The sequence below is a fragment of the Neopsephotus bourkii genome, unplaced genomic scaffold (assembly GCF_033783945.1).
Source record: "Neopsephotus bourkii isolate Nb327-2 ecotype Australia unplaced genomic scaffold, CSIRO-AGI_Nbou_v1 NB_100, whole genome shotgun sequence".
Classification (NCBI taxonomy): Eukaryota; Metazoa; Chordata; class Aves; order Psittaciformes; family Psittacidae; genus Neopsephotus; species Neopsephotus bourkii.
The window spans coordinates 21525-93613 of record NW_026900617.1 but is presented as its reverse complement, the minus strand read 5'-3'; the positions used below and the strand labels follow the sequence as shown (position 1 = coordinate 93613).

Sequence of the window (72089 nt, the reverse complement as noted above, 5' to 3'; positions counted from 1 at the left end):
TTTTTGTATGTCTCTTCAATTTGGAAGAACCTATAAAAAGGAAAAAATTCATTCTTCCCAGTATGCTCATCTGGCCCATTACTCCCTGGAGCAGTCTCATGCCTATAAGACTACCTCATCTTTTCTTTTAGCTGCTACTTTGATAAAAAACATCTTTAATAAAAGAGTTGTAGTAGCCATGAAGTTCAGCTGAGTCCTGAGAACTTCTCTGTTCTTCTATGCATTTTCAACGTTGTTTCAGTGTCCTACTTCTGTGCTGTATATACATTCTTGATTACTTTAAAATTTTGTTGCATTTTAAGCCAATTAATACGGGTGGGTTTTGTTTGTTTGAATGGTTGTATTTCCCCCCTGTGGATATGACAATTCATAGAATAATAGAATAGTTAGGGTTGGAAAGGACCTTAAGATCATCAAGTTCCACACCCCCTGCCATGGACAGGGACACTTCGCTCTAAGCCATATCACCCAAGGCCTCGTCCAACCTGGTCTTCAACACTGCCAGGGAGGGAGCATTCACAACCTCCTTGGGCAACCTATTCCAGTGCCTCACCACCCTAACAGGAAAGAATTTCCTCCTTACATCCAATCTAAACTTCCCCTGTTTAAGTTTTAACCCATTACCCCTTGTCCTACCACTACAGTCCCTAATGAAGAGTCCATCCCCAGCATCCCTATAAGCCCCCTTCAGATACTGGAAGGCTGCTATGAGGTCTCCACGCAGCCTTCTCTTCTCCAGGCTGAACAGCCCCAACTTTCTCAGCCTATCTTCATACAGGAGGTGCTCCAGTCCCCTGATCATTCTTGTGGCCCTCCTCTGGACTTGTTCCAACAGTTCCATGTCTTTTTGATGTTGAGGACACCAGAACTGCACACAATACTCCAAGTGAGGTCTCACGAGAGCAGAATAAAGGGGCAGGATCACCTCCTTCGACCTGCTGGTCACACTCCTTTTGATGCAGCCCAGGATACGGTTGGCTTTCTGGGCTGCAAGCGCACACTGAAGCTGGCTCATGTTCATTTTCTCATCGACCAGCACCCCCAAGTCCTTCTCCACAGGGCTGCTCTGAATCTATTCTCTGCCCAGCCTGTAGCTGTGCCTGGGATTGCTCTGACCCAGGTGTAGGACCTTGCACTTGGCATGGTTAAACTTCATGAGGTTGGCATCAGCCCACCTCACAAGCGTGTCAAGGTCCCTCTGGATGGCATTCCTTCCCTCCAGCGTATCAACCGAACCACACAGCTTGGTGTCATCGGCAAACTTGCTGAGGGCGCACTCAATCCCACTGTCCATGTCAGCGACAAAGATGTTAAACAAGACCGGTCCCAGCATCGATCCCTGAGGGACACCACTCGTTACTGGTCTCCAGCTGGACATTGAGCCATTGACCACAACTCTTTGTGTGTGACCATCCAGCCAGTTCTTTATCCACCGAGTGGTCCATTCATCAAATTGATGTCTCTCCAATTTAGAGACAAGAATGTCATGTGGGACAGTGTCAAATAGTTTACACAAATCCAGGTAGATGACATCAACTGCTCTACTGCTGTCCATCAGTTCTGTAGCCCCATCATAGAAGGCCACCAAATTGGTGAGGCAGGATTTCCCCTTAGTGAAGCCATGCTGGATGTCACCAAGCACCTTGTTGATTTTTATGTGCCTTAGCATGCCTTCCAGGAGAATCTGCTCCAAGATTTTGCCAGGCACAGAGGTGAGACTGACTGCTCTGTAATTCCCCAGGTCATCCATTTTCCCCTTCCTGAAAATGGGGGTTATATTTCCCTTTTTCCAGTCATCGGGAACTTCACCTGACTGCCATGAATTTTCAAATGAGATGGCCAGCGGCTTAGCAACTTCTTGTGCTAGCTCCTTCAAGACCCGCGGATGGATTTCATCAGGACCCATGGACTTGTGCACGTTCAGATTTTTAAGATGGTCTCAAACCAATTCCTCTCTTACAGTGGGCCCAAGGTCTTCATTCTCACAGTCCCTGCATCTGCCTTCCAAGACTTGGGTGGTGCAGTCATAGCCTTTACCAGAGAAGACCGAGGTAAAGAAGTCATTCAGAACCTCAGCCTTCTCCAAATCCTGTGTAGCTAGTTCACCCGAGAGCTTCCTGAGGGGGCCTACGTTCTCCCTAGTCTGTTTTCTATTTGCTATGTACCTGTAGAATCCCTTCCTGTTATCCCAGTATCCCTAGCCAACTTTAATTCTAACTGGGCCTTAGCTTTCCTAACCTGGTCCCTAGCTTCCCAGATAACACCCCTGTACTCTTCCCAGGCCGCCTGTCCTCCCACTTTCTATAAGACTCTTTTTTCATTTGAATTTTTCTCAGCAGCTCCTTATTCATCCAAGGAGGTCTCCTAGCCTTCCTGCAACACTTCCTTCTAGTTGGGATGCAACTTTCCTGAGCCTGTAGCAGGTGATCCTTGAAGACCAACCAAGAGCCTTGACCACCCCTGCCCTCTAGGGCTATATCTCATGGAAGCTTACTAAGCAGGTTCCTGAAGAGGCCAAAGTCTGCTCTCTTGAAGTCTAGGGCAGTGAGCTTGCTGCACGCTCTTCTCACTGTCCTAAGGATCTCAAATTCAACCATCTCGTGGTCGCTGCATCCAAGGCTGCCCTGCAGTGACACGTTTCCAACGAGCCCTTCCCTGTTGGTGAGCACGAGGTCAAGCATGGCACCTCTCCCTGTCGGTTCCTCTATTACTTGCAGAAGGAAGTTGTCTTCCACACAATCAAGGAACCTCTTGGATTGCTTGTGCCGGGCCTTGCTGTCATTCTAACAGATGTCAGGGTGGCTGAAGTCACCCATGAGAACGAGGGCCTGTGAGCGTGAGGCTTTTCCTATCTGCCTATAGAGTGCTTCATCCACAGATTCCTCTTGATCAGGCGGTCTGTAACAGATCCCCACAGTAATGTCTCCCATCACTGTTTTCCTTTTAACCCTGACCCACAAGCTCTCTGTTATCTGCTCATGAGTCCCCAGAAAGAGTTCCGTACTCTCCAGCCTATCCCTAACACAAAGGGCAACTCCCCCTCCGCGCCTGACAGGTCTGTCTTTTCTAAAGAGCATGTAACCTTCCCTTCCAACACTCCAGTCATAGGAGCCATCCCACCATGTTTCTGCAGTGCCTATTATATCATACCCCCGTAGACAAGCACACATCTCTAATTCCTCTTGTTTGTTCCCCATGCTATGGGCATTTGTATAGAGGCATCTGAGCCGAGCTCCAAATGAAGCCGGCTGATTTTCTGGAGCAGCCGGAATATCTCTACATTGCTCCAAGCATTTATTATAGGTGCTGGCAACTGACTGGGTGTGTTGGGATGGAATGATGCCCCCCTCCCCCAACACATCTAGTTTAAAGCCTCCTTGAGCAGTCTGGCAGTCCTCCTACCAAAATTGCTCAGACCAGCTCCACCAGCCCCCGCTAGACCTGGCCTACAAACTTGGGTCCCATGTTCAAGACACTCAAACCCCTGACTGTGACACCACCCTTTTAACCATTTATTAACCTGGCTAATCCTCCTAGCTTTTTTTAGTTCCTCCCCTGTATCCTGGAGAATAAACGAAAAGACTATCTGATCTCCAGAGCCCCTAACCACCTCTCCCAGGGTTCTGTAGTCCTTCTTTATGTTCCCCAGGCTACTACTATCGATATCCCTAGCACCCATATGGATCACCAGGAGTAATAGTCCGTGGGGACTATTGTGGATGTCCCCACTGTCCGTGGGGACACCAGGCAGCCTCTCTGGCACATCCCTGATCTGTGCCCCTGGTAGGCAACACACCTCCCTTGAGACCAGGTCAGGCTGACAGACGAGTGCTTCTGTCCTTTTCAAAGTAGAATCCCCTGCTACTACGACCTGCCGCTTTTTCCTGGCATATATCAGGGATTTCTGCTAAATGACAAAATTTTTGCTTGTGTGACCTCGTTGAAAGCAGAAAACTTTAAACTGTTTGATAACTATTTGACTGTTTGTTTCTTGTTGTGGTTTTTCTTTTTGTTTGTTTGGCTTGGTTAATTTTTTTTGTTTCTTGATTGTTGCAAGTGTTTACATGGGAAAAAAGAATAGTTTACACAAGTATATATCAATAATGGGAAGTTAGTACTTTGCAAGTCCTGTTGGTTAGCCACACACATAAGCCCCTACTAATTCTTCCCTCTCAGCAGTATAGAAATTCAAAATTACTAATCTGTACATACACAGGCCACAGACTTGTTTATGGCTATGTGGCTTTATTGCATAGCCTGAACCTAGAGAGTTTATCCCCATGATTGCCCTACCTGGCTCAAACACTTATGGTTGAACTACCACACTTTCTTAAAGCTGAACCAGCTTTGAACTTTTTGCTGTCATCAGGGAGACAAGTGGGTATACATGATGCAAGTGCTGATGATTTGTGCAATGTTTTCCTTTTGTGGCAGTGGCATGGCTTATGAGATGATGTGGCTTTGAAAGCCCCAGATGAATCTCTGAGCATGAGATGTTATGAGTCTAAACAAACTTCTGTAAATGGTATTCTTTTTACTTGAAACAAGAATAACAGCCGATATATATCAAGGCCTCTGTTTATTTTAGCCAATTTTTCTGTTGTTGATAGAATGATGACTAACATTTCTTTCTTGATGGAGAGCAAAATAGGGTGGATAGCACATAGTGAAAAGTTAAATCAAAGGCATCTGTGATTACTGAAAGACAGCATTCATTAGCTGGGAAAGACATTGGGAATCTGGGAGCACTTAGATTTTAGTGCTGCAGTTTAAATGTCAGTCTTCAATATAATATTTTTCTGAATCTATAGAATTTAGGTTCAGAGTCTTAAAAAAATAAAACAAAAAAGCAACCCAAACCAAAAGACAAGAAAAAAAGTTTTAAAACATTCTGGTCCCTGTGTTAAGGGTCTCATTCAGCCTTCACTGGGTTATCCAATGTAGATGGGAGAATAGTCAATGACATAAGTGGAGGGTTGATGCACATGTGAAGAACAAGGCTTTTCACTTGGGACAATGTATTTGTCCAGGGAAAGCTTCAGAGACATTAAAAGAGGTGATTCGTGGTTTGAAGAACTTGAAATCTACTCAGATTTTTTTTTTTTCTTTTCAAATAAAAATGAGAAAAATATAATGTAGAAATTTACAATTTAGAAGCACCAAGAACATTCTCTCTTGAGTAAAATAACTCAGCTGTTTGTGTGGAGAAAGACAGAAAGGTATTGCATCACCTTCACTGTTGGTAAGACTATCCCGTTTCAAAATACAGTATATTTGGAGGAAGAACAAGAAACAAGTCCTAAGGAGGGAAAATATCATGGATAAAGAATATCCACTAGCATCTGTCAAACCAAGGCATGTTTCTGTCAGTCCTGCAAGCTTGTGTATTATAACAAGTCAGATTTCTCCTTTATATTGGACATACTTGATGTTAACTAAGGAAAATTCTTAGATACCTTAAACTGATTCTGTGGTAAACATGAGTAAACCTAAATAGCTGCTATATTATAGTTTATTGTGTAAGTGTTGTTTCATAATAAATCATTGTACTTTTTAGAAACAAGCTTGAAACAAGTGCATAAATATTAAATGGCCTGAGGAATAAAGACATTTTTAGCAGAATTATTGAGTGTGGTTTCCTAACTCCATTGGGTAATCCAAAATCCCCATAGTCATTTAGGGACCAACAGAAACTGCCATTTATAGTAATGTAAATCCAGTGTAACTTTGTGGAAGTCAATAGAGTTATTTGAAATTAACATAAAAAATATGAGTTTGGCCTATGAAATATAAACAACATAATTGCCTGAAATTCTGTCCATTAGGGTAAAAGAATAAAAATTCTATACCTCTGCAGAAATAGGAAATAAAGTGATTTGTATAATGTGTGTAAATTTAGGCAAAAAGATTATACTGATTTCACTCATGTAATAAAGCTCTTACACCCTAATCAGAAACCTTGAAGCAGAAGTTATTCATTTAAAGAAAAATTGCTATTCTACATTTTAATAATTCTATCAGAAAAAGGACTAGCTTTATGGCTTTTGTAAAATAGATGTATTCAGACCAGTTTTGTTGTTTGCAGGCCCCTCAGGAGGAGGTGGTAGAAGAAATGAACAGTTCCTGTTTCCTCAGTTCCTAATACCCTGTAGGCTTTCCACCTCAGTAGGCATATTGTTTGGGGGTATGGTCATGCTGTGCCTCAGTTACTAGGAGCTTAAACCCCACTTGCACATGGAGAAACAACACAGTGCATTTACGTGTACGTTCACAAGTAGTTAGTGCTCAATTCAGACCACTTGGTCTAGATTACAGAATCTGGAATGCTTTTGAGCATAATCGTGGACCTTGTTTGAGGTCCATACAAGGACCCAGCGTCCTGTGGGTGGACTTACAGAATACAGTGGACACCATTTCTGAAACCTCTCATGCTAGGACACATCTTCTGACTTATTCTCTGCCCTGCTCTCCATCAGCAACAGACTCAGTCTCAACTACAGGGGACTGGAGATGACTTTGGGACACTGTGTCGTATATTTGAGTGCTTGATTTATGAAACAAAACAATGCTGGAACAACGTGTTTTTATAGGAAAACTCCTTGAGCTTCAGCTAGGAGACATGTTTTTAAATGCAACCTCAATACAAATACAATTTGTACTGTATTCAATAATGTTTTCAAAGGATTGACAAACTCTGTCTGCAGGTACCTTTTCTTACAACATTCTCTCACCTCCCCCAGTAACCATATAAAATAGATATGCATTACAGAAAATCTGTATAGGTTTGCTTCTATTATAGTCATGATCAAAAGGCTATGATATATTGAAATATTTGCTTTGTACAAATACATCTGTTATCAGAGGGTTCCTTAACATAAATGGTGTATTTTCTATAATGTGCTTCATCTAATGAATGGTTTGGTGAAGGCATGAGAACAGAGCTATGTGGGGAGAATGCAGTAATTTCTCTTTAACGTGCAGGAATTCTGAATACAAGCAAATGCATGCCAAATTTTATTGCTTCTAAATCTGAATAATTGTATTTCTGAGCTGTGCATCTGGGTAGATAATAAAGCCACAAAACAACTTAATGAAACATATAAAAAAATCAAATGACATTACTAAATATTATAATATGCAGAAAATATATTTTGCATATTGTCACCTAATCTTTCATCCACATACTAACAAATAATGCAACAATAATTGAAAGTCTTATTATCCATCTACGTAAATTGAGACCAAATTTACCTTGTTTCCTGTTATTTGTGTGTGTGTGTGTGTGTGTGTGTGTGTGTGTAAACATAAAAGTGAGATTGATATTATTGCTTTATGTTTATGGTACGTATTTTCCATAATAACTAAGGTGACCAACATAAGTCTTTTCTCCATTCAAATCAGTCCTCAGTTCATATTGTGATTATGTTACCTAGCCAAGTACTTACAAGAAGCAAGACCTGAATAAGTGGCTTTCATCGTTTCCTTTTTTTGATGCATAATTCTACAGGAGTGAAAACTGGAATACCATAAAGAATGTGGGAGCCCTCACATATAAATTCAGTGTCTAAAGTTCACAGAGATGAGGTGCCCTCACCATCCATTATAGTCAAAGGACAGATATGGGTGACGCAGAGGGCAGTACTGCTGACTCATTCTCGAAGCCTATTTTAAGATGAGGTGTATTGCCCTTTTGGAGGTATGCGTTTCTTTCCTTTGATTCTTAAGGAATCCTAAGCTTAAACTTAGATCTCTGACTTTTAGAGGACCATGTAAGGAAACAAGAATGTCATCTAAAGAGGTTAAAATACTCATAGGCATCAGGAGGGAGGAATCTCTTTTGTTCTTGTAATGATTCTAGCACTTTGTCACTGATTTATTCTGCTCTGCCATGGAAGGAGTCACTGAAGACTTCCAGCTGGTTTTAATGTCTGGATTTAAAGGACAGTGATCTGAAGTGTCTGCTGCTAGATGCCGTTTGCAAAGGTGAGTCTGTATCATCAAAGGCCATGCAAACAGAACAAAAAAGACTGAATTTCCCCGAGTTTAGTAATGCTATTCTGGCTTTGCTCAAGACAGCTGTCTCTCCTGTCTTTCCTTGTGATGTGTTGGCCAAGACTTTGACGTGCTTAAAGGGAGAGCAGTGTCCTATACCACCAGATGCCTAGGTGAAGTCAGTGCAGGATACTGTGCCAGGTTACAGTGGGTAAGACTCTGCCTTGTTTCAAGATTATATTACCCTCTGCTTTTTGATAGTTACCACCTATACTCACAGAGAAGGATTTCTACATCCATCCTGTCTATCACTTCTCTGTTAAAAGGAAATCTCTTCTGTCCCGTATTCTTTACTCTGCTTTCTTACATATATCTGGTGAAGCTTAGAGTCTTGAAACTTACCTTATAAATTCTGGAAAGGTAAACTGGAGACTAATAGACACCCTGGACCAACTAGTGAAAACACTTCTCTCTTTGTGAAAGAAGAAACTGTCCTCAGTGAAGACATAAACTTTGTACTGCAAAGTGTTTATTGTACTGGAGACAGGACTTGTTTTTTAGAACCACACTGATTGTGGAAAAAATTTCTTTAGTAAGAAAGAGCTGTTGTATATATCATAACACTTTCCAGTCTGGGTATCAAGTGCAGTTCTGGATTACTTCTGCTGTTCTTACAAACAACTAACACTGCCTTGATATAAGTAGTAAGTTAAAAGATTAGAATTTTCTTGTCAGAAGAGAGAGTGAGAAAGACCAAGACATAACTAATCCTGGTGACCACATTCCTTGAGGTGCTACTGGAATGAGCAAAAAGTGCTTTGGGGGGAATTATGCTGAAAAATAGAGATTAGGAATTGCCACATAGAGATTTGATACAGTGAAATAGTGAGCAGAATAATCAATGCATGCAAAAATGTTCTGCTTTCTTGATGTAAGAATCAAATGCCTCTAGACAGTTTTTTCCTCTTATTCATACCAGAGAAATTTATTGCACTTCACTGAATGCGGAAGAAAACTTGGCCCTTAATCTGTGAAAACGAGTCTTCAGGATGAGGAATTTGATTCAACTTTCAAGAATACAAATTGGCTCTTTCTATTCCATAATCAATCGTTTCTCCTTCCTTCCCTCCTTTACTCCTTCTTTTCTTCCCTTTCCGCTTCCCTCCCTCTCTCCTTTCCTTTTCTATATTTCCCGCCCTCCCTTCCCCCCTCCCCCCCACTCCCCCTTTCTCCCACGCTCCCACCCTCTCTCCCTCCCTCTCTCCCTCCCTTCCTTTCTTTCCTTCCTTTCTTCCTCCCTCTCTTCCTTCCCCTCTTCTTGTTTAACATCTTTGTCGCTGACGTGGACAGTGGGATTGAGTGCACCCTCAGCAAGCTTGCCAGTGACACCAAGCTGTGTGGTTCGGTTGATACGCTGGAGCGAAGGAATGCCATCCAGAGGGACCTTGACATGCTTGTGAGGTGGGCTGATGCCAACCTCATGAAGTTTAACCATGCCAAGTGCAAGGTCCTACACCTGGGTCAGAGCAATCCCAGGCACAGCTACAGGCTGGGCAGAGAATAGATTCAGAGCAGCCCTGCGGAGAAGGACCTGGGGGTGCTGGTCAATGAGAAAATGAACGTGAGCCGGCTTCAGTGTGCGCTTGCAGCCCAGAAAGCCAACCATATCCTGGGCTGCATCAAAAGGAGTGTGACCAGCGGGTTGAAGGAGGTGATTCTGCCCTGCATCAAAAGGAGCGTAATCAGCACGTCGAAGGAGGAGATCCTGCCCCTTTACTCTGCTGTTGGGAGATCTCACTTGGAGTATTGTGTGCAGTTCTGGTGTCCTCAACATAAAAAGGACATGGATCTGTTGGAACAAGTCCAGAGGAGGGCCACGAGGATGACCAGGGGACTGGAGTACTTCCTGTATGAAGGTAGGCTGAGAAAGCTGGGGCTGTTCAGCCTGGAGAAGAGAAGGCTGCATGGAAACCCCATAGCAGCCTTCCAGTATCTGAAGGGGGCCTATAAGGATGCTGGGGATGGACTCTTCATTAGGGACTGTAGTGATAGGACAAGGGGTAATGGGTGCAAACTTAAACAGGGGAAATTTAGATTGGATATAAGGAGGAAATTCTTTCCTGTTAAGGTGGTTAGGCACTGGAATGGGTTGCCCAAGGAGGTTGTGAATGCTCCATCCCTGGCAGTGTTGAAGACCAGGTTGGACAAGGCCTTGGGTGATATGGTTTAGATCGAGGTGTCCCTGCTCATGGCAGGGGGTTTGGAACTGGATCATCTTAAGGTCCTTTTCAACCTTAACTATTCTATGATTCTTTCCTTCGTTCCTTCTTTCCTCTCTCTTTCTTCTACTCTTTCTTTTCTTTATTTTCTGTCTTCCTTCTTTCAAATTAAGATTTTTCCAACAATTTATTGAAGATTTATATAGACAGCCACTATATAAATCAGAACTAAAATTCTGGTAAAAGAGTCACGATTAAATCTTTGAATGTTAAATGAAGGAAGTTATATTGTCCAGTATGTCTAACAGAAGATTTATGTTTCAGATATTTGGTTTATATATGATTTATGATGTCATATAATCTTGAAAAAATAAAAACTCCAGCAGGTCAAGATCTGGAATGAATAGCTGTCTACTTTCTAAAACAGGAATATATTAAAAGAATAATCCACTTGAACTCATTAATTCTAAATTGAACCTTTATTTGAACCAGTACTAACTGTTTTTATTTTTTTTTTTTAGTATTTTAAAATATCAAAACAGTTCATCAAAATATAAACTATAGATAAATAATATCCTTTACTTATTCTTTGACCAGTATAAATGTGGGACACTCTATGCCTAAAATAAATCTCCTTGCAATTTCCATTTGTAATGGTATTGAAGGTGAAATTATTATTTTTTTTTAGGATTAATATGAAGTAATATGAGGTTTTGAGCAGGGTCTGAATTACAGGTTTTTATAGAAAAGGGACATTTGGAGGTGAAACATAATTGTCAAGTTCAGTCCCAAATTCAAATTGAATGCTTTTCTGAAGGTCTGAAAGATAAGATTTTGCTGCTATGCTTTCAAAAACGTAAGTACTGAGCTTTCCCTTCCCTGTTCTCCTCTGCCCAGATGTGAGCATTTTTAGATATTTAACTAGAAACAGATCCATTTAGAAAACCTTTCTTATAATTGTAAAAACTATGTTTGTAACTCAGGCAAATGGACACTGTAAATTTAATTCAGGATTAATATGTAGGTTTGATACACTTGCTATTTTCTGTAATTAGCTATATCTAATCCATCTTTCACTCAGCCATAAAGTTTGAGAAATATAGCGGATATTAAATAGGGGTTATCGAAATGATCAGAACTTGTTAAGGAGATATGATTTATCTGTTTCCAAGTGATGTATAAATGGAGTATGGAGAAGAAAAATGAAAAAAACAAATTTTTCCTCCTAGTTTTTATGTATTCTAAACTTTCTTAACAGTACATTAAAAGTATCATTTAACCTACTATATCTGAAGTGTTAAATATCTCCATATGAGGTCTTAAATGCAAACAACAAAATATTCCAAAATTGGAAATAAGGAAGTGAAATAGATTGTAAACCTGAACTTAAACTGATTTTCCAATTTCAGTGTCCCATTATGCAGAAGCATAAAACACAACAAGATAGGAGATCAGATTCTTCATTAAAAAATTGAGAACCAAATTACTCACCCTGGTGCCACTATCTGAAAAGGAGGAAGGTTGCAGAAAACTTGGGGGATTCATATAGGGAGCAGCTATGCCTACCTTTCCCTATCTCTAAGGTATAGTGCAAGCTTTATATTTTTTATCATTGTTATATAGCTTCATGAAATCAGAAAAAGGGAGAGATTCTGTGATCTAAGGTGGAATTTATCCAGACAAAGAAAAATCTCTTTTTTAGATACTCAGCTTTACTTTCATGTTCTTCCCCTTTAATGTTAAAAGGGTCACAGGTTCTACAATCTACCCACTTTTTAAAACCATTCATGCTTCCTTCTGGTGCCTGAGATAGCCAGCAGTGATTGCAATTGTTTGATATTTCAGACACAGGTGTGAGGTGGAGATGTTGTAGCTTATTGGTAAGCAAAGTAGGCAGCACTGGTCTCACTGGTAGCAGGAAGATGAGTGGTTTAGCATCAGACATTATATACTTGGAAGAAGAAAAAAATCAGGAAAAATATAAATAAAAAAGAGTGCAAAGTTTTATTGTCAAGCGCTGCTGTCACTTCATGAAACCAGAGTCATATATAAGATATATGTGACATACTAATAGGAAGTAATTTACCCAAGGATGTTTTTGTGCCTTGAAGTGCCTTCAACATTTCTGCTTTGAAAACTTTGCAAGTGTGTATACATCAGAGCAGTTACCGAGGCGCTGAAGTTTCCAATTTGTGCACAATGTGACTTTTATAATGCTATTAAACTCATTTCATGGAAAGCGGTGTGCACAAAACAATGATACATGAGATATCAAGGAGGCTGCTGAGCGGGGGAGAAGGCAGGAGTGAGGAGAAAGCTTTTATAAAGTCACTTTGAGAATGCACCTCTGCTCCAGAAACCTTCTGTTTATTCACATTGGAAATTATCTCCAGCGCTTTGGGCTGAGCTTCATGCTTGTGCTCGTTTTGGCTGGGGCAGTGTTAATTTTCTTCCTAGTAGCTAGGACGGGGCTATGTTTTGGATTTGTGCTGTAAAGAGCTGTTTCTTCTTGTTGCTGAGCAGTGCTTTACACACAGTCAAGGCCTTTTCTGCTCCCTTACCCCACCCCATCAGCAAGCAGGCCGGGGTGCACAAAAAATTGAGAGTGGACACAGCCAGGACAGCTGACTCCCATTGACCCAAGGGGTATTCCATACCCTATGATGTCATTCTTAGCATATAGTGCTGGGGAAAGAAGAAGAGAGTGGAGGACATTCAGAGTGATGTCATTTGTCTTCCCAACTAACCATTACACGTGGTGGAGCCCTTCTGCCCTGGAGATGGCTGAACACTTACCTAATGATGGGAATGAATTCTTTGTTTTGCTTGGCTTGCATGCACAGCTTTTGCTTTACCTGTTAAACTGTCTTTACCTTAACCTATGAGTTTTCCCACTTTTACTCTCCTGATTCTCTCCCCCATCACAACAGGGTGGGAAGTGGCTGAGAAGCTGTGCAGTGCTCAGCTCCTGGCTGGGGTTAAACCAAGACAATGCAGCTTCTATGCCTCTCTCCCTTCGTATAATAAATTACATGCATTTTTTTCCTCTCTTTTTAAAGTAAATTTAGTGTTGATGAGATGCAGCAGACTGACAGCCCTGGTAATTGAAGTCATGTATTTACCTTTAGCATGGGGCACTGATAGCCTAAGGTTCCCTACTGTCCCATGAGCTTTAACTTGAAGGTATGGCCTCAGATGAGGATGCAGTATCTGTAACCTTACTAGTCATGCAATCATCAGTAAAAGCTCACCATTTTCCAGCTGAAGTGTGACCTTTTTCTCCCTTGCTTCTGCCTTGCCCACCTGCCCTGCTCTTTTATTTTTTGCATCTAGACTGTAAATTCAGGGGAATTTTTCTAACCTGTGTGAGCAATAACATACCCCTGGAACTCAGTTCTGGGAACAAGGATTTAATGGTGTTTATCGCAATACAGATAAACCCAACAATTATACAATTGAAAATGACACCTCTCCTTGTTGTTGCATGCTGGCACAGTTCTGTGCAATCCTTTTGTCTCATGGGAGCCAAATTTGGTGAGGACACCAAATTCATTTCTTGAGGAAAACCTGTGAGATGGTGATAGAACTGGGGAGAAAGGACACACAGATTTTTCTGAGTCATAGGAAAGTCTAAAGCTGAGATTTTTCTTTGTCCATTCATAAAATACAAACAAACCTTGAGAACAAACAAATAAACCTTTTGCTACAAAGTGAAATTTCCTGGAGGGAAAAAAAATTGAGGGAGGTAAAGGTCAGGCGAAATGTGTTTCTGTGATAAATTCAGAGCATTTCATTTAGACTAAGACTATATATATGACTTTTTTAATGCATTAAACCAATGATTTTTTTAAGCTATTTTTTGAATTTTAAATGCAGTACCCCATGTGGAAAGTATTTCTACAGAATACTTTGTCATCATTATTGTGTTTTATTTGTTTTCCTCCTTACATGAAATTTGCTTGAAAATAACACATTTTTAGGCATTTAGAAAGATGTCATTTTCATCACCAGGCAGACATTCTGACAGCATTACTTTCAACAGCTTTAAATGGCAGTGTGTCTGGCTCTGAAACACTCTGCCCAATTTAAGGCATCTAAACTAGGAGTGTAGGTACTGTGGAATTCATTTGTAAATGGAGAGAAAGAGAGAAAGACTCCTCCAAAAAGAAATTGAGGACCTTCGGATCTGACTCTTCAGTCTCTTCTGATCATGCTGGCAGAAATGATGCTATGGTAATGCAAAACTTAGTTACCACAGATGCATTCGTCAGATTTGGTAGACAAATGGAGCCCATGTGAACTCCCCAGTTACCACTGTTTTGGCCAGCCAGGTGAAGACCAACAAAGGTATGGCTGCGCAAATCACAGTGAAGGCTCTAGACTGCTTGGTAACATGACCCCTTGCTTTAAGAAGACTTAGAACAGACAATCCTTAGTCATGGACTTAAATATGTTGAATGCATTCAGGCTTAGATTCAGTATCTAGGAACAAGTAAAACTGAATACTGTTGGGTTTAGATGTACAAATACCTGTTTAGCTAAGAAAAAAATACAGTCTTTGCTCTGTCCTCTTTCTCTAGTAGTCTACAGAGCTGATGTAGTTCAGCAGCAAATAAATAGTCTTATATTAAAGAGAAGAAAAATCAGTGGAAGACTGTGGTTCATGATAACTTAAACTTACTCCTGAGATTATGTAATTAATAAATTACCTTTGTTCACGGCTCCTTCCTCCTAAAGACACAGCTTGGGTCTTTGGGATATGGACATGGAAATCTCTATATATGAGCTCCAAGCCCTATTTCTCCCCCTTCCCCTTCAGCTTTATTAATAGTATTCAGGAAGAGTCACACTTTTTATTTTTCACATGACATCAAGGCATTATATTGAATATAAGATTTGGGACTTGGCGAATCAGCAAGCACACTGTACACCTATGGAGATAAAGGCTAACTGAACAGTTTAGGCAGCTGACGTACAGGCAAAAGTAATGCTCCAGGGTAAGAGGATTGCTGGCACTATTGTTGGGCCCACAACAGGAATGAACTTATTACAACATTAATTTCCTATTTCATATGGAAGTTATTTAAGGGTGAAGACTAACAAGCAAACAGTGTCCACAGTTTAATCCTATTGTCACCCTGCTGGATTTATATTTGCTGCTGGGCTGTAGGAGTGGAATGGGGCTGCTTTGTTATTATTTCAACTGTATTTTTTTGGGGAAAAAAACAAACCCAGGATTATGAAAACATGGCTTCTGCTTCCTTTAGATAGTCAGAACTGCTGTTCTGTTATTGTAGGTATAAGATGACTAAAATTATATCTTAGTGATGCAGAAATTCTTCACTCAGGGATGATAGAAATATATTTAACTGTAATTAAGACTTGTGAAAAGTCTCTTTTTTTGGCTACATCTGTTCTTATGACTTCACCTCATTTCTCATTTGCCTTTTTTTAATATGTACAGCAGCAGCCACAGCAGTACATGGAGCCAAGTGTAGTAGTTACTTCATGTTGTACAGTTTCTTACTCTCTGCACCTTGGAAATATCTGTAGAAGTTCAACTACAGGTGTGTATATTCTCTTTAACCGCAGGGTGTGACATTAGTTAGTTTTGCAGCTATAGGCAACTACTTTATTGATATTGAATGACAATAGCACACATCTCCAGTAGACCAGCCATTCAAGTATTTAGTTGTCCAGATTTTTACTAGGATTCAGAGTCTCTAATGAGGCTCTAATTAACACTTTATTAACTAAACATACTAACACTCTAATTAACACATTTAAACACAAATGTGTTTAACCTTACATGCACAGAAAGGCAGACACATCTTTGGATTATCAAGCAGATGCACTGTAGATTCATTTTAGCCAAATCTTCAGCTGATGATGATCATTGTAATTCCCCTAAGTAAGTGTCACAGGAATTTACATAAGAAAACGAAACCTGTAGCTTTTGTGGCTTTCTTGAAAGTGATTGCTCTTGCTCAAGGCATTCATGGTCAGAGTAAATAATACAGGAGGAAGCCAAGGGTTATCCTTTTTGCACTGAAATATGAACAATCTAGGTATTTTACAAATAGTCTTTCTTACGGTTTTCAATTCCAGACAAATTTAATTTGGAAAAAAAAACCAAAACAAAACCCTGCAAATATTTTGAAAATTATGTCCTTTTCTTTTTTTCCCCTTCCCCAGAAATGCTTATAGTTTTGTTAGTTGCTGTGTTTTTGTTGTGTTGTTTTTGTTTTAGTTTTTTTTTAAATTTGTTGATACCCATTACCTGCAAATGTACACACAACATTTTTACCTTAATTATGCTTAAGGAGAAAAAATAAAGAAAAAGAAGCAACTCCACAACATTTATAATTGTTTGTGAACAGTGTTTACTTATTTTTCAGCCAGTTTTAACTGAAAAAAAAATTTCTGCTGACAGGCAACTGACTTAACGCAAAATCTTTCTTTCTTGAGGCACATCCAAATGCTGTCTTCCTCTCCTCTTTATTTGACTTCATCAGGCTAGCATTTTGTATGGCACCATGCTCTTCCTAATGCTCATTATGTCTTTTTATTATGTACATGATTTTTTTTTTTTCTTATGTATTCATGTTATATTTTTGCTGCTCAATACTTTATTCCATACAGATGGAACACATGCAAGGGCCTGTCAGCCTGACAGTCTTTCTCAGTCTTCTTTAAAAATAATCTCTCTAAGTATTTCTTGATCCAGATCTCTGCCTTATGCTCTTTGGAGCAAGGAACGTGTCTGATTTTATAAGTACAAAGAGTTCCTTTCTACAATTAGTAAAACCATTTTCAAGGGTGGAAATCTGATACACAGTTCTCAAAAAAGCTGAAAATATGCAAAATATCAACCAGTACTGTTTGCATAACCGTAGTGGTAGCATGAAGCTTTTATACTCCCTAAATACCTTCCTTTGCATAGATTCAAAGCACATCTATTGGAAATGTCAGCTTGTATCATTTTAAGCCCTGTGGAAGGTCCCCAGTCTCCTCTTATAACCTGGTCCTGAACTTTAGCAGCCATCATCTTCCACCACAGCTCTGGAATCTCTAATCAGAAATTACTGCAAATCCCAGATCAGTGAATCAATTGCGCTTAATATAATTACTGCTATTTAAAAATTAGGAATTTGGGATTCATTTCACCTGATTTTAGTTATCTGCAGGGCAAGTGTCTACTTACAAGCTGTTTTTCTGAGTTGTAGTTGCTGACCCTGTGGGTTTCCATAGTGGGATTCTTCTGGTCAAATACTGTGCCTACTTCATGCAGAGCTTGATTATTCTCCAGAATACGTTGGCTGTACCTGAAATAGTTCATAAGCATTAAGCTCATAAAGCAGGTCAGAAGACGCTTGGGAGTGGTGTATCTTATCTGTCAGCCCAGCATGGATGCTTTGGATAGCCATTTGCCAGTGCATTTAACTTAGCTGAACCCTAAATATTCAGAATTTTCTGGGCTGCCTTGATTCCCTCTGGAATCAGCAAGGAGAGACAGCTGGGAGGTTTTGGGAGGTGGGTATTGCTCACCCTTTGCTGTAATTATATACCTAATTTTAAAGACAGCTGAAGTGATGTGAAGTGATGATGAAGTGATTTGAAGCTGAAGACAGTGAAGTGATGTGAAGCGAAACCCATCTTTGGTTGCATATGTGGAATGATGTCAGCTTTTTAATAGTGCTTTTAAACAAACAGGTCCTTCTGTCATGCCTTGAAAGTGAATCTTAGTCTACTTTGGTTTGGAAGGTTGTTTCTGGCCTTGATTTGAAGAGGTTTCTAGGGTAGTTGCCTACTTATTTATTTCAATGTTCCTTTACCTGAGCAGTGGATAATAATCTTGCAGGGATTTTATTATTTATTATTAACACTCATACAACAATGATTAGATATGAACATGTATAGAATCACATTATGTTAGATGCTGTAAAGATAAATCAAATGATACAGTTTCTATTCTATGGAATTGGCAGCCTGAGAGAAAATATGTAACAAAAGTGTCCTAATGTAGAGTTGAGGGTAAGGAGGACCAAAATTGATCCTGCAGAATCCATAGCCAGTCAACAGTAGCAATTATAAGTGATTACCTGATATCTGTCAGTGCTTTAACATGTTTGGATGACAGTCTCTAGACAGGCTAATGCCAATGTAAGTGAATCATATAGGGATGAATGCTTGTAAGCAGACTTGCTATATTTGGGACAATAAATGTTTGTGTTATATAAAAAAAAATACCAACCAAATACATTTGCTTTGATATCTTTGGAACCGAATTCAATTTATATTTAGCAAAAGTCATTGTTATGGAAATGAATTACTTTACATTTAATGTGCAACAGTTCTGCAAAAAGGTTATGAACCTATTTTTTTTTTTTTATGAAATGTGTTTTGCAGCACATATAGTAAATTTGGTCTGGTGGATTTGATTAGAGAAAAAATATATCGTGACAGGAGAAACAGATTAGCTGTGCAGGAGAGGTAAAATATTTTGGACTAAAGCAAACGAACAAGACATAGAAGTGTACACCAGTTTAGCACACAGCCTTCTCTCTAGAAAGGCTTGATGCTGTCATGTACTAGGCACTGAGGCACCCATCCTACCAGTGAAGTTATCCTAGATAACTCACCTATGCAGACCAGGACTGTGCCTTAAAACCACAACTGAAGTAAGTATAATCAGGCACCTGCTTAAGAACAGGGTCATACTTACATGCTATCCTAACAAGTGCATGAAGTCTAACTACTCTACGATCATCTGTATTACACAAGTTTCAATTTGTATCCTATAGTCCATACATGAAGTATTCAGCTAGCTGAAAAATGTATGGGTGATGTAGGGGAAAGACAGATTTAGGATTGGTACAAAGCACAGCCTAATCTTTCCAGTTTGCATTGCTGAGTTGGTTCCCTCTTGCAGGGAGTTTCTGCTGCATAAAGATACAGCCATTCTTCTACTTGGCTCACTGTGCAAAGACAGCTGCACCTAGTGACAACATAATACATACTTGTTAAAACTAAAACTTGTTAAAACTAAATAATACCTTTTATTTTATTTTTTTTTTTTACAACACCATGTATTACCAGTATAACCAGTCACATATACTTCATATACTACCTTTATGGGGCAAAAAAGAATGGGCAAAAGGGATTTATTTCATTGAAAATCTAGTGTCTACAATATGAGCTTCTCCATCTGAACTACTCATTTAAACATGTGGTATAATCCATAGAGAGCTATATGCTGAGAATAGGATCAGTTTCTCATATTTTAGGTGTTAGCAACATCCTATAGGTGCCTATACATTGACAGTGTAGTGAGGTCTGGTCTTGTTTAACATCTTTGTCGCTGACGTGGACAGTGGGATTGAGTGCACCCTCAGCAAGTTTGCCAATGACACCAAGCTGTGTGATTCACTTGATTCACTGGAGGGAAGGAATGCCATCCAGAGGGACTTTGACAGGCTTGTGAGGTGGGCTGATGCCAACCTCATGAAGTTTAACCATGCCAAGTGCAAGGTCCTACACCTGGGTCAGAGCAATCCCAGGCACAGCTACAGGCTGGGCTGAGAAGAGATTCAGAGCAGCCCTGCGGAGAAGAACTTCGGGGTGCTGGTCGATGAGAAAATGAACGTGAGCCGGCTTCAGTGTGCGCTTGCAGCCCAGAAAGCCAACCATATCCTGGGCTGCATCAAAAGGAGTGTGACCAGCGGGTTGAAGGAGGTGATCTTGCCCCTTTATTCTGCTCTCGTGAGACCTCACTTGGAGTACTGTGTTCAGTTCTGGTGTCCTCAGCATAAAAAGGACATGGATCTGTTGGAACAAGTCCAGAGGAGGCCACGAGAATGATCAGGGGACTGGAGCACCTCCCGTATGAAGATCGGCTGAGAAAGTTGGGACTCTTCAGCCTGGAGAGGAGAAGGCTGCGTGGAGACCTCATAGCAGCCTTCCAGTATCTGAAGGGGTCCTATAGAGATGCTGGGGATGGACTCTTCATTAGGGACTGTAGTGATAGGACAAGGGGTAATGGGTTAAAACTTAAACAGGGGAAGTTTGGATATAAGGATGAAGTTCTTTCCTGTTAGGGTGGTGAGGCACTGGAATGGGTTGCACAGGGAAGCTGTGATGTGAATGCTCTGTCCCTGGCAGCATTCAAGGCCAGGCTGGACAGAACCTTGGGTGACACAGTTTGGTGTGAGGTGTCCCTGTCCATGGCAGGGGGTGTGGAACTGGATGATCTTACGGTCCTTTCCAACCCTAACTGTTCTATGATTCTATGATTCTAGGACTTACAGAGCAAAGAACAGTTATTGTCCATGTTGCTGACGTATAGCTAGTTTTTTGGACAATATTGCCATGGACAGGTTGCACTTAAACAGGGGAAGTTTAGATTGGATATAAGGAGGAAATTCTTTCCTGCTATGGTGGTGAGGCACTGGAATAGGTTGCCCAAGGAGGTTGTGAATGCTCCATCCTTGGCTGTGTTCAAGGCCAGGTTGGACGAGACCTTGGGTGATATGGTGTAGAGCGAAGTGTCCCTGCTCATAGCAGGGGGGTTGGAACGGGATGATCTTAAGGTCCTTTCCAACCCTAATTATTCTATGATTCTATGATCCTATGACTTACAGAGATTGAAGTAACTACCTGTCAATGGCTAATTCCCACATTCATTTTTATTAAATCTCTATGCAACACATGATATGTGATAAAGTCCTTGACTGAAAAGGTTTACATTTATTTAATTGCTATCAGCAAATAAAGATGTTTGTCAACCAAAGCTGTTTCAGGAGGAGTAGTTCTTATAAAGATTTCTGCCCTGTAGCTGGCTTTGTGTGGATTCCTTGGTGTTTAATGACAGGCGGTGTTATTAAGTTTTCATGTACAGTGCTTCCTTCTTGCATTTGGGCCTACAATTTCTTCAAGTGTGCAGAAACTTAGTATTTTTGGTTATTTCTATCTCTTTGATAAAATTGGTTGAAATTGGCTAATGGATTCAAAAACTACTGAAATGGAGATTGAAAATATGACACACTTTGTGGTTATAAGCACTGTATTTCCTTAGAAAACTGCTGTAAAACTGCATCTGTCCCCCAGAGTTGCCCAAAAAAGTAAGAATAGTTTGAAGTCTACAAATAATGACATTGTTTTATTAACTTGTGTATCATACGTAGTCTTCTTCCTTGCCCCCTAAATCTGGTTCCTATTTGCTCATTAAAAATGAACCATTTAAATAGGCAAAACTGGGAATTGGTAGCCTCTAAGTCTTGCCTATCATAATGGAATACCTCTCTTCGTTTTTTTTTTTAGGTGTATCATACCGTGTCTAATGAATAATAGTGACAAACTGAAAACATCATGGAAAGTTGCATTGATTATAATACTAATTCAAGAACAAACAAGATACATTTTTTTTTCTTTTTAATTCAGTGGGAACAAAACAGAGCATAGAAATTGAACATAAACAGAGTTAGGATCTGCAATCCATATTTCTCGTTTACTATGAAATTTGGCCTAGTTAGGTTTCAAAAATGCTAATGAGGAAATAAATTAGGTAGCAATTTTCCAAGGAAATATCTTATTGGATTTGTATTTTTTCACTTTTATCTGTATTTATCCTTGTTAATACCTTTTTTCCTGGCCATTCAATTTCATTCATTTTGGTTTTCCTCTTTTTCTATATTTGCTTATTTGTTTGTTATGATTGCATTTATGTGTTTTCCAGAAACTAATAGCTACACTTCATAGAGAAGAAAAAGGACAGGCGCAGGAAATAACCCACTTTGAAGGTCCTGTACTTTATTCTTGTCTCACTGTCAGCTGAATAACCACATCACTCATACTGGATTTCCAAAAAGCTCTTGACTTTTGACTAGATCTATTCACACTAAAGTCAACGGTAGTTCATTGATGCCAGTGAGATCAGTCTTATGCCATCAGTAATCACTTTTGAAAATTCCATCTCTAATCTCCAATAATTTCTATTGACCTTTGTGAGAAGCTTCTCTAGAAGGAAACTTTGACTGTAATGAAACTTGAAAACAAGAGGCAAATTACAATTTTTTTTCTTAAGGCCAAGCTATATACTGGTAAGTTTAAATATAAGTCTCCTGTAAGCATGCTGTTTTTTTTTCTTCCAGTGAGAGGCAATCTTCCAGTGAGAACCATCATAAGAAAAATTTAAGAGTAAATTATTGTATGACATGAAAGGTGTATGGCTCAATGCAAAGTCATGGCACTATAATTCTCCTAAGTTTTGCTCTTGGCAACATATTTAGCACATAGTTATCAGTCTGGGTAGAGGAAAGACAACCCACTTGCACAGAAAAAATCATCTGCAATGCAATTTCTTTCAGTTCCACAGGGTCGTCACCATTAAGAAGTCAATTTTCAAACCCCATATAGTGACTTTGAGAATGGCACTTGAGGACCTGCTGATATAAAACCTATCATTATCAGGTCAATCATTTCCCAAAGCAGTGACAGATATTCAACATTATTTTCAGAGATAAATGAACAGTCTTCATCGTAGGTCCTCTCCTTGTTGGCAATTTCAGTAAAGAGGCCAAGAGGTGAATAGCCTGCAGAACTTGTTCTCTTTTTTTTCATGCCTGGGGTTGACTTTTTTAAGTTATAGACCTTTTGGAGAAAGTTTGCCCTCTCATAGCCTTTTTGCAAAAAGTAGCCATGTATGTGAATTTCGAGCAACCAGCAACACCCATTGCTAAAGGGCAGGAGCTAACCAGGGAAAGGTCATTCCAATTCACAAAAGGCTTTGATATTTCAGAATAGCTGACTTTGTTATGAACTGAAGGAGAACCTCACATTTCGAATTCTTTGTGTAAAAGAAAAAATGTCATGGTCCTCAGCAAACCCACCAGAAGAGCCATCCTGAAGGTGTTAATACTGGAAGCTCTTTGGAGAGTGTCTGTGCAGAGATTCCAGAAGTTTTCTCTTTCTTTTATCCTACACGTTAAAATGGGTAGACATTTTGATGAGTCGCAAGATGAGGAGGGGCAAAGGTATTTAGGAATTGAAGCTCTGTTGATCCCGACCTTTCATCTCCTCTTCCATGTAAGAAGGCACAGTAGGATATCAGTAATCCCCATAGCCAACTAGCAGAGAAAACAGAGAGAAGGCCAAAGAGAAGGCAACTTTTTAAATGGAGCCCAGTCATATATTCCAAGAAAACTCTGTCACCATTCAATAGCTGTCATGAATTGTTTATATTTGTATGAATCATCAGCTCCTGAGGGAATAAGATTCCTTGGGGAATTTCCAATGAACAATAATGAAGATATAGCACTTGCAGAGTTTAGGCTTTTTTAAAATGTATTGCTATTCTATGTTAGATACCTAAAGAAATTTAGGAGCCACCTAAAGTACACAGACACAGCTTTAAGTCTGTGCATTTAATGTTTATTCATTTTTTAGTTTGTTATTCATATTTTTTACTAACATATACAATAGACATTGAATGTCAAGTATGAGGTAGATTTAGACAATGGGGTTTGGGTTTTTTTTCAGAATCAGGAAGCAAGTGTGGCTCCCTTCTATGTAACTGGGAATGGATAGAAAAATCTTTCTAAAAATAAGGCTTTATAAAGGTTTCTTCAATGTAGTGATAAACCTCTAATACATAGGAAGAAAAAAAAAAAAAAGAAAAGAAAAAGACATACATGAGGAAACGAGGAAACATGGGTTTTAGTTGTTATTATATTTCTGTTTAGATTGCACCCTCTTCCATGTCCATCAACCAATGCATTGATTAGGCTTTCAAGCAGCTCTAGGCAGACTAAGCCTCTAAGTTTAGTTTTCTAGAAAGCCTCATTCCTTTGAAATGAAACTGGGCCATATAAATTCCACATGTAAATTAGATCCATCCCCTGCCTGAAATGTCCTATGGAGGCCTCTCTGTAGCTGTTATATCCCTCTGACAAAGCCAAGATACTCATGAGTTGAGGGTGGCCCTTTTTTCCACTTTTCTGAGGTTTTTCTCTACTAGCCCAAGACTTCTTGCCTTCCCTTCTATGCTTTCTAAATGCCTGCAACAAGACCTCATTCCCTGAAAGAAAGTTGCTGTTTCCTGATAAGCACATCTTTGCAATCCTCATTCTAAATAAACATCATCCATCACATAACTATGTGATTTATACTTTTCATCTTGGAAGGTGTGCTGATCCAGGCACCAAATGCAGACTAAGCTCCCTTAGGGAATGAATTCACCCTTATGAAACTTCCTCTTTCAGCTCTATTTCTCATTAGAGTCAGTGTTTTCTATTTTTCCTTTATTCTCTTCTACGTTTTATTGTCACTCCCCTTCCTCCCGTGCATCAAGTACTTTTACTTTACTCTTCTTACGTTAAAAAAAAAAAAAAAACCCACACTTTACTACATGTAACATTTAAATTAGATTTTTAAGTAAAATGACTGTATTAGGCAAAAGTTTGTGAAAGTAGCCAATAAAATGTCAGACAATATTGAACACAGGCCTGGACTAACCTTGCAACCCAATAAGTTATTATGTGCAAATGTTACAACTTGATTTTGAAGAGAATACACATGTATGATGAAGCCATTTTATGGCTAAGCTGAGTGATTGATTACACCATTTTGATCCATCTCGACAGGATAAACTCAGATAAAAGAATCTGCTGATATTTAAGACTTGACAATTTATTATCCAAAGACTACTGTAAAAATGATTTTATAATTCCCTTCATTTGAGTGGGTTTTTTAAAGTAATAAAACATATTTTCCAGAGTAACTGACTATGATCAGAAACTCATCTTGTTAGCTAGCAGTAAATTCCACTAAGAAATAAAAGTGAGACAAAACAAATATTACAAGCTGCTTTTTGAAGCTGTTGTATTAAAGGTAGTAAAATGGGAACTTGTTTTTCAGTTAAAATTTTAAGCCTTTTATCATGATTAAAATCTTGTTATGGACTAAAAAGAAACGTAGCAAATATTAATAATGTAGTCAAGAAGTTATTATTAATAAAATTGAAGTCTTAACAGTATAACTAGACAAAAATTATTAGTTAGGTTTTATTTATTACACAAAAAAGAAAATTAAGAATACTTTTATAATTAAAAAAAATCTCAGTAATATAGCAAGGCAATTATAATTGTTATACACATGGTAGTACCTATGCCTTTTAAGAGTGTTATGGTCACCCTTCCACTGACCCTCTGGATCTGATGCCAGCAGTCTTTCTCAAGCAAGGGAATATTTGGACCAGGTCATCAGTGTTTCAAGCTCCTCAATAGGAAAAGGGTGATTTTTATAAATATCTTCTTCTTCCTGTTACAGGAATTGGCATGGGCTATTCTTATATTTGCTAACATCCTTACACACCTTGATCTTTGTTCCCTGTTTGCAGCTTCATATTACATGTCAATTTGCTATACATTGTGTATTCTTCATATGTTAGATATTTAGCTTTTGTTGTCTTTGTTACCTTTAACCTTATTTCACGCAACTGCAGTTCTTCATTTCTTTCATCAGTGGTGACCTGTATAGAGTCCCAGAGTCCAGAACTAGACTATAGAGCATGATCCATTTCTGTAAATCAACATGCTAAAAGTTAATCCCAGTCTTTGACTGAGAAGAGTGAGAGATAGGTATAGAGCAAAAGGACCAAAAAAAGAGCCAAAATCATATGGACTGAATTACATACCAGAGGTTCTTGTCCCTCTGCCTTCTTTTGGCACCAAAATACACCAGATACAGAGGAAGCTTATATTTCTTACTTCAGTGCAATGCTTAACACATAACGACATGACTTCCCATGAATACCTTGTGATTTCACTGTGGTAATATGGAACCCAGTCTACTAAGAAAATATGAGAAGTCTTTCTGAAAACCATTGTTACAGTTTACATAAATCTTTCCCCCTTGTAGAATCATAGAATAGTTAGGATTGGAAAGGACTTTAAGATCATCAAGTTCCAACCCCCCTGACATGGGCAGGGACACCTCACTCTAAACCATATCACCCAAGGCCTCGTCCAACCTGGCCTTGAACACTGCCAAGGATGGAGCATTCAAAACCTCCTTGGGCAACCTATTCCAGTGCCTCACCACCCTAACAGGAAAGAATTTCCTCCTTATATCCAATCTAAACTTCCCCTGTTTAAGTTTGCACCCATTACCTGATGGTAATGGCAATCTCTTCTCCAAACTGAACAGCCCCAACTTTCTCAGCTTACCTTCATATGGGAGGTGCTCCAGTCCCCTGATCATCCTTGTGGCCCTCCTCTGGACTTGTTCCAACAGATCCATGTCCTTTTTATGCTGAGGACACCAGAACTGAACACAGTATTCCAAGTGAGGTCTCACGAGAGCAGAATAAAGGGGCAAGATCACCTCCTTCAACCCGCTGGTCACACTCCTTTTGATGCAGCCCAGGATATGGTTGGCTTTCTGGGCTGCAAGCGCACACTGAAGCCAGCTCACGCTCATTTTCTCATTGACCAGCACCCCCAGGTCCTTCTCCGCAGGGCTGCTCTGAATCTATTCTCTGCCCAGCCTGTAGCTGTGCCTGGGATTGCTCTGACCCAGGTGTAGGACCTTGCACTTGGCATGGTTAAACTTCATGAGGTTGGCATCAGCCCACCTCACAAGCCTGTCAAGGTCCCTCTGGATGGCATTCCCTCCCTCCAGCGTATCAACCGAATCACACAGTTTGGTGTCATCGGCAAACTTGCTGAGTGTGCACTCAATCCCACTGTCCATGTCAGCGACGAAGACGTTAAACAAGACCGGTCCCAGCATCGATCCCTGAGGGACACCACTCGTTACTGGTCTCCAGCTGGACGTTGAGCCATTGACCATAACCCTTTGTGTGCGGCCACCCAGCCAGTTCTTTCGCCACTGAGTGGTCCATTCATTAAATTGATGTCTCTCCAATTTAGAGACAAGAATGTCATGTGGGACAGTGTCGAATAGTTTACACAAATCCAGGTAGATGACATCAACTGCTCTACCCCTGTCCATCAGTTCTGTAGCCCCATCATAGAAGGCCACCAAATTGATGAGGCAGGATTTCCTCTTAGTGAAGCCATGCTGGCTGTCACCAAGCACCTTGTTGTTTATCACGTGCCTTAGTGTGCCTTCCAGGAGAATCTGCTCCAAGATTTTGCCAGGCACAGAGGTGAGACTGACTGCTCTGTAATTCCCCAGGTCATCCATTTTCCCCTTCCTGAAAATGGGGGTTATATTTCCCTTTTTCCAGTCGTTGGGAACTTCACCTGACTGCCATGAATTTTCAAATAGGATGGCCAGCGGCTTAGCAACTTCATTCGCCAGCTCCGTCAGGACCCGCGGATGGGTTTCATCAGGACCCATGGACTTGTGCACGTTCAGATTTTTAAGATGGTCTTGAACCAAATTCCTTTCCTACGGTGGGCCCAAGGTCTTCATTCTCACAGTCCCTGCATCTGCCTTCCAAGACTTGGGTGGTGCGGTCAGAGCCTTTTCCAGAGAAGACCGAGGTAAAGAAATCATTCAGAACGTCAGCCTTCTCTAAATCCTTTGTAGCTAGTTCACCCGAGAGCTTCCTGAGGGGGCCTACGTTCTCCCTAGTCTGTTTTCTATTTGCTATGTACCTGTAGAATCCCTTCCTGTTATCCTTAATATCCCTAGCCAACTTTAATTCTAACTGGGCCTTAGCTTTCCTAACCTGGTCCCTAGCTTCCCAGACAACATCCCTGTACTCTTCCCAGGCCCCCTGTCCTTTCTTCCACTTTCTATAAGACTCTTATTTTCATTTGAATTTTTCTCAGCAGCTCCTTATCCATCCAAGGAGGTCTCCTGGCCCTCCTGTGGCACTTCCTTCTAGTTGGAATGCTACACTCCTGAGCTTGTAGCAGGTGATCCTTGAAGTCCAACCAAGAGTCTTGACCCCCCCTGCCCTCCAGGCTATATCTCATGGAAGCTTACTAAGCAGGTTCCTGAACAGGCCAAAGTCTGCTCTCTTGAAGTCTAGGGCAGTGAGCTTGCTGCACGCTCTTCTCACTGTCCTAAGAATCTCAAATTCAACCATCTCATGGTCGCTGCATCCAAGGCTGCCCTGCAGTGACACATTTCCAACGAGCCCTTCCCTGTTGGTGAGCACAAGGTCAAGCATGGCACCTCTCCCTGTCGGTTCCTCTATTACTTGCAGAAGGAAGTTGTCTTCCACACAATCGAGGAACCTCTTGGATTGCTTGTGCCGGGCCTTGCTGTCATTCCAACAGATGTCAGGGTGGCTGAAGTCACCCATGAGAACGAGGGCCTGTGAGCGTGAGGCTTTTCCTATCTGCCTATAGAGTGCTTCATCCACAGATTCCTCTTGATCAGGCGGTCTGTAACAGATCCTCACAGTAATGTCTCCCATCACTGTTTTCCTTTTAACCCTGACCCACAAGCTCTCTGTTATCTGCTCATGAGTCCCCAGAAAGAGTTCCGTACTCTCCAGCCTGTCCCTAACACAAAGGGCAACTCCCCCTCCGCGCCTGACAGGCTTGTCTTTTTTGAAGAGCCTGTAACCTTCCATTCCAACACTCTAGTCATAGGAGCCATCCCACCATGTTTCTGCGGTGCCTCTTATATCATACCCCCGTAGACAAGCACACATCTCTAATTCCTCTTGTTTGTTCCCCATGCTATGGGTATTTGTATAGAGGCATCTGAGCCGAGCTCCAAATGAAGCCGGCTGATTTTCTGGAGCAGCCGGAGTATCTCTACATTGCTCCAAGCATTTATTATAGGTGCTGGCAACTGACTGGGTGTGTTGGGATGGAATGATGCCCCCCTCCCCCAACACATCTAGTTTAAAGCCTCCTTGACCAGTCTGGCAGTCCTCCTACCAAAATTGCTCAGACCAGCTCCACCAGCCCCCGCTAGACCTGGCCTACAAACTTGGGTCCCATGTTCAAGACACCCAAACGCCTGACTGTGACACCACCCTTTTAACCATTTATTAACCTGGCTAGTCCTCCTAGCTTTTTTTAGGTCCTCCCTTGTATCCTGGAGAACAGATGAAAAGGCTATCTGAGCTCCAGAACCCCTACCACCTCTCCCAGGGCTAATATCATCATCTTCAATATTGGCAAGTTTCTTTCACTGCTCTCAGATTCTACAATTGTAATTTAGTTGAAGAGAAAGGAAATCCATCGACCGTTCAATCTAAAGAAATTCTGTGGAAAGCTCTTGTTGGCTCCCTAAGAACTGGCCCATTAAGTACTTATTGCTGTATTCAGGCTTTCTGGATTTCAGACAAACATTACTTAACCTGACATTGGTGATTTGGAAAACAATTGTTTTGTTGACATGGCTGCAGGAATAAGCCAAATTTCTACAACTGGGACTTTTTTATTCTATCACTCTTAGTTATGTTTAGTCTCATTAATCCAATGAAACATTGCTCTAGAAACAATTAGAGCCAGAAGGCTTTGTGTCCCTGCTCTAACTCATTTTCTCTCCCTAACCTTGGGCAAGATTTTTATCATTATTTCCTTCCATCTCTAATATATAAAATGAGGAAACTGATGTAGACTGATATTAAAGAGAACAAATTTCAAGATTCTGGAACCATCTAACTATCATATAAATAATGATCTGTATATATTCCCTAGACATATAAATAATAGTAATAAATGTTGTAATAGGTAATAACGCATTTGCTTGCAGTGCCTATTCTATCAAATGGAGTACAACCAGAAGAACAACAGTAATTGGTATGAGTAATCAGCCATCACAATAATGAAAGTTTCAACTGAAAATGAGTTTCAGATGCTAAACAAAAAATAGTGTAATAAATAGATAGTATTAAGCTAAAGGTGCAAAAAAGAAACAAATTCTGTTTCATCAACAATTTTTGAAATGATGTTTAGCTTTTTTTCTGAACTGGATAAAAATATACCAAAAATCAGAAAAAAAAAATTGTTTCATCTCAAAATACTTTAACAAAACGATGAAGTTCCATCTTTATTGAGGTCATTAAAAGCTTGTCTATATATTAAAATCTAAGACAAAATGTTACAGCAACATAAAAGTCACATTATAAATATCAAGGTTTTGTTCTACAAATACTGAAAAGAATCATTACTGCACCATCAGAATGCTTCCCATAATACTTTAAATTGAATTGTAAATTAAATCAGTCTTATTTCCTAAAGCTTTTCAATTTAAGTGGAACCCTTTACCCTCACTTTATACAATTTGCCACCATATTTCTGACCACATGCAGTCATAACACATAATATGTCCTGTTTCTGCCAGCTACAGAAGATTTTACTTCTGACATTACTGCATGTGAATGAGAGGTCTCAAGTTTGAGGCCCTATGCCTCTTCTCTCACTGGACAGACAGACCAGACCTCACTGAACAGACAGGCCAGAATTTAGACAATCTAGTTTCTTAGTTTAAAAACTGTTTTAGTCTTTAAGCTTTGGTAAGAAGAATATAGGATTCTTATCTCATGTTTAAAGATTTCTGCTGATATATTTTAGTGTTGGATTGGTACTATAGGTCATCAATTTAGCTGCAGAGAGCATTAACATGGAACTCCTCTATTATTTAGAATGCTGTCAAGACTGGAGTGGTTTTGTATAGGTCAAGAGCTTTTTGATCCTATTGACTGTTAACAATGAAAGTAGAGACACTTCTGCATTATCAGACCAGCTGGGCACTAACTGCCTGGAGAACAGCTTTGCAGGAAAAGACTTGAGGTTCCTTGGTAGACACTAAGCTAAACATGAGCCAGCAAACACCCTTGTGGAGATGATGGCTAACCACATACTGGGTGACATTAGCAAGTGCATTGGCAGCAGGTTGAGGAAGGTGATTATTCCATTCAACACTAGTGAAATGAAATACGGAGTATTTCTCATACGGAGTATGAGAAAGATATTGAAAAACAGTTTTGTCCAACAGAGAACTACCAAGATGTACAGGTGCCGAGATCATAAGACATACAAGGTGAAACTGATAGACCTGAGTTTCTTCAGTCTTAAGGAAAGCAGAATAAGTAAGCGTTATTAAATACTTATTAGGTAGTTAAGGATACAGTGGAGCCAGGCTCTTTTCAGAGGTAGGCACAGAAAGCACAAGAGGTAATGAGCACTGTTTATGGAAAGTGGAATTCTGATTAGAAATTAGGAAAAAAAATAATCTCACTATCAGGGTAGTCAGACACTAAAGCAGAGGCTCACACCAGAGGGGAAATCTCCATTCCTGGAGATACTCAAAACTTGGCAGAATAAGGGTTTAAGCCAAATTATATTGCTTTTAAAGGAGTTCCTTACAACTGAGATGTTTTTATGATTCTCTGACCCTAGGCTGGAGTTCAGAAATCAAGTCATCTGGCCCCACAAATACTTCCTCAAAGGTTTAATTGTAGATGCTCTGCTGAAAACCATAATAACCACTAAAATAACTGGAAACACCATATGGTTAAGTTCTGTCCATATTGGAATAAAATTAATGCAAAACTCAGGTAAATAATATGAAAGAAAAAATAAATGATGAAATAACTTTTGTTAAAGAAAAAAAGAAAACCAAACCAACGAACAAACCAATCCCTCAGGAAGATAATTTTAGATAGTACATTAAAAAAATAAAATCTGAACCTATGTGATTTACAGTTTAATCCTTATATAAGCAAATTTTTAAACAATCCAGTTGAGCGCTTAAAAAAATCATTGAAAACACTAGTGAAAAAGAGACTTAGAAGACAAATATTTTTCAAAATATCTGGAGGACATCTTAAAACAAAACCAACAAAACCAAACCCAAATTACTAAAGTTTCTCACCTCTTCTGGGGCAAGACCAGGAAGACAATTTGTGTTTCTAGTCTGGGACCACATTCTTATTTCCTATCCAGCAATACAGCTTCTCTCTAATGTCTAGCTTACAGGAGTTGAGGGCAAGTCTCTCTGCTGCTTCATAGCCATGCATCCTGTAAAAGATATTTCAGCTGATCATTTATCTCTCAAGGCAGACTAGAAAAGAAAAAAGGACCCAAATGAGAAGGAAATTTCTTTTTACATTTTTTGACTTAGAAAAGGGGAAACTTCTGTGGATTTATGGGATCAGGTCCAGGAAAGAGCACAGAGGGGTTGTGTTTTACCTCAGAATTATGTGACTTTTGTCAGGTGATTTTGAATTGCCTTGGCACTTCTAGTGGGTGGTATATTCTGTGGGACTATATGGTTGCTAAGCTCTACTGCTTGTATAACATTTGCTGACATGGATACATATTCCAGCAGTTCAAAAATATTCACAATACACATATTCACAATAACAACCCGCAGCTTGCAAAACAGGGTGTGAAAAGGTGAATGAGCAACACTGCCACTCAGTGAGCAGTATTCCCCTAGGTCTCAGGGTCCAGAGTTTCCATTTAGAAGTTGTGAAATGCCCTAATAGTTTAATTTGTGCTCTCATTATGTCATTACACCTCTTACCCCCTCCCCTCTGCAGTATGACTTTGTGGCAAGGTTTTATACAGGAAGGGCAATAGATCTCAACAACTGAGTCCTGCTTATCTTCTCAACTGTTCGTCTGTTTAGTATCTCAGAGCCAAAAGAACAAACAGGAGTACACACAGAAAAGCCTATTCCTAAGAAATTAAGAGCACCCAGTTGTGTGAACAGATGTGAAGGTCAGTGCCTCCTGACGTGCTCTGGGTTTTATATGAAGATGAAGTAGGAACTAATATTTACCCTATCCATATATCACAACCTAAAAAGGCTGAAAGACGAAGACTGGCAGGTGATCTTTGACCCCATGCAGAACTTCAACTCTGTTCATTTAAATGATGGTTTTCAGTGGGGTGAAGGCAGCTTTTTTCTACAGTTTCAGGGGATATGGTTTCTTGGAGTTACAGCCTTTCCTTTGTGATGCAGGTGCCTGCCGTGCCTTCCTCCTAGGACCAGAAAAATCCACAACTGCACCTCCCCTGCTATCATAAGTACTCACATCCAGGGAACTTGTTTTGAGATGTAGTTTACAGCCTCTCAGTTCTATCGGAACCATATTGGACTTTCCTAATCTGATGGGCAGGATCCCTTGGCACCTCTCAGATTCTTGTTAGGAAAGAGTGAACCTATCATATAGCTTCATGGACATTCACCACATCCATACTTCAACTAATATTGTCTTTCCTGTGAATGATACCACTTTATCATGACTGTCTGCAGATAGAACTTTTTACTTCCCAGGGAGGCAGTTATAAAGACAGGCTCTTAGTCTTTTCTGGCCTGGAAGGGGAAGGATCAACAAATGCTGCATTTACTAGGAATATGAGACAGAATATCTTCAAGGCAGTAAAAGCATTTAACATGCTCATCTGTCACTAGAATTTGACTGTCACAGCAGGGGCAAATTTTTAAGTCTAGGGATTTTAGGAAAACCCTGACCGGTGAGAGGTCTAATAAATGTCCCAGGCTGGGTAAAGGAAGATGTGTCAAGTTATTAGTTCTGATCAAAAAAAAAAAAAAAAAGAAAAAATGAATACAATACTAATTCTACCCTGTAGGCCGTATGGCCACTGTGAAAGGGAAATGTAAACTAAAAGGAGGGAACAAATGGCCCCAGTGCATTCATGTATCCTGTGGCAAGGAGCCCAGGGTGAAGAAAGTGAACGTCTATGTCACAATAGAAATACTTCTCACAGTAGTTGAGAACAACCACAGTGCTAAGCAACAAGGCAAGTAAGATTCATGAAGATTAATCAATTACCCAAACATATCCCTTTAAATTCCTTTTATAATTAAGGGAAAGAGAGATCACTATGTCCAAAGGACAGTTTGTGCAATCTAAAACCAGGTAGCTAAGATAGATCAGCTGGATTGCCATCTGGTCATGCCACCTTTCCTTCAATGATTGTGCAAGCCTAAACTGACCTGTACATCAAAGTTCAGATGCCTAAATGTAAGTGACAAATCCACACCGATGTGACTGTCACAATAACACCAGTTATTTAACTTAATGACAGAGTGAAGCAGTCAAAGAGTGTAACAGAACAGCCATAATGCTGGTCATTTCACAAAATGTCTGAAAATTTCAGTTATTTCATAAAATGACTGCTTTCACCATCTGACTGTAACATACAGCTAGAATTAGAAATGAAGAAGCTACAACTACATTCTCAGTTACTGCATTTGTATCTCAGCACAGTTGTTCTCTCACTGTGACTAAATTCTTGTGTAAGTTCTTATCAGGAAACTTTGCTATTGCAGTTTCTCTTTAGCAGATAACAGATTTTTGCTGTTCCGTTCCTCCCCCCACCCCCCACCCCCCATTGTTACCAAAACAATAATGATTATAAAAATCATAGAATAGTTAGGGTTGGAAAGGACCTTAAGATCAAGTTCCAACCCCCCTGCCATGGGCAGGGACACCTCTCCCTAAACCATATTACCCAAGGCCTCGTCCAACCTGGCTTTGAACACTGCCAGGGATGAAGCATTCACAACCTCCCTGTACAACCTATTCCAGTGCCTCACTACCCTAACAGGAAAGAATTTCCTCCTTATATCCAATCTAAACTTCCCCTGTTTAAGTTTAAACCCGTTACCCCTTGTCCTACCACTAGAGTCCCTAATGAAGAGTCCACCCCCAGCATCCCTATAGCCCCCCTTCAGATACTGGAAGGTTGCTATGAGGTCTCCATGCAGCCTTCTCTTCTCCAGGCTGAACAGCCCCAACTTTCTCAGCCAATCTTCAATGTGAGGGATGGCAGGGTTGCAGTATGTCATTCTGAACTCTGTGGTATTTTTTTATGACAAAGCATTTTATATTACTGTTTCCATTGCTTATCACAGACGCTGGTATTATAACTGTTTAAGTCAACTCAGCTCAGTTATTTACTAGGGTGGGTTCCACTGTTATTTGCTTGAGTAAAATCCTGTCCCATTTCAATGAAACTGGCTTATTCCTGCCAATCACTGCTACTTTATTAACTATTACACAATTCAGTCCATCAACATTAACTAAATTAATAATACACTGGATTCGTGTTAATTAAAAATTATGTTTTGCACACAAGCAGCTTGTTAGGATTATGTGCACAGATTAAAAAAAAAAAAAAAAAAAAAAAAGTGAAGCAATTAGAAAACAATCTAACACCTGAATATCTGGTCACATGAAATTTCAGATGTCAGAAACCTTCACCCTTGAATTCCAAGTTCAACACTTCTGGGCTATTCTGATTCTTGGTATTCCATATAACTTCCTGAAATATACTTTCTGTTTAAGGTCTTGACATTTGCTGATGAATATTAACTAGTCCAAGGCAGTGTTTACAAGAAGTTGTGCTTCCTTGTCTTCCTTAGCAACTTTCCTGTTGTTATTTTTTCATAGTGAACGGCTCTGGCGGCAGCAGTGAGATGATGGCTTTTTTATCTGATCCTTTGCCTGTAAGCTGCCTTCCCTAGGCTACTCTTGAATCTGCATTTTTTCATCAGGTTCTTTTCTTGAATAACTCCCAACAGAACATTTTACATCAGGGTCTTCTCTGTTATAAGCAGAAACAAACGGAACTCAGTGAAGCTGGACTGCTTCATAGCAGCTGGTGGTTTGGCCACTTGTTATTACTTCTTCACATAGCAAATTCATGTATATGACTGGAATTAATTCCTTGTTTAGTGGTTACTTGAATGCATTGACACTAAAATGCTTAACAGGCTGCAGCTTAGGAGTATCCTAGAAAAAAGAAAACAAACCGGAAATGGTCGAGAATGAGTTTGTAGCTATTAGAAAAAAGAGGGACAGAGAAAGGCAATGCTTAGCCAAGCCCTATGTGGAGACAAAATGATATTCTTTACCCTCTACTCAAATTCTTACCAGAGGGAAAAAAAATAATCATGTCCAACTCAGGTGTGAGCAGTTGAGTTTCAGAATGACCAAACAGGATTCCATTAAATGAGGGAAACTTTGGGGTTTCATGAAAAAAGAAATAATTCTAGGATTATTTGCAAATATTTTTTTTTCTGAAGGTATATGTATATTTTTTAAACATAGATGAGCTTGCTTTTCCTTTTTTATTTTTTTTTTTTTGTCTTCATCAGGAAGACTTGTGCTACAGATTCTACTTCAACTGGACAGTTTAAGCAAAAAATCCAGTGTTATTGTGGTCCATGGAATGTCCTATTATAGGGAAAAAAAAATAACTACTAAAACGCATGCATTGTTTGACAGCTAATCCTAACAAATAGACAGACCTCTGTAACTAATTGATTTTTCACTTGGCTGGTAGACTCAAAGAGATTTTTCTTCTTTTTGCTGAGGAAAAACCTGAAACAAACTGTGAGAGAAACAAAAGACCAATTTGTTTTGTTTTCGTATTTCTTAATTTGTTTGAAATTGCTGAAAGAGCTTTTAAAAAATGAAAGTTCAATTTTTCTTTGAAAATACAGTAGGAAATAATGTGATTTTGCCCATTCTTGAGGCACAGAATTATTTTTATACATTATGATTCAGTGTGTAAATAGTTGCTGTACGACAGCATCACAGTTCATGGGCTGATACCCTGTCTTGTCCCCAGGGTCCTGTCTGGTCATCCTAGACCTGCGCCTGACATTAGCTGCTTTCCCTGAGCCTTATCCTTCCCCACACCCACAGTCCTAGTCTAACCCTGTCACCATGGATCAGATAAATCATGGTAAAGAAAAACAAAGGAGCTGTTGCGTGATTTTATAGAATAGAATCATAGAATGGTTAGGATTGGAAGGGATCTTAAAGCTCATCTGATTCCAACTCACCTTCCACTAGATCAGGTTGATCAAAGCCCCGTTCAACCTGGCTTTGAACAGTTCCAGGAATGGGGCAGCCACAGCTTCTCTGGGCACCCTGTGACAGCGCTTCACCACCCTCACAGGGAAGAATTTTTTCTTAATATCTAATCTAAATCTTATAATGGTATACAGTGGAGTAACTGACCTCAATGTGGCCAAGATACTGAGTTCATAGTCAGAAAAGCATCTATGTATGTGTATGATACAAAGATATTATTCTAGATTCATAGAATTATAGAATGGTTAGGGCTGGAAAGGATCTTAAGATCATCTAATTCCAGTCCCCTGCCATGGACAGGGATACCTCATGCTAGATCATGTCACCCAAGGCTCTATCCAACCTGGCCTTGAACACTGCCACCCTCACAATAAAGAACTTCTTCTTTATATCTAATTTGAACTTGCCCCGTTTTAGTTTAAACCCATTTTCCCTTGTCCTGTCCTTACAGTCCCAGATGTAGAGTCCCTTTTCCAGCATCTTTGTATTATTGGTACTAGTATTTACATGATTTTAATTAAAGAAATGATTAAGATCTTTGCTGGGTAAAGAATATGTGAAAATAAATCTTATGGATTTAAAAAAAATAAAAATCTAGTAGTATAATCAAATACTAATGAGCACAAACTGATAGACATACTGAGTGCTCAGCAGAAGAATCTAGTAGTATAATCAAATACTAATGAGCCCAAACTGATAAAAAGTCATACTGAAAGCTCAGCATAAGAAGAGGTTTCTGGTATATCAAAAGACATGGTAGTTAAGTTTACTATTTCCTGGAGAAAAAAGTATTAAAAGAACAAATAAACACAATTGTTCCACAAAGGACTGCTTTTAAGAGCACAAAAACCTGCTAGTTCATAGGGCATGTGTCATTACTTGTCAAGATCAGCAGTAACAGTTTCAATTTTTTCCGTAAAAAATACTTTAGAAAAGTAATTGAAAATCTGGGGAGGTAACAAAAAGAGAAGAAAATAAGTATAATTTGATTTTTTTTAAAGAAAAAGTAAAAAGAATTATCATGGCAGTTATCACTTCCTAGGCCCAGCTGAAAACTGCTCCAAAATAATGGATTAAGTACTACAAAATAATAATTAGGGAACTTCTAGATAATTTTATATACACACTAAGCACTGTAGGCTTATTAAAACAAAATACTGGAGAGTCTCATAGCTTGAATCCTCACTGCATTGCACCTAATGTAGCATTCAGCATCTGTCAAAACAGAGAAAAGTAGATTTGTACCACTAGTAAGTGAAGAATTTTCTCTGAATAGCCTATAAAACCATCCATAGGAGGTGTCTTGAAGCTGTGGACCTACATCAAAATTCCTTTGCTGTGCATTTTAATAAAGCAGTTGAACATGTATTTATTGAAACAAAAATGTGTGTCCAGATATCTGAAGGGTGTGATTGTTCAGATGCTAATGAAAAATGTCTTGTGTTCTTAGTATGAAAATGGAGATTTTTTCAAGTCCTGAGAACATCCAGGAGATGGTAAGCATTTTTCTCAGACTTCTTAAATTTTCACCACAATGTTGTTTTGTTCTCACCGAGAAATTAATTTAGAGTTCATTCTTTGTCTGGGACACTGCCATAGCCTTGTAACATTACTGCATGCCACTACGGAAAAGAGTGAGTCATATTGCAAGGTTATGACTGTATAGGAGCTAGATATTGAATGGAATTTGCTGCCCACCTTCATTGGGAATGTCATCAACTTGAGTCTTTACCTGAAGATGTAAACCCCTGCTGGCAAAAATGATGCCTATACAACTAGACATTCCCCACCCCACCTCCACAGCCAAGTGGCATCAAACTTTTGCAGCTGTTTCATCTTCTCATAGTTCTTAATTATTTGGGTTGGCAAGAAGCAGTCTAGGCTAAAATAAGACCTTCATAAAGAAAAAAACCCAACAATTTTCACTTAAATGGCACCTTAAACCTCAAGAATTGAAAAGCTTTACAGATATTGAACAAGTCATCCTTGATAATGTAAACTTCTCAGCTGAGTAATTCTACTGAGGTTGACAAAATTACTTTCAGGCGTATGTGTCACCTCCTGAAGTAAAAGTGGTCAGGATTGGGCCATCGTGTTTACCATCCTGCTCTGAACTGCCAAAGTTTCATCTAGGGTCATTATTATAAAAAATCTCACAAATGGGGAAACTGAGACATCCAGAATTGATTTATTAAAGGTCATAGAATAAATCCTGGCTGCAGAAGCTCGATGAAATGTTTTCTAGCCCTTTTCTTTAAATATGATTAAAATTTTCCATCTTAAGTAATATGTGTTTATACAAAGTTTCTTAGAAAACAAGTAATAAGTAAATTAATAAATACCTGTATGTATAGATATATTTGATCTTAGGATTTCTGAAGTAGAGACTTCTTTACCACTTTACCCCATTGTCATGGTTTAACCCCACCCAGACAGCTTGTTACCCACTCCCCCCCTCTTCTTGCCCTCCAACGTGGGGCACGAACCCACGACCCTGAGATTAAGAGTCTCATGCTCTACCGACTGAGCTAGCCGGGCTCAGTCCAGGAGTAGGGGGAGGGCAAGAAGAGGGGGGGAGTGGGTAACAAGCTGTCTGGGTGGAGTTAAACCATGACACCCATCCACATGAACTGGTTAGCAGTGGAATGTACTTAGTTGAAAAACATTTTTCATTAAGATGTTCTCTGTGTCTGTGTGTTTGTAGGTAAGAAAGAAAAGGATAATCGTTTACTTTTCAATTAATTTTCAAGTGTGTAAGAAATTCCACATTGATGGTGACATACATTTTAGCATATGATGGGCCTATGGGATGCAAGAAGCGGATTATGAGCTGCAAGGTAAATAAGCAGCTGCTAACAATAAAGTATTTGGTCTAAGACAGAAAAAAATGAAAATAATTTTTTCATTAACATTAATAGCCATTTAACTTAAAGATCTGGAAACAAAGGGCCCAAAGGGAGGAGGTTATAGAGAGTAGGAGACATTTTGGTTTGAGTTTCTGAACTTCAAAGTCCAAATAAATAGAAAAACCTATAAACAGATCTCACTAAATCTCATCTCTCTTTTTGAGGTGTATGTCAGCGATGATTCTTAGAAAGTGTTTGGGATCTTTATGGGTTTACAGAAAAATAAATAAGAATGAATATGTTTCAGAAGATTTTGACCAGAAGTGTGTTACACTATATTCTTAGCTGCAAAGATTGCCTGTTTCTTCTTGAGGAAAAAGCAACCAAACAAACCAACCAAAGAACCTCTATCCCCCTCCACTCAAAACAGGGGCAAAAGAGAGCTTGAAAAAGTTTAACAAAGGACCTGTCTTTGGTGTAAATTGCTAACTGCTGATTTACACTAGTTGAAAGACAGTTCCATATAAAGAAGGATGAAAAAACCCCATAATGATAATGAGCTTCTGTACAGATCTCAAAGCTATTTCCTAAGCTTTGTTCTTTGGAAAGCACCTGGCACAGTCTGGGATCTGCAATAACCTAAAAAAGGAATTAGAAAGGATCAGTTCTGTAGAGGCACAATGACTTACTATGCAACATATGGAAGATGGAGCAGACTTAGTAGAAATGTTGATCACTTAGATGTTTAGAAAAGAAAATCAATAACATATCCTTAAGTCATATTACGATGTGCAAATGCTGATATTATTGTGAATCAACATGTAATACTGTAGCATTAACTTTTAGCTTGCAGGCTCCTTAAGGAAGCTTTAGGTTGTAAGCTCTTTGGGGCTTAAGGGTAAGTTCCTTCTCTGTGCACTTCTCTGTGCTCCAGTGCACTGGAGCTTGCCAAAGGCCTGAGGCTTTCCAGCAGTAACATAGCACAAAATGTTTTGTTGTAGCACCTTTAACCCCATACGAGACAATTATAAGTTTTGGGTAAGACAGGTTTCAGTGTCTGCTGTACTAAAGTGGTCCTCAGCCAGCACTCAGAATATAATAATAAAATACAATCAATGACTACAATATTCTATTCTGCACTTACAAGCACGAATCCTGGGAGATATTATGTAAGTTGACAAGAATCTCAGGGGATGGCAAAGTTGTTCTGGATTTTACACAGTTCTGATATCCAACTGAATTCATACACTGATTTTCACCTTTGCTTTTAAAAGGTTTTTTTCTTCCATTTTTAATTTTCCACTAATTTTGGCTTTGTCAGAGTGGATGTATGGAACTAAAGATACTGGAGGGTGTTGAGACAGAGCCTCCATATTTTTCCACTGATACAGACTGACAATACTCGTCCCTATTCTTCATTCAAAGGTCTGATAAGGCTGCACTGTGTGCAACAGTGTGACATCCAATGAAAGGTCAATCTTTTCTCTAAACTCTGCATAAATTATGTCATGACAGAGTAAAACTGCATACAACCAAGTGTAGTAATGTCATGTCTTTCACTTATTTGGTGTATTCAAATTAGAGCAGAATTGTTTTTCCACATAGCCAAGACCCCCTGTACAAACATTTTGAACATGGAAACAACCTCAAGGCAAACTTTTTACTGGGGTCCCATGATATTTTCTCCCTTTAAAGGATACTGGGATTTGTATTCATTGGTAAGTAGAAAAGAGACAAGATGGAAGAGGGGGAATTTGTGGAATCAGAATTCCTCTCTGTAAGCATAAAAGTGAATACAAAGGTATCTGGCAAGGAAGCACACTCAATTTGAAATTCACCTTAGATACTTACCTTGTGATCTTGGAAGAATCTCTTAGAGCCATAGGAATTTAGAGATGTCCCAGAACAATGTCCCAAGCTCCCTGTAAGGAATCACTGAATGTCAGAACTGTAACTAAATTATTACTTTTCAAATGGAGCCCATATGCAGGATTAGAATTACTATGGAAGTGCTTGTTAGTTATCGCTGATTCAGAAAGAAAAGCAAGTGTGACATGATGTAAAATTCCGTGTTGAAATTAGGGTGTACATGGATTTGCTTTTAAGCTTAGCATGCTAAGGGACTCTGTAGTTAAGACAGAGTAAAATCCTCTGTGAATTATTAGCCAGCATCACATCAGCCAACCTTTTCTTGATTGACTGAGTTTCTGAGCCTGCAGCAAAGCAAATAACAGCATTTTCCTGTATTCTGATTTCCTCTTGTCTTTACAAATGAATATACGGGGTGTTGTGGTAAACCCAGGACAGGGGGTGAGGACATGCATCCAAGTGAAACCTCTTGGTGCCCAGTAATGGATGTTTCTATACACAGGCAAGTGGTATCCTATCATTCTCTATATCTTCTGTGCAGAGAGAGGGAAAAGTCAGACTATCAGGAAAAAATGGTTATATTCATTATTTCTTGGCCTTAAGAAAATGTGTCCATCAATCCATCAAAAATGAGTTTTATTCTGTAATATTAACGTTTAAGGCTATGCTCTTCTGGCATATTGATTCTCCATTGGCAGAAGGACTCTGAAATGGAAACAATTTTAGAAATGCAGTTTTCAGTTTCCTTAATATTGTATGCTTCTGTTATGAAAGAAAATGGTTTTTCCTTCACTGTTTCTGTCCTATATATATTAGTCACAGAAAAGTGGGCCAAGTTTGTCTCTTATACAAGTCCAACGATCTCTCTGAAATTTCCACAACCAGTTGCTTTCTTAAATAATTAAATCCCACAATGTCCTTACTTATAAATATTGCATTAAAATCCTGGCCCGCATTCAGGATTACAATCAGGATTTCTTTTTTGTTTTAAATTGAACACCCCCCCCCCAGGGCAACAACTGAGTCAGGACATTGGTACAACATATGCTCTAACTTGGACTGTGCCCATAAGTATTGGAGCTACTTATAAAAGGTGGAATTAAACATGTGCTGAAAGCTTTCCTTCACTTGTATAATTGGGGGATGCTTGGACAATGGAAAAGAGAATCTTCAGCTGCTTTGGAATAAAAATCTTGTATTTCAATGAGCACTGGGGATGAGTGTCAGGGAGTGTTATGGAAATAAATGGTGTTGTCTTGGACAAGGTTTGGGGGAACTAAATTCCAGACCTCTAAAGTTAAAGCTGGAATTGGGATGGCAGTTAAAATTTCCTCATGTCTCTACTTCTGATGCCTCTATATCGTGGCTAACATACATGATTGCTTCCACTGCCAGTACTTCTAGTGTTTGACGCGGTTTGAAATCTGTTTTTCCCTGTTGGGGAGCAGAAGGTTTAGGTCTCCAGCTCTGTCAGTTTGACACCTCTTGACAGCACATACCTCCCTCTTTGGCACTGTGTTTTGTAGCTTTTTTTGTCAAATGTCTCCTGCTTTTGAAGAAAGAAATCACTTAATTCATTATGGCTGAAATGCAGTCCTCTACAGATAGCCAGCATATGATATGTGCAAACCTAGGGCACTGTCTGCCAGGGTCTAACACAGGGATTCCAAAGAGAGCTTGGGACACATTTTAGAGGTGAACGAATCTTGTTCTGGACAACTGCCTACAAGAGAACTTCAGTGCAGGGAAAGAAAATGCACGTGAAATAATATCACAGATTTCCTCCAATATGTCATTATTTATATACAGCTACTGATAACCCACAGAAGGTCTCTAAACATTGCTTACTATAGAAGATCATGTAAACAAGAACACTTGATAGACAGCTGTCCTCTTGAGCCAATAAAATGAACAAATGTAGCTTATGTATAAACTCTGCTAAAATGAGATCTAAATGGCATTAAAAGAAAAAAGAGAAGGCCTATTTATAAACTCTCTTCCACACTCAATAAAAGTCTGCAGGCTAAAAGTGAGAAAAGCCTTCCACCATACGGGTTTGCAAAACACATGGAAAAATAAAGATGTGTGTGTTTACAGAAAATATCCCAAACTCTCAGGCTGCTCTCAGAGCTCAGGCGATGATCACAGTTGATGGGTTCCATGGTGTCACTGTACGACTCATTATGTCAAGCACCCATCTTGGCTCAAAGATTTCATACATCTCTGCCTGCATATCACTGCTGTGATTAATTCTGTAATTCACAGGAGGAGGAAGTGCCATGTAGACAAGGCAATAAAAGTTAGGTGAAAAGAAAACTGCTTCCAGCACTTCTTCTGCAGTACTTTAGGAAAACATGATTCTTTGCATCCATCTACTAATTGTGGTCAGCACTAAATACATACCTCTGAACAACACTCCAAGATGTAATTGTGCAGTTTTGAAACAACAGTGTCACACAGCTTCCCAATTTTTCCAGCTCATTCACCAGATGACTCACAGTAGAAAGCAGCTCCTTAAATTTTAGGCTTTTAGTCACATAGTGATGAGGTGACCAAGCTTAAACACTGAGTTACCCAGAGTCCGTTCCTTTATGCTTGGTCTGGAACTCACAAAACAGTTTAGAGTGACTTCTGTTACAAGGGTGACCCATGTTTCCATGTTTGTTTTCTTTTTGATTAACTACAATTGTCATTCTTTTAGAACTTAGATTGACCACAGCTAAATTAGAGGCATAATTTAGGAAAGGAAGAGCAGCAGAAGAGATGGCAAGTAAAACAGACACTGACTTACAACAAAGGATCTGGGGGCTTAGAAACAAAAGTGTTCTCGTTCACAACAGAAATAAAACAGAGACTTTTTTTCAGTATCAGGACTGTGGAGTAATCATTGTCTCCCAGATAAGTTTACTATGGCTTCTTTCTGAAGCAGGTTTTGTTATGGACTCTTCTGCACTTAACTAAGATATATTAAAGTGAAGATAGATGTCTCATTGGGACAGCTCTCAAAGAACCGATTTAGCCAATGTTAATGAACAGTAATGCCTGATCCTTAATCAGGAGAATATTACAGGGGGAAAAGCAAAGCAGCAGAGATGTGTATTTAACGTATGCCAAGTGATTAAGTGGTGATTAGACAGGGGTTGAAATTCTGAGCTCAGGACTTTTAATAAAGTGTCAAATAAAGATTAAAAAGAAAAAGAAAGAGTAGCCAAAGAAGAAACTCAGTAAGCTTCTGTTTTATTACTGTCTTTTTATTCAGTGTAGGGTTTTTTAAAATCCTATGCATTTGTACTCTCTCGTAAAATCTTGTAATAGAGATGAGCATTCAGGATGAAATATTCAGATGTACTTAATGGGTCTGAAAACTTGTCTGTTATCAGGTTGTTTTCCATGTTACCTAACTTTGCAATGCATTAAATGGAACCCTAGTTATTTACAGTAACACTTTTAAATATAAATATCTTTGTTACCTCATTTGTCTTAGCTATATTAAAACTACTGCAAAGCACTTAGTAGCTTCACAAACCACTAATCACATTCTGTAGATTTTATCCAGGTTGGATAACAATTACTTGGGAAAGTAGTGGTACTGAAGTCAATGGACAGAAGCATCAATGATGCCATGCCATGAATGTGGGTTGTGGAATCAAAACCTGTGGTAGCCAAACTACTTTACTGACTCCAGAGGACTTATTAACATGCAGTGGAAGTTCTCAAGGTGGTTCTACTCTCTAGAGCTAATGATTCATATCAGTTATTATCCTGCTTCGAGTGCTATTCAACTGCAGTCCATCTCATCAGATGCAAAGGATGTCATTTCTGGATAGCACCACATGGTAAGTTTTAACTTAACCTAAGAAGTGGTAGGTATCTACAACCAGTATATGGGAGTAAAAGTTCCCCTTCAGGAAAAGCAAGCAATGATAAGTAATATATTAACTTAATGTTTTTCTTCATCCTCAGGACTGAACAATCATGGGGGCTTAAAGAATCAGGCTCCAACTACCCTTCTGTTCGGATAGTGCTCATTGTTACTATGCGAAGGTAGTGAACTGGTACTTAATGGTCCATGTGCACCTGCTTCATGGCATTTCCCAAATGTTTCACTGCAGAAGGAGAGGATGAGTATTAAGCATCTTCTCCCAAGTAATGATTCCTAACATGGGAACTGCTGTGATAGGCAGAGACATTTACCAGGAACTTGCTGTGCCAAGCGTACTCTGAAGGAAACACCAGCTGCAACTGAGGTTGTACAGTGAGTTGGACAAGTAATTAAAGGTTGCCTTAATGAACTGATTCTTTATCTTTACATTATTTCAGAAGAAAAAACAAAGAAACAATCAAATTAAAAACTCCAACAAAATTAAAAGATATAAAAAAAAATAAAATGGCAGCTTTATCAGCTAGACATTAAATTACTGTGATAGCTTTATCAATACTTAGTTTCTGCATATAGACTGTTGCTTATATTTCCACTGCTCTTACTCCAGCTGAGGACTGATTTTTAGAGGATTTGGACTGTTATAATGAACATCAACATAAGTAAAGGTAGCTTAACACTGTTGAACATCAAGTTATTATAAAAATATTATGTCACAGCTGATGATGCCAAAGTCATTTTCCAGGCAGCACGACACTGCAAATACCTGTGCATTTAACCTGGTGGTAGTTATACACAGAAGTATTCTTCTGTTGAGGAAAAAATATCAATCCAGGTAGCACATTTTTATGCTGTTTGTTTTTCTGCAAATTCAGAACAGTCTGCACTGCAGAATTTTCCAGTAATATTTGTTAATTTTCATGAGTGTAAAGAGTTTATGACTATAAACACTCTTATCATGTACTGAAATAGGTACTTTTTGAATCCTTGATACAGAGTCTCTACTTACTCTGTTGTGTTCCTTGCTTCATTTAGCTGAGAAAAAAAAAGATGCTTTCTCAAACATGAAGAATCCTATCTATATTTTATTTCTTACATAAAATTTACTCCTTCTTTTAAAACCCTTGGGATTGCAGAAGGGTTCACCTTACCCACAGTTTGAAAAGTGGAGAATTTGCCCCTACTGCTAATGAAAAAAAAATGCTGCAGTGGGGATCTGCCAGTTGTGACTCAAGCCAAGCCTACGCGTTTTGTAGAAAGAGTGTTAAACGAAAAACATTTTTTATCATACCTTGAGGGTTGTCTTCCCATTTTTTACCATCTACATATCTCTATATATCTTTGCTGTCATTCTCTGGATCAAGCAGATTCCAGAATCTGCTTATTGGAAATCACTTTTTTAAAGGGTTTTCTTTACGTATACTGTTGACCAGTCTGCCTATAATAGAAGATCAAAAGGAAAACAGATAAACAGACATTGTCACCAAGAAAATGATAATTGCTTATCCAGAAATTCTCTAAAATACATGTGTCTTCCTCTCATCCATTTTTCTATCCTTTGCAACTGCAGTCCTGCAGACTTTCCTGTGATGAAAACTTGCTCAGCTTGTCTTGACTGCTTTGTTTCTAAAGCTGAGAATATACTGTAAGATGTGGATAAGTGCGGAAAATTGAGAGAAAAAAAAACACATAATGTTTCCTGAACATAGTTTCCTGAATATGAAGAATGTCACCTTTGCCTACTCATGTTGCTGATTGTTGTTTCTCCTCTTTTCCAATTCATTGCTCTTACAAGACTGAGAATTTTAACAGAAGAAAACATTGTTTTTTTGAGTCTTCAGTATTCTCCCTGATCTTAATCTTGGACCGTTTGGGTGGTTATATTCATGCTCTCCCATTGGAAATAGCTTTTTGAAAAACTTTTCTGTGCTGAATTGCTTATTACATTCATGTAAATCAGTCAGAGGTGAAACGTGGCTGCTGGCAGAAATGTACCTTTTCTTTCATCTCCCATTGCCATTGCCTGGCCTGCAGTGCTAGGAACTGCTACCAGGAGAGACTTGTTTGGATAAGCAGATGCCATAATGCAACAGTCACAGCCCATTTACAAATCCAACTCAGGTAGCTTAACATAACAATAATAATGAAAAAATCAAGCATAAAATAATGAGAAAATATGTGCATTGTTTGCTCTGTTTGACATCATAAAAAAGGCGCACATTTGGAATGTTTATACCCAAGATTGTTATTTTCTGATAATGTACCTGTTTAAAGTAAAGTTTTCCCTCTGGATGCATATATAACGCTTAGATAAGAACAATTCACAAAATCCTATTATGGTGCTGCTGTACACAAACACATTTTCGGATGCTTCAGATAATATCAGGTACATATATACAAGAGGAAAAGGTATTTCTAGGAATATCATTATTGGTGGCATATCTGTTTAAGTTTCCATACGCACTGGTGACTCTTGAGGCAGACACTAAAAACATCAAAAAATTTGTTTTGTTTTGTTTTGTTTTGTTTTGTTTTGTTTTGTTTTGTTTTAAACAACAGTATTTTTTTAAACAAACAGACAAGTGAAAAAAACAAAGAAGCAAAAAGTTTTAGTATTCTTCCTCCCAGTAGCTGCCATGATTCCTTTCTTACTTCCAGAAGTAAAATAATCCCTTTAGAGCTCCAAGGTACTCTGTTAGTTTTAGTATATGTTTAATGCCCTCCAAGAGGAGGAATGCATGAAAATTTTGAACTGTCAGTAAGCATAAAACATAACTTTTTCTTGCCTTTTAATAGATATTTAAATAAGTAAAATGTCTACATTTCACACTCTGAAACACAGTTTATTGCTGTTGCACCACCCTAAAGTTTTCTTCCATTTCCTTACCTAGCACTGCGGAAACCAATACCTGCGTTGTTAAACTACTACTTCTGTGCTTCTGCAGACCGGTACTGTAATGTTTATATCTGCCATGGTCTTCTTTCATGACCTCGTTCAAACAGTTTAATACATTTTTGTCATCAAGACATGGGGGTAGTCTTGAGGAAATTTCTCGGTTTGCCTCTGGTTTCCATTTGGTGTGCCATTTCTCTTTGTGGTTTAGTTTTCCCAGATGTACTAATGAATTTGAAAGTGGAACCAAAGGGCATTGAGATACACAAGCCTACAGCAGAATTCTAGAGGGGGAGTGCAATCACTGCTGATCCTTGGATATCTATAAACAGCAATCAAGCATATTCTTAACAGTATTTACTCTCGGTGGTTAGTAGTTTGGTAGGAAATTTTAAGATAGCTTTGTCATTGGTTTATATCTCTTATGTTTAAAATTGATTTAAAAGTATCTGAATGCTTATTTTACTAAAATATTCAGGCTATACAAATATTCAAGCTAATTAAAAGTAGGCCACACTGGTCTTATTACTTTCATTCAAGAATTGGCTATACATGTTAAAGGAGATAATACCACAGGCTATAGAACATCCAGCATTATATGAACAGTAAAAATCAGCTTTTAGAATTAAAACATGTTTTAGCTTTCACTGTCTTCAGCTATACTTGGCAATGTATTTATAAACATTGAATATTTTATAGCACTTCCGGAAGAAAACACTTTCAATAAGAAAATCATTAACATCTTTTTAGTAGATTTAAACTAGAGCTTAAACTAGAAATTATATAAGTATTACATTTTGTGCTTTGTATAGTGTATTCTATAAAAGCCTGTAATTGGAAAGTTGTAAATGTAATGCAGTTGTAAAGCTAGAAACCATTTGGTCAAGAATCAAGCAACTAACATGAATGTCTCTTCAAAGAACAAGACTCCTTGTACTAGGCTTCCAGCTGGTATAGACGTTATCATAATCTCACAAAAACAGATTTTATAAAATATGCTTTAGAAAGAATCCTGACTTTCAAAAATGTGAAGAGCAAAAAATAATGTAGGGGCATGTTAACAGAATATGTCATAAACAGCTCTCATTCTACACTCTCAAAAACTTTGTGTTGAAATCAAAACTTCCTGATGATTTCTTATTCACACAGTATCACAGTATGTTAGAGATTGGAAGGGACCTCAAAAGATCATCTAGTCCAATCCCCCTGCCGGATCAGGAACACCTAGATAAGGTTACACAGGAAAGTGTCCAGGCGGGTTTTGAATGTCTCCAGAGAAGGAGACTCCACAACCTCCCTGGGCAGTCTGTTCCAGTGTTCTGTCACCCTCAATGAATGTGTTTTCTTTTAAAAGTACTCTAAGTTTTGGAACTTGAAGAAACATATTTGTGTCTCAAAAAGGCTCTAGAAAAGGTCATTATTTTTGCACTACTCATATTTTTTTTAACCTTATAGAGGTTTTTAGTTTTGATCTCCTGATAACCTTGAAATAGTAACACTCTTCTGAGATATCTACCTGTAAATATTACATTTTAGTTTGTACATTATATGATCCTTATATGTAACAGAAACTGATGCAATCAATATAAAATAAAAATGGGATTCATTTTACCACCTATTAGAAATTGAACTAAGCCTGAACTAAACAACCTCATAGGGTCCCAATGTAGTGAGTACAGGAATAATGATGCTTTCATCCCTTATGGTTGTCATTTATGATGGCTGGTACATAAAAGAAGCCAAGCAAAGCACAATATTCTGCAACTACTTCTCTGACAAAAAGGACATCTTAACTGACCAATTTGAATGAGATGAAAAATTTACACAGCTGGAGACAAGTGAGATGTATCTCCCAGCAGGTCAAAACCAAAAGGTTGATATCTTCATAAGGTTCTTTCTGAATGCTTTACAGACAAAAAATGAACTGCAGCTGTAGAGTTTGACTATTTATTAACAGAAAACCTTTGAAATATAACACTATATACCATCGTATAGAATCATAATAACTATCAGATTGGTTTGGGTTGTAAAGGATTTTAAGATTATTTAATTCCCACTACCCTGCCACGGGTGAGGACATTTCCCACTAGATCAGGTTGCTCAAGGTGCTGTCCAAACTGGTCTTGCACATTTCCAGGGATGGAGCATTTACAGCTTCCTTAGGCAACCTGTTCCAGTGACTCATCGCCCTAACAGGAAAGAATTTCTTATATCCAACCTAAATCTCCCTTGGTTAAGTGTGAATCCATGTCACCTGTAGGCATCCCTGTAGGCCCCTTCAGGTAATGGAAGCTGCTCCAAGGTCTCCACTCAGTTTCTTTTCTCCAGACTGAACAGCACCAACTTTCTCACCTTGTCTTCATGTGAGGGGTGCTTCAGTCCCCTTATCTCCTTGTGGCCTTCCTCTGGACTTGTCTCCAACAGCACCATGTCCGTCTTATGTTGGGGACACCAGAATGTGTGCAGTACTTCATGTGTGGTCTCACGAGAAGAGAGGGGGAGAATCACCTCCTTTGATTGATCACACTCCTTTTGATGCAGCCCAGGATACGGTTCGTTCCGGGGTGCGAGTGCACACTGAAGCTGGCTCATGTTAAGTTTCTCATCAACAAACAACCCCAAGTCCTGCTCTGAATCTCTTCTCTACTCAACCTGTATCTGTGCCTGAGATTGCTCCTACCCAGGTGTAGAACCTTGCACTTGGCTTGGTTGAGCTTCACATTTGTGTTGGCCACCTCTCAGGTGTGTCAAAATCCCTCTGTATGTTATCCCCTCCCTCCAGTGTGTTGACCACACCACACAGCTTGGTGTCATTGACAAACTTGCACACTCAATCTCACTGTCATGTCACCAATAAAGATGCTGAACAGGATCGGTTCCAACACTGAGCCCTGAGGGACACCATTCATCACTGGTCTCCATGTAGTGGTTACAGTATCAAATGATGACTTCAGTAAGACCGTGTATTTGTTGTTTAACAGTGGATGTACTAATTAAGATATATCTATGCTGAAGATTAGGCTAAGAGCTTGTTATGCTTATTGTTGGGGCATGTTAGAAGTGTGTTGTAAAATTGCACTACTGAATAAAATTCAACATTTCTTTCTGGTACTGCTTATTCATTTAGGATTAGTGTTTTTTAACCAAATCCTTACATGTTCTAATCAAATGAACAGGAAAGCTGAATAAAATCATTCTTCTTGCTTGCAACTTACGTTATATAACCTTTCTTACTAACTGGAAAAAAAAGAAAAACAAAAAAAGAAAAAAGGAACCTAAAGCTTGTACCCAGAGATTGCAAAGGGAAACAGCAATGTATGGGGCTTCATTTCCTGGTCATTCAATTCGGAAAGCCCTCTTAAAACCCGGCTTGTAAAAAGAGTTTTCTGAGAAGCGGAAGAGAGTTCCTTTGCTTTTTCATAAAAAGGAAGTTCATCACTATTTACTAGAAGAAGAATTTTGTATTGCATTAAACCTTGTGAAAGTAAATAGAACAAATAAATGCAAGAAATTAAAACCTTGCTTTGAAAGGGACTCTGAGTCATTCTTGACAAGAATGTATAGATACAAAAGCCGGTTAGAAGCACACTACACTTTCACTAAATTGACTGCATAGTCCTGAGCTACATTTCTAAGTCCATGAAGGTGTTAAGGAGTGGTTGAGAAAAGCTAACTTTGAATCCAAACCTGAGAGATGCAAGTTTTAACTTCACTAAAGTAAAAAAGGTTATAAAATTGTCTGAATTAAAGAGGCAGCCCTCCTTCTCCTCAGCTTTATAGTATGGCCAAGAGCTTGTCCACTTCTGGGAGTCTGTAACAACCAGAGGCCTAAGAAGGACTGAGAACAAAAGGCACTACAACTCAACATGAAACAACAGTATCCAACTCAGCATTATTCCTACCATGTCGTGACATCAGTCACATGACATTAGAAGTTATGTGTAGTTGGGAAGCTTTGCCACAGAGCTTAATTAAAATTCTCTTTGAATAATGTTACCAGGATGCTGAAATGCTATTTTCATGTAAACAGCTGAGGGCTTCTATTCTTGAATGCCAGCTTTTTATAATATATATTCCTGGAGAGAACGATGAAGTTAAAATTTGGTAAACAAAGATAAGTAATGGGATTTAATACAGATTTAAGGTTCTTGATATTCATTGATTTGCCTGTCTCAAGACAACTGCTTGACTGGCTTCTTTTGATTAACTGACTTAAAGGCTTTCTTTGGTTTCACAGGGTTTATTTAAGATTAGTCACATTTTCCTGCTTATAAATTGCTTAGGTTCTCCATGATATACCAAATAGGATTCACCAGCCCTTTAAAGAATTTTGCCCATCTACAAAATTATTTTAATTACCTGTGATACAGTATTACTTGTCTGCTACTAATTTTGATAATAGAGTACTTGGTTCCCACAAGAGTTAGCTGACTCTCCAAGGTGTAATATCTTTCAAACATATTAATGTGTAATATCTTTCAAAGGTGTAATATCTTTCAAAGGTGTAATATCTTCCAAGGTGTAATATCTTTCAAACATATTCTCTACTTTAAAGAGAAATATGGAGGAGACTGAAGTAATCACTGTTTGTGTGCTGTTTTGCTTTTAATTTAGTTCCCCTTTTCTGAGAATAAAATGATCATAAAAAGAATCATTAATATATTCTTTATTTTGCCTTTAATTATGGAATGACAAAGAAGCCAGTTTAAGATACTAAATGAAGGGAATCAACACTGATTCACCATACAGAGACGAGAGTTGAATATTAAGATTTAGCTTCTACCTCTTATAATTTCTTCAGATTATAAAGAGCCTATAAGTTTTTAAATAAAATGAAATGGCACTCAATAACCTAAAATAACTCCTTCTAACTTCATGGTATTATTAACAATCAAGGGTACTTCATGGCCATCTTTAGTTTGATCATTAGTCCTTGCTAAAGAGGAACAGTTTTTATCAGGGATTTCTTCTCAGTTTGGGAAATGGGGATCTGCAAACCACCATGTGTGGCACGACATCAAGCAAATTGGAAGGAACTGTAATCAAGAACAGAACTGGCAGACAACTAGATGGATATAATGTAACATGAAAAAAACAACGCAAGTTTTATAGGAAGTAGTTATCCCTGACAAAATTTATGAGAGTTTTTAAAGAGTCAGCAAGCATAGGGATAAAAGCACACCTGGATTTTCAGTAAATCCCTTACTAAAGGCTTTGTAAAGAAACTGTTTCTTGGGAACAGACTGTTCAGGGAAGTGGTTGAGTGACCATCCCTGGAGGTATCTAAAAGATGTGTAGATGTGGTACTTAGTGGCACAGTAGACTTTGCAGTGCTAAGTTAATGGTTTGACTCAATGATCTTAAAACTCTTTTTCAACCTAAACGATTCTATGATTCTGGAAAAAAACATGAGCAATATAGAGAATGGAAAATGAGCATGAATGGTCAGTGTTTTTCACAGTACTGGACCTAGCAATTTTTATGAACAAGAAAGAAATTCAAACCTTTACAAAGCATCAGAAATACAACTTTATACTATAGCAGTGTCTGCAAAACACTCATGCATGTAAGTCATGCAAACACACATGTACTTGACCATATAAAATATGATAGTCACATATTTTCCTTTTCTGCAGGAATGTTCATAATACATATATAAGAATAATATCTATCAATTGAAATGGTCACCTGCTGAGTGCCTCTGTTTGTACATGTATATATTTATATTAGGGGTACAAAGGAAAGATTCAGTTCCTAACTTCAGCAGTCTTCTGGGCTGCTTAAAGCAAGTATTCACTGGATAAAGAACTCCAGCTTCTGTTAGTGAGAGAAAAGGGATCTTTTTTTTTTTTTCCTTTCCGAGTCATGAGTGACATGCAGGAGAAATCTGCAATAAGCCAGATTGCAATCTCCCTCCCACCAAGCAAACCCAGAGCTGACAGACCAAAGCCAGTCACATCATTCCCTGTGTACAGCAGCTGAGCCCAGAGCAGACCCTTGCCACAGAGTCTGATGAGAACCTGCCACCACAGAGCTTCTGGAATAGGAGATTACAGTCATATGACTTAAACTCTAAAAGTTTCTGACATTTAATAACAGTAATTAAGAGTTCAGATTGGCAGCTGAATCAATAACCCCTTGCAGTTATTGATCAGAAACTACTGCCCTGCCAATCATGGAGCACAGCTGGCCTTACAAAAACTGATCTCTGCTTCTAGTACTGTCCCTGTACCACCTCCTTATGGCCTACGTGCCTCAGAAGTGCTTAAAAAGATGTGCAGATGCTTTCATGAAGATCTGCTCCTGACAGGGAGCTGCTGGGACACTCAGTGGTGGCTGGCTGCTGTAGCTCACTTGGGTATGGAAAAATCTTCAAAGGCCCAAAAGGCAGGACCACTGGAGAAGCATCCCTTCCCCCATGGACAGATCCGCCTCTCAATCTGTCATGTCTCAGCTGCCAAACCAGAGCAGCTGTCCCTTCTTCCCAGACTGAGACTGCACGATCCTTTCTCTCCCACGTGAAAATGCTTGAGGCATCCTTTGCAGACCAGGAAACTTCACACACCATAGGATGAAGCTTCCTTGCCATCCCTCCTTGCTGATCACTGCTGGGGAGGAGAATTTAAGATCAAACCTCTTCACCGTCCCTTCCCCACTCATCACCACTGGGGAGACATCACTGAGTTCCTCAGGACAGCACTGCACTATGACCTGTGGATGGGGGGCACTTATGTAAAAAGTAATTAGGTGGGGAAATGACCCACTGAAAAGTCCAGATGATCACCAGGCAATCTTTTCCACCAACAGATCTCTAACAGCTTCCCTAAGGAAGGCTTTAGACTTTATTTCCTATCTGAGATACAGAAGTGGCAGTAAAGTTACTATCTGCCAAAGGTTAAAAAAAAAAATACAAATGACTACTAATAGTATATTTAAAAAAACCCTATTACTAAATGACAACAACTGAAACAACAATAATAGTAATATAATAATTACAACAAAAATATAAGCTATTGACAAATAAAGCATTAATATTTTACAAAAACTGTCTTCTTTCCACAGAAAACATAATTTTCATTCACTAAGATTAATTCTCTGGAAAAACTCCCGCCACCCTAACTGTTATATCAACAAATATAAATATCTTAACTCACAGATCTTTCTCTCGGACTCTGTCTGTCATGGTTAGATGTGTTCAGAGAGTTTTTTTACCTTAGTATCTCCTCTTTTAGCATTTAGAAGCTCTAAAGTGCAATTGGAAATGTGGTTTAACCAGACAACTTAGCCAATGAAGGAGAATGAACACATGAAGCATCCCATAAAACCTGTGAAACCTGCGACTCCTATGAAACATCCAGGCAACAGTCTAAATAAAAATTTTTCAGAACTTTAGTTAAGAATAGTTGTAAAACACTATCAAAAAAGAAAAAAAAAAAAGGAGCAAAACAAACCCACAAAAAAGAGCCTGTAGTCAATTTTTTCTTACCTGCTGCAGCACTATTAAAGGGAACTTGCCCTCCCCTCTACTTCTTTCATTGTCACCTGTCAAATGGGTCCCATTCGATTAGTAGGGAGTTTTAAAAGATTCACAAGCCAGTGTTCAGAGTCTTCCCACTACTAAATAGTATACTTTATCTTCTCTGCCTTGTGCCATGCCCATGAGAGGCATGTTGCAATATCTTTCACATCCTCCTTCACACAATGCGTCCCTACTGCCTGGTTTAGTACCAGGCCCTGAAGGAGTATTAATAGTTACTTAACTTTTTGGACTAACAGTGAATAAGTATTTTTAGACTTGGAGATATCTATAGATCTCGATTTTAGTCTTTAGAGATACTAATGTCACATAAGGGCTTTGATGTCAAAAGAAAATTTGATTAAACTTTAAATTAAGAAATACGTGCAGAAGCAGGTGTCTGTGGAAAGCAGGAGAAACAGGAACAACACTTGTTATCTTCCCTTCCCCTGAGACAGCTCCCCTCTGAGCTGACCATTCTCAAATGGGACCTGTATGCAGTGCACTTCCTTCAGCAGGCAGCTGAGAGCAGTAGGAACTGGAGGATGCTCTAAGTCTGCTCAATCAGCTAACGAAAATTAGGTCTTCTGATGTACAGACAAGCTGAGCATGTTACTGGCTGCTATGGATAAGGAAAAGTCACTATGTTTGCCTCCACCATATGCTGCCCAATTAAGGATAGTCATTATGTTTATCCCAATTTAGACCATGTTCCACCTTTCCCTGCCAGCGACTATGACATGCAGCAGAAACTCCTAGCAGAGAGGAAGGCCTGATAAGGCTTTAAAAGCCTATTTGATTTTTGATCAAATATATTTGATACCTTGCTGGTATCTTATTAGTCTAGATGACCTTTAAAGGTTCCTTCCAACCCAAACCATCCTATGATTCTGTGAGCTCATCAGCTTAAACCAGAACCTTTATGTCCTCTATCAGATACAATCAGGATAGAAAGCTCTGTCAACATGGGAAAAGCAAGGTCTAAGTTGTCAGACACCTGAGGGCTGTTCCACCACAACACCTTTTAAATGAGAGAAAGGCTGAGCTTATACACAAGACCTGAGACTTCAGTGTAACCAACACAACTATTTTGCCATTTCTGTATGATATTATAGGCAAATATTAAGATAAATCTCTGCCCACACAATAACTTATTAGACAGGGACAGGGCCTACCATGTATGGTTTCCATTTTTCTCAATTATTTTCTCAGTCCCTGGTGTACAGAATATTTTCACCATGAACACCAGGCATCTCACCTATCTCCAAGGATAAAAGAGACCTTTCTCTAGCATATGAATCTGAGAAATGCGTTGAGGATGTTCATTGAACATGACTTAGATGTGAAAAAGACACTCAGTTGTTTAATATCCCCAGGACCTAGACATTTTGGGCAAAGTGTAGGAACACATACAGGCATCCAGTGACTTTATACTAGCAAACTTGATCCTGCCAAGAGCCACAAGATCTCCAGGACTGAGAGAAGAGTTTCCAAAGTTAAATGTTTTCAGTTTTCTGCCAAAAACAGCCATAGGTTCTAACAAAATTTTTCTTTGTTTCGTTCCTTTTTGTGCAGTGACCCATGTGGGACCAAGGATAGATGTTTCCTTCACTGACCTTGTCAGGGAATAAGGTCCTTTTGTTTTGGGTAATAGCTGAGGTCTTGAGTCCACTCTGGGTGAAGAAAACATGGTGTTTCCCACTGCTCATGTGAATGTACCAAACAAAAAGTTTTTTCATCACATATTTTAAAAGCTTTCTCATCAAAAAAGGAAACAGCTTGCACAGGAAAGATGCTGTGGAGTCATGCTATTTTGGTTGCAGATTTAGAATTAGATAACTAAATTCCTTATAAGTCCTACAGGACATGGTCAGACATGCTTTTGGGGCTGGCTATTTCTCTCTTGGAAATGTACTGGTCCATGATGAAATCTATGTACTTTAGTATGGTTTCTCAACCAAACTGTTCCATTTTCATGATTTAACTTTGAAAGAAGTTAGAAAGGATTCCTAAACAGGAGTGGCCTTAACTAAACCTCACTGAAACAGGAAGAAAGACTCAGGATCCAAAAAATGATCAAGACTGTGAGTGGGCCATAAATATTGTCCATGCTAAATCTGCTGTCATGTGCTCCTTGTTGTCACTACCTGTACTAAGAAAATGTAGCCAGCGTGTGCGTGCCTTTCCTTATGCTGTGAATATACCTTAATCTTTTTGTACAAACACATCCTCAGCTGTTCTGCTCCTCAGAACCCCATCTGCAGAGATGGAGATGACAACACTTTCCCATCTCAGAGAGCCTGATAGTGGAGGCCTTTGTGATTTCAGCAGATGGTGCCTTGGAATTTTAGGGAGGATATCAGCTGGTAATCTGGATTTAGAGAGCTACGCACACTTCATTTCATGCATCACATTGGGACAGACCTCCTGGTGCCTGTTCCTCAGGTTGGGAGCTTGCCCAGGGGAGAGCTGTGTAGGTACTTCATTTCACAGAGTGGCTATTTGAATTTTAGCCCCTTTCCTGCACAGGGATGAATGGCTTAATTTCACAAATAATGGCAGAATGCGTCTAAAGTGAGACAATTTAGATGGATAGATTCTGGCTGACGTTTAAGAACTGCAATAAATAATCTCCTCCTCACCCACGCCTCTCCCAGAAATCTACATACCTTTGTGCATATTTTATAACTAACCCTAATAAAGAAATAATCCAAAATGACACCTGTTAAAGAAAAGAATAACCCCAAAATGTAGGTTATTGAAATATGAGTGTAATATAGAAAAGATAGCAGTGCTAATATTAATGACCTATCTGTCTCCTGGTGCACTTAAAGAAGTCTCTCATGTATTTTATTTTATTTTTTATTAGAAACTGTATCATTAGCTCTAAAAGATCTTACTGGGAAGGGCGAGGATAAAGATCTGACTTTTTAAAAGCCAAATTCAGCTGTACTTCTTTTTTTTCTTACTGAAAAAAAAAAAAAAAGATATTTCATAAATATTTTTTCCCCTCTGGCTGGAATATAAGGACAGTATATTAAATTCCTGCCCCCAATTCCACAAAAGGAAGACCCAGCTACATTTACATAATAATGTCCCTACTGTGCTTTTGACAGATGGGTTTCATTGACACAGACATACTGTTAGGGGCTTAGCAATAGATTAAAAAAACAACAACAATACAGTGTAACATAATAAAAGCGTATTGTAATGTACATCATAACTTTTGGCCAAGGTTAAATATCCAGTTGGTGTATGAAAGTCGTATTCCATTAGACAAAATAGATGTCACACTGCAAAGCATTAAAGATGAGTTGACTGAGCCATTTGTTTTTATTTATATTACATTATATTTTCCTTTATTCTATTTATGCAGCAGGTAAAAAAAAAAAAAAAAGAAATCCTTCAGTCCTCCTTTCTCACCTACACCACTACACCACAGCATTATTGACAGTGAGTGTTTCTATGCGAGGCTGCCAGTGATGCAGGGTGCTGTGCAAAGCCGCAAGATCTACTTGCTATAACTGCAGAACTCCCATGTAGGTACACCCGAGCAGGCTACAAGCTCTTACATGGGTAGCAAATCTGCCACAGCAGTACTGAGCTCACTAAGCAACAACCTAGTCTGCCAGTACAGCTCTGCCCACACCACTTTGGTCATGTCTGCAGTGAGAGCTGTTTCATGCTCTGCTCTGCTTACTATTTCAGAGGCCAGGAAGAAGTACATGCTGATGCTTACTAGCTAGCTGCTATGGGATCCCAGCTGTCTCTCCTCCTTGCTATCATCTGCCCTAAGCCTCACAGAATAAACTGCTTTGCAATATAAGGACTCTTGGAAGGGATATCCAGGTGAATTTATCACACTGGGATATGTAGTCCTACCACAGGTGTATTATCTACTGCAGTGCTCACTGTGGCTTAATTTACTGGTGAGTCCAGTTTACTGTGAGCTGTCTCCTCCTTATAACACCTCAGCAGCTGCCTACAGTGCTGAGGAGATTGTCCAAAAGCCTCTGAAGAGAAAACAGAGCAGCATGTGTCTTATTTTTATTGTTGTTGGTTCTTTCCCCTCTCCCCCTCTTCCTAGCTCCTGCAAATTTGTGATTTTCTTCAGTAATGGTTTTGTGCAGCTTCACAATAAAAGTCATCTACCAAAGAGACAGAGCAGTTTTCTCTGCATGTCTCCCTGAAAGGTACTCTTGGTTGCAAGAGCTTTGCAACCTCTCCTTAATGTCAAGTTATATGGTTTTGGGGGCTTTCCCAACTCCATCAATCCCCCTGATGGCACAGACACTTTGAGTGGAGTGGTGAGGACAGGGCTGATAAACTGCAGCCTCATCCGGTACTGGACTCTGTCCAATGAGGCAGTAATGTTCTCCCCAGGAAGCGGTTTATGCTCCATATAAAAACATTTTCCCACCAGAAGGTGGTAGCCAAGATGCACATGGGGATAGGAGCCACAAGGCATCAAGTGAGGCTGACCTCGCTGGTGATACCATCCTCTCTTTAGCAACCAGGGAAAAGGAAATGGCCTCCTCGAGTTGTTCCCTCTATTGTTATGGCAATACGCAGCTGAGGGTCTCATCCTGCTTTGGAAACACTATAGTGATACCCAATGAAGCCCAAAAAACTAGGAAGAACTATGGTGGCTATCACAGAGAGAAGTCATTCACTAGAGAGGAAGGGTAAAGGGAAGGAAATGGAATGTCTAAAACTTTGGGAAGCAAATGTTTAAACAATGGTTAAACTGATCAGTATCTGCCCATTGAGCTAAACACAACATGGTACAGGCAAAAGGAGTTCTTATGTGAAGGAGCTCACAACCAAAGGGAAGAGACTTGCACTAAGAGAAAGGAAATGAATTTCTCTACACAGGAGAACCAGAGATGGACTCAGTCCACTCTCCTGTTTACACTCTGTGTCTGCAGAAGAGTGAGGAAATGAATCTAAGATCATCTGTAATGTACAATAAGTGTGTTTTTGCTTTTACCCACTTCCCATGAGCTCCAGAAATAAGCCTGGAATAGTAAGAGTCTATGTTTTATCCAAGCAATCTGCTGTTCAGATTCCCTCTTTCTTTCATGACAGAGACAGACCCGTAGGTATCTGTCCAGTAAAACATATCATTGGGATGGATATGCACACAATGAAGTAGACACACATTGTTTTATCTTCACTTCTTTACCCTGTGTTATGAAGTATAAGAGATCACAAAACTATTTGCTCTTTTCAGCACCAAATTCTATTCTGCCATAGCACCAGGATCGTGTCAGAACCACAACTTGATTTATTTTCCATTCTGGAAGGAGACCCTTTTCCCGACACCACATTTCTGAACTTGACTTCTGATATTCAAAACCACACATTCACACAAATCTGCATTTTGCAAAGGGTTAATATAGCACTAATCCAAATTATTCTTTATTTATGAGTAGAAGTACATTACATATACCAGAAGGAAGGGGTTTTTGTTTGTTTTTATTTCTTAATCACATTCTGTAGAGGTCATATGTGAAACACAGCTGAGAGAAAAAAAAATTTCTCTCTGTTTTTTATCAGCCTTCCTCCTCATTTATTCTTATAAGAGTATACATTTGTCTGCTTTTAATACCCTATTTAAAGCATATTTCCAAACTGCAATTTTTATTTTTTTTTTCTGGTTCAAGTCAAGTTTTAGTCTCCAATTAATGAGAAAAATGCATTGAACACCAATGCCCTGTTCCAGGGTTGTTGATAAAGTGAAATCTAATTATATTATGGTCTTTGCACTTGCTGGGGATATTTAGAACTTGTTTATACTTACAGTCTCAATACAAGGTAAACTGAGACATCATGGTTTTGTTTTGAGAACCTGCATCAGCCTTCACTGCCTGAAGAATGTATTAGTGGTCTAGCATCTGTCTTCACAGGCCTGGAGATGCAGATGGAGGGAGGAAACCTTTTCTGTGTTGTGTTAAGTTAAACAAGGAAAAACTAAGTCCAGTCATCTGAGGACAGTGATGCAAAATTTACAGATATATCCCCTTTCATGACAGTTATGTGATGCTGGGATTAGCAGCTCAGAAGGATCCAGCCATTCTGATTAATGCATGGCTCAAACTTACAGGTAAATCTCTTATGAAGTTACATGTAGTTATTCTCTCCAACAAGAGATGGAAAGAAATTCAGCAATATCTAAGAAATACTCATTGTTTCCCGAAGGAAAGAAAACAGCTTTTGTTTCGGTATCTAAACTCTAATGTGCAGTGGGTAAAAAGAGAGTCATCCATGCAGATAAGAAGATCCTCAGATGCTGCTGCAGGGCTAACTCAATTGCTTTCCTCCTGTGTTTGCTAAAATTGGTACCTCCTGTGCAAAAGCTATGATAAACAAATTGCAGTATCATTCCAAATGCACTGTCATCATCATCATCATCACAGGCCTCCTCCTGGCCTCTACAAGATGAAGGCCTGACCTTAAAAATGGAACCCCTGGCTCGGACCAAATGTGACCATTTTTGTCCCTGCCATCTGTCTATTCATCTTGGTGTCAGGCAACTCTGGCTCTGCTCACTGCCCATCCACTGAATAGACAAGTGCCTGAAAATGAGCTTCACTTAAATGGAGGGAGTTGATACCAGCCTCAGGAAAGTATTTTGCACATCGCAGTAGGAAAGGGACATTGTTTTTGCTCAGATTTGGGTTTTATTTCTTGCTGTGCTTATAAGAAAGGAAATTTTCTTCCTTGGGGGTAATGCAGAATTGAGCTTATTGTATGGGTAGATAGTTAAGGGACAACAGAATGTTTCACGATGTGGTCCAAGCAGAATGGGGCAGCATGAGGCAAGGATTGGAGATAATGTTGAGAAGAGCAAATAGGTGTTTTTTTCTGAGGTAAATACTCAGAAGTAAGTCCATAGGGAAGATAATAAGTCACTGGAAGGCATTTGGGATTTGTTTTGAAAATTGTCTGATTAAACCATATTCCTCGCGCAGCTAGTAAAAACACTGAGCTTTTTTCTCACAATAGATTTTACCTCCTGGGAATTAATGAAAATTTAGAGACTAGCAATTCCAGAGAGAAAGGGAAAAAAGACCGGTTATCAAGATGCAAAAAGACCTGAATTAATGCCTCTGTTTTGCCATGAGCATTTTTTATAAATCTGGACAAAATAACTCAGCCTTTCTACCCAAAGTTTCACAAGTAGTGACCTATGAAATGAATGTAACAACACTTATTTACATTTCCAGAGCTTTCAAAGGGCACACAAACAGGAAGAATATAATATACAGTCATCACTTTTCTACTAATATCTGGATCACTTTAATAATAGGGTGTGCTGCTCAGGCCCCAGATTTTGCCATAAGCTCACAGTGATTTCTATTTCTACCAGGACTGCAGTTGGGCATAATGTGTTGTTTGACCATATGATAATGATCCTGCAAATCTCTTCTGTCCTTGATGCACAGAAAAGTGCTGTGGCCGTGTTCCTTGGAAAAGTGTACCTGATGGAGCAGACAGGAAAAAAGGAGCAGGTGTTATAGGCAGGTCGGGGACAGAATTTTTTGGGAGACATATGAGGGAACCAAGGGAAAAACATTAGTGGGATAGGAATGGGGGAGGAGAGAAGGCTGCAGTACAGACAGTAGACTGGAGGACTGACTGAGCAGTGGGTCCTGGGCAGGAGCAGGGAGGATAGCTCAGACAAGAATGTAATTTTGCGCTGCTTGGCGGCTTCTCCAGATGGAGACTTTTGAGGCCAGGCATCACTGATAGTTTGCCTGTAAGTGGTGTGCCAGTGTCTGAGATATATATTGGGTTGACACTATTAATCCCTCACTTACAGGAGCACTTAAGTTCACTGACAATTGTTTAAAAGTTATTAATAACATTTAATGGTGGTAAAATGATCAGCTTTTTGTTTTGCCTCTAAGCATCAGTAATGTAGGGGACAAAGCCAGAGTAATACAAAACAGGTGTTACATTGGTACAAAAAATACTGGCATTTTGTTTTCAGTTAGATTATTATTATTTCAGCAGAGATTGTGTCTAGACAGCTCAGATTGAACTGGGGTCAACTGGAAATCAGTTATGGAGCAAAACAGACTCCCTGGAAGAGCTGGTCACATAAATGAGCAGGGCAAAGGAAAGGTGGGAGGAGAAAAAAGAAAAGCAGAGGAAACGCTTGTTCCAGGAGGCACAGCAGGTCTCTGGCCAAGAGAGAAGCAATATTGAAATCTCCTGATTACTAAACTGCTATTTAATCTACATCCACAGACTTCTGGCATTGGGCTGGAGCATGACTGTCTAGGGTAGGAGGAAAAAAATCAGGACTGCATTATGGGATGAAGACATACTTCTTTAACCACATTGTTCAGCCCCATGCAGACACCTGGTCAGATCACCTCCTTTCTTCAGGATCTTCTGATGGAGGGTAAGTTTCAATGGTCATCGTGTCAAAGGGAAGGTATGGCGAAAATTATATGCTTTATATGAAAATACAGGACACAAAAAGGTCATGAGGGATCTGATTAAAATAAGATAAAACCTGCAGCCCTGGACAGTTACAGTGAAAATGGTTATATCTCTGGTCTGGTCTGGTTGCACTTTACCAAGGTGAGATGCCAGTTCTTGTCTGAATTTAAAATTATCTTCTCTTTTGAAGAATGTTAATGTTGACCACTGTTAACAAAAGCCACAGTGTGCAGCATCTGGTGTCTTTACTAGGCTGCTGGATCATCATAGAGAACATTATATTCTCCTAGAACAGCCCAAATTCATGCGTATAGCTGCCATTCATGCAGCTTAGGGATACTCCCAGATAGACACAGTTTTGAAGCTCCCATTCTTTAGCAAGTGAAGCTCCCCCCTTTCTTTGCCTGGATCCTATAATGAGACCTTCCCACCACAACCCAGTCAAGGAATATTTCTCACAGCAGTAGTCTGGTGAGACAGAGCTGGTTACTATGTACAGTTGGTATTTAGTAACTCAGGCTACCTGAATGTTGGCCTGAGAGTCCTCATGTGGTGACTGGATGTAGAGGTCTGGTATTACGGATAATATCCCCTGATACCATTTGTGTGCCTCTAATGCCCATCTGAGACTTTGAATGTGTGGCTAAGAAACCACAGATTTTAATATGTGGATCTGGGAAGGAATAGGCCACAAAGGTGTTAAATCCAAGTGCAGAATTCAGAAAGAAACGGAAACATCACCTTACCAAGGAGCTGTGGTCTTGCTGCAAGCCAGTGTACAGCATTTTAGCATGGAACATTACCTAGATTTAGCTGGCAGCTTGTCACTGTGGGACCTTGCGCTGCTTTTCTGTTGTGACTAATGAGCCTCTATGGCCAAGTGGGCTCCTTGCACGGCTACTAGAGAGGAAAGAGAAAGGTTATATCAGAGTTTATGGGGTTGAATAAAGCCCTTGAGGATATAGTCTCACTTTTTCCTCCTGTTGCTGCTCTAGATTTCATTTTAGCTTATAAAGGAGAAAATACAACAGCAAAGAAGTGAAATTCATTGATGTCTCTGGGCTGCACAGATGAGAAAATGGTGAAACTTTGACAGATTTCATCACAGGTGAGCAAGCATGAAGAGGTATCTCATGGTCTTGGTGTAGGCAACAGATCCCAGGGACTGATTTTTGGTCTTGGTATGCATGACATAAACAAGCTACTTCAAGAACCAACCTTCTCTTGCACGACTACACCTCTATTGTCTCTGCTGTAATGAAGTAGAAAGGAAGAATTTCAAATCAAAGCTGATCTCTAAGAATGTGTGTACTTGGCCCAGGGATCATCTTTGTGATGGGGGGCTTGACTTTGAGATTCCAACTCAAATAATAATAAGAATGAGGGTGGAAAAAAAAATCTATTTTATTGAGGGAAATACACAGGTTAAGTTTTGGGTTTTTTTGTAGTATTGTAGAAATTCGCTGTCAAAACTTCTCATTTTTCCTTTCTTCCTGTATAAAAAAATGACTCTGAATGCAATAAGAACAAGGTGTTCTAATTAAACAGAGTTGTTTACATCTCATAGCATGAAAAACTAAATCAGTCTGATATACTGTAGGTTATTGCACTATCTCTTTCTCACTACATGTAAATTACCCAGTTTAAGTAGTATTTTGTTTAAGAATATTTTCAAAGTGGCCTTGATTAAAGAAAAACTGATTTAAGTTATGAAGTGTTTATTCCTAATAGTTTCACTTCAGGGTGCAAGAAGATGGGATAGGGAGAGCAGAAGCAGTACTATATCTACCATGGTATTTCCTCCCAGTTTTATTGCATTGCAAAGGTCCCTACCTTTACTAGTCTCAAGAACTCATAGCCTGTGGCTAGAACACATTTTTATTAAGTGAAGGTTAAAGTCAGGGCCAAAACAGATTCACTGTAATATGCTTACAAACATAATATCCTGACCCAGACCTGTGTCATAGTATCAGCTCCAAAACAGGAGCAAAGACAATGCTTCCTGATTGTAACTGCGTTCCTACCAGTGTAAAGACTTCCGCACAATCTCCACGAAGACAAAATTGGAGAATCCTTGAAGGTGCTTCAATAGGAGTTATGTGGAGGATAAACACTGCAAGTAACAAGGAATTCAACTGCAAAAATAGAGAAATAAAAGTAAATCTCAGAAACTGACATGACAGGCCTGGCCATCAGATAATCTTTTGTAGCTACATAGAGCAAGGCTGGATGAAGTTGCTGTAAGGAAGAATAATATCCTAATGAATTTATTCCTTGAGTTGCCAGAGTATTATCCACAATAAGATAAACAGGAACTTTTACTACCATTTAGACAAATTTCAGTTCAGGGACAGGTAGATTAGATGACTTGCACCTGAGAGAAGCAGAAACCCACGGTCCAGTCCATCCTTGAACCAGAAAGGCAGCAATGTCTGCATGCAGTATAAACCAAGCATCAACTTTCTGTTTATTATAGTCCCATCTATGTAGGTTATAAGTGGTGAAAATAATGGACTAAGTACAGATGAATATCAGACCATTCAGGATTCTCTAAAAGAAATTGCCCTTGTGGAAACTCAAGGGTACGTGCGTTTCCTGAAACCAGCCAGTGTGGCATTTCACAGCATGGACTCACGTTCATGCAGAGACTCAAATCCTCATTTATTACCACCAAGCCCTTTTTATTCCCTTGTTTGGTACTTTCCCAACCTGCACATACATACAGCGTTCAATCTCACTGGCCCTTGTAAAACTCCAGGTAAATAATCCAATCACAATGTTGCAGACCCTCTCACAACCCTCACATGTTCTGGCCTACAACTGAGACTCCTGCCACAACTACATCCTGGCCCATCCTCCCACGGCTTGCTCTTCAACCTTCCCTGTCCTTCAACACCCCAGCTCATTGCCCCAGGGCTTGTTAAGCACTAAGGCCTCAGAGCTCATTCCCAAGCTGTTCCCTTTCACTCCTCACAAACTAATGACATTGCATCAACACAACGAGGCTCAGAACCCTCACTAAGTAACTGCTGCACCATCCTTTCATTGCTGGCACTAGATATAGCCCCTATAGGTCATCCTAAAACTGAGCTTGGAAACTGGCGTCAGTTCTTGACCACAGGCTGAGGACTGTCTCAGTCCTCAGTATCCCCAGTCATCAGAGGTGTACAGTCCCTGTGACAGCCATAAGAACACATCTATTTTAAGACAAGAAAATTGAGAACAGAACCTGTGATGGCTAGGTGTAAAGACAATCTTGTATGGAATGGAGACCTGTGTCATATACTCTGTAGACTGAATAATCAAGGTAATTTTTAATATACTAAGTGCATTAATGTGTATCTATAAAATGCATTTTTAACAGTTTTTTTTCTAAACCCTGATGCCTAAATGAAATTGAAAACTGTGCTAACTTCCAAAGTTCTTTTTTTTTGAGGGGTAAGAAAATTGTTTTTGCAAGTTCTCACTCTGATCCAGCTCTCTGGCAGCCAGAGTTGCAGGAGATGTGGGGATGCTAAGCAACTTGGGCTTGTGCCTCCCTGGCAGCTGGAGCTGTAGGGAGTCTGGGAGCTGGGCGGGAGGTGGGTGCTCAGCCTCTGGCCCCCTGCCTGCTGCAAGGATCCTGCTTTTGTCAATTGCCTGTCTGTGCACCTAAAGTTATATTGACACGAACCTTCTGGAGGGAGGATAAAGGGAACAGCCAGGGAAAATCACTGACATCTCTCCAAAACCAAAAAAAGAATTTAAAAGAAAAAAAGTTAAAAAAACCTTGAAAATTGTCACTGACATTGAAAATTTCCACAGAAATTTCATTTAGCTGAAGAGAGCATATTCAACTATGAAATCATTCCAATGAGCAAGGGAAGAAAATTAATCATGCAGAACTCTCCCAAGATCCTGATGATCTCTGTGAAACATGCTCATCACCTTTCAGGATAATGATCAGCACTTTCCGAGAGACACTTACCACCTTCTGAGGATTTTGCCTTAAGTTTGTTGCAACTTAAAAATAAGGCACACAGAGGGTAAGAGCTCCAGGGAAGAGTAATTTTCACCTTTCTGGTACTTACAGCATGATAAAAAACTTTCCTCCGTGCTTTTGAATTAATTCCTCAAAAGTTCCAATGCCTGCACACCCATTTGTTTCCTCATTGTTTTTATTAAACAAGAAAGGCGAGCTTTATTACTGCGCAAATGAAAGCATCACCAGAAGATAGATACTTCCCAGATTCTTATTAATCTCTAAGACTTATGAGGCTGCCTAAATTCCACAGAAATTAACATACTCTACAGATTTCTTCCAGCAAGTCACTGAGTCCTTGCTAACCTATCTGGAGAAAGAAGGGAAACCAAAAAAAACAAAACCAAAAGAGAATAAATCTGTATTATTAGGAGGTTGTTGCAAGTCAAAATGTGCACGTGCATTCATGTCTTTGTCTACAGGCACAGGGCAAGGCTCTGTGTTATGGTGTATCACCTACAGCACCATTATAGTAATTTACTATAGACTGTGGTTGTATAGATGGAACTGTGTGCCACAAAGGGGAGGTCATAATAATAATTAAAGTACAGTTGGATTTGCAATTCAAAATAATTTAAGACTAATCTCCAAAACCGCTTCTGTGCAAGTTAATGTGGTAGGGAATTAAATGTGTTCTTTTCCATGCTCTTCAGTGTAAGATTACCTGTGCCTAACTGCATACACACTTAATGCCTGTATTGTAGCGGTATTTAATATCTCTAACAGAGACCAAAGTCTCATAGCAGTAGCTACACCACATGGGATACACCCTGCCACAAACATAACAGTCAAGAAAGAACGCAAAGGCAGGAAAGATAGGTACAATGACTTAACCATCCAGGTCAGACGCTGAATACCCAGCTGACTACTCAAACCAGAGCATTCTACCACTAACACCTAAAAAAATCAGAATAAAAGAGAGAGAGGTAAGAGATAAGCCAGAAATGACAATTAGGACAGAAGAGACTTGTGGCACTGGCAATGTTCTTAGTATCTTCTGCTCTTTTCCAGTGGCAAATTCTAGGGTTTGTGGCTTTTAGGTTCTTGTGTTGCTGGGATCCAGTTAATTACATAAAGATGTTGTGCAATGCTGGGAACGTTTTCATACTCTTGTTGCTTTTTCCTGTTTGAAGCAGATGTTTTGCTAATTCTTGAGATGTAAATGGATAGAGCAAAGTTTCCTGAAACAAAAGAAGACTGAAGTGCACATTCCTCACAGTTCTGAAGCCTGTGCTCCCTAGTTGTTACGTTCCCGTTGACACTTTGATTCCCAAAAGACCTCACCCACTCTTCTAACTCTTGCTTGACTATGTATCACGTATTTACTGCAAGTCAATATTGGTTAGCCAGTGAATGTGAAACAAAGAATGGGAAAATTAAAGAGTGCCGATTGCTGAATACCATGTTCCTGGCACAACAACAACAGCTCACTGAATCATATCAGTTGTGTCTGGACTCTCAGTGACTGTGAATTGGCGTACACAGGTCTGTTACTGATGCTGATCACCAATGGATTCAGTTTTGTGATAAAAATGCTAAGACTTAATGTCCTGGGTTCAGCTTAGGTAGCTTAGGTTAACACCATAGCCTATAAGGGATGCCTGATGGGAGTAGGGACATGGAAAGGATAAAAAAAAAAAACAAAAAAACAAAAAATGAACCTGACTTAACATCATCAAAGAACAACATACAACATACCTTTGAGAAAGGATTAAGAGGGCCTGGGGTCTTCTGAGATGGTATGAAAATCATACCTTTTGTATTCTCAATGTATACCATTGCTTATTTGTAACATGCTGAGATATTTCAGCACACTGTTTAGTTTTTCATAATAAACTCACACTGACAACAAAGCCACAAATTGGGTGACTTGTGACATAGTGTGTTGCTATTTGTTCCTTGAAGTGTCATGGCAGGTTGGAGTATCTGTCTGAATATTGATTGTGCAGACTTCCTCCCTCAACTCATCTAAGTACCAAATAGTCTGCACATGTTTTCTCACAGCCATCTTCCTTGGCTGGTGAGTAACAGAAGACCACAAGTGATGCACATCAGTTGCCTTCTATTTGACCCAGATCAGGAGAGCACAAAGACATTTATGAAAATGAGCTGATCTGCAGCAATTTAGAGTCAGGTAAACCTACAGCTTCAGAGCTAAACTGAACTCTTTCAGCTGAAAATCTTAATCCCTTGTAACTAATTTAAAATTATTCCTGAAGAAATGAGAGACAATTCTTTGGTTGCCTTCTGTTTTATGGTTTGATTGTGTTAGTTTTTTTTTTTTTTTCTGGTTTGGTTTCTTTTTCTGTTTTGCCTTTTTTTTTTTTTTTTTTCTTCTTCACCCTCTTCCCCACCCTTTTTGGGTTCCTGAGGTTAGCATTTGCAGTGTTCCTCCTTTAACAAAAAGTTCCAATGTGTACATATTGTGTTCCTCATTTATGTTTTCCCACTACCCAATTAACGTCACACTAAGGTATATACCTGCAACAGATTTAATTCTAGACCACTGAGCTACCGCTTTTAACCCTCTGCATGTACCTCTACAATATTTATGAGAATCTGTACTTAAACAAGTAATGGGAGATTTCTATAGTTTTTTTACTGTTCATTTTGCTATAAGGAAGAATATATTCTTCCACTGAAATCTGTGGGATAGTTCCAAATACATACAGAAGGATTTTGATATTTATTCAGTTCTCAAGGTTTTAGAATAGTTTTCCAAATCCCTATTATGCTGCTACAGAATGAAAATGGATGGATCTATGGATAGAATTAAGCAGAGATCTGGGCTCATTTCCAAGCTCCATTGAACTCTTCTCAGATGACCTTGAGCAAAGCACTTGAGATGCAGTCCAGAGTGTTTATTTCAGTGTCCAAATGGGGTTTTGAATGAACTTAAAACCTTAAATTCCAGGAAGCTGTTTTCAAAGGATTGTCTAAGCTCAGAAACCCAAAAATCTCACTGCACACTTCTATGATGCCTGAGCTCAGAAAGTACAGGACGGTCATGAGTTGCTTGCTTTGAGGCATTACACTGCAGTCAGGCCCATCACATACATAGACTTCATCAAAGATTTTCTAAAAATGAAATGCCTCTCAACACTCTGTTATTCAAGGTACACTTTAAAATGTAGTTGCTGTCCATATCAAGGGCAAAAAACCCCACACCCAAATCTAGGCCCTCATCTAATTGAGACAAACTGGTTTGTGCCTATATTTTCCAGATAGTTCTGTCTGCAGCCTTTAAGTTTAACACTTGGAATGAAACCTAGAGGGTTCAACATCATTCTGCTTTCATGAACTGGGCATGTTAATGGACTGTCCTCTCAATAATATTTTTGATATCTTGGAGAGAGACCTTTCATCTCCATCCTGGTAGGATGAAACTCTTTCATACTCAGAGTGATGAATGGAAAGTTCACTCGAATGCAAAGAGTGAGCCATTTTTACAGTACAGCCATTTTTACATTTATCCTAAATAAAGTCTACAGGTGGTAGGTAGCTCTTGAACAGTTCCCACAGAGCCTCTGACATGAGAATCAGGAGCTTACCCTACTCAACAACCAGCACAGAATCAATGAAATTGATTTTTGGCCATTATGATA

The 72089-nt window shown here is 39.3% G+C and overlaps 1 long non-coding RNA gene and 1 other non-coding gene across 2 annotated transcripts; one reads left to right on the top strand and one right to left on the bottom strand.

Annotated features, from left to right (window-relative positions):
* Nucleotides 1–39467: 39467 nt before the first annotated feature.
* Nucleotides 39468–39543, bottom strand: TRNAK-CUU (transfer RNA lysine (anticodon CUU)). Its single transcript has one exon. It is a non-coding gene; the product is annotated as a tRNA-Lys (tRNA).
* Nucleotides 39544–58140: 18597 nt separating this feature from the next.
* On the top strand, nt 58141–59838 carry LOC133213817 (uncharacterized). Its single transcript, XR_009725900.1, has 2 exons — nt 58141–59548; nt 59718–59838. It is a non-coding gene; the product is annotated as an uncharacterized LOC133213817 (long non-coding RNA).
* Nucleotides 59839–72089: the final 12251 nt, after the last annotated feature.